The sequence below is a fragment of the Schistocerca nitens genome, chromosome 4 (assembly GCF_023898315.1).
Source record: "Schistocerca nitens isolate TAMUIC-IGC-003100 chromosome 4, iqSchNite1.1, whole genome shotgun sequence".
In the NCBI taxonomy this organism is placed as follows: domain Eukaryota; kingdom Metazoa; phylum Arthropoda; class Insecta; order Orthoptera; family Acrididae; genus Schistocerca; species Schistocerca nitens.
This window is the reverse complement of record NC_064617.1, coordinates 377,905,115-377,977,203: the sequence shown is the minus strand read 5'-3', so window position 1 is coordinate 377,977,203 and position 72,089 is coordinate 377,905,115. Positions and strand designations below refer to the sequence as shown.

Genomic DNA, 72,089 nt, shown 5'->3' with positions numbered 1-72,089 from the left:
TTTCATTGTCATAATAGTATATGGTAGTATTCTAGTAGTGTACATCATCTGTACAGCACATGCTGGGTTCTGGCGGATTTCTTGTGGCGGTGTGCAACCTTTACTCACACATAAGTATACATATTTCACGCTAATTTGTAGACATATTTCATCTGCTCCAGTAACGAATTTCGCCCTGCAATTTTCTCTGAATCTGATTCTCCGCTATTTTATAGAGTCAGACTCCAGAGAAGACGCTAAATGTATCTGTGGTATTCAGCCTTGTGTCGTGATGTTTGGCCCCGAAGTACGCTGGCAAAATTATTAGCTAGCAGTGCTCATTCTCGTGACCTGGTTGGCGCAATGAACAATACAAATAAGAGGCAGGTTCCTCTTCATAGTCTTAAAGTATTCCAAGGCAGTTAAGTACAGCAAAGAAATACCAACAGGTCGTTTTCGAACGTTTCCACATGTCACTCCTTCTTATCCTCACTCCCAGCTGTGGGGTAGTGGGGGTACCTTACTCCCACAGTATTTTTGTACGAACAATGGAGGATAAACTTTTTATTTTCAAATGGAATCCCCCATTTTATTGCCAATTCCGATTCTGCGCCAAAAAATACAAAGGTTTTATTTGAAACAAATTTTTCCATTCGAGTTAAATGGTGCTGTGATAGGAGCGAGAGTTACGGCGGTTGAACGGAATAACACACCGAAGTCAGTCACCATGATGGTAAGATTCGAGGGGACTCGCCAAAATCAAGGATCCTGACGGTGTGGGGACTCACCGAAATCAACACCGAAGGAACGGGAAACCACGTTACGTTATAAACGTAGCTTATTTTCCAGACTTTTAAATGTCTAAACATAAATATTTCACTGTACAGTAAAATTTGCGAAACTAAATTAAATTTTTATCAATAATATCAGTTGTTCAGAATAATAAAGGTTACACTCGTATCTAAAACGAGAAGTAGGTCCTTAATTCCAAAACCCGGGAAAACTAAATTACTTTGATTACAGCGCCATATACCAGGAATGGAAAAGTGCTTTTGATAAACCAAAGGTAGTTTTTGGTGTAGAACTCGAATCTGCATGAAAAGTGGGAGAATCCCTTTCAGTACAGGCGGCTGTGCCCTTTGGAAGATGTTACCTTTTAATCTAGAACTTTTTTTCGATGTATTTACTTGTTCCAGGTTAAAAGAAACGCCCTGTATATGGAAGTCATGCTTTTATATCACCCCTTTTCACCCTCGTCCTCAGCCCTAGAAGTGCTAGGCGTGTCTCACTGTCGTAGTAATTTTTTCCCAAATAGCAAGTGACACCGTGTGCCAAGTATGGTAGAAATTTTATTTATAGATTCTGCCGTTACTTTATAGATTCTTCCGTTACTTCTTGGTAGAACAATTCCGTATGTAAGGCTGAATAACAAGTACATTGTTTTCCTTCTGATTTTTGTTTATTTGAATCTAGTTTTCGGCTTATTGAACCATCTACACGAAACGAAGGTAGCCCAGTAACTCACAAACCAGTTCGAAGTAAGCAAAAATCAGTAGAACAAAAACACTGAACTTGTTAGTCAAGCTTAAATTTGGTAGATTCAGGCGATACAGATATACAGTATGCTGATATGTGACTGTCTTTGCGCTCCCTAACCCCCTCCCCCCTCTAGGAGTGAAACGTCATCGTGACAGCCACCAATGAGCCTAGCGATCCCTGAAACTACGTATTCGATACTAATATCGAGTATTTTTACACATCAGTGCTGTTGACCTCCACCTTCCAACTCTTTGGGTGGTAATGTTATATTATCCCTACAGTAGCTTTACGTACATGATGATCACGTATTGCTCTAGACGTTCCTGAGTTACGCTTCTATGTACCCCACTTTTCGCCCGTCTTCTATGCGAGGTACGTGGACCTTATCCCCCTAGTGGTTCTTACAGGTAATAAGTTACATGAGACCAATTTTGGTTGAGATCGATCCATAGGTTTAGGACGACATAAGGAACGTACGTACATACATACATATAACGTTTTTATAAATATATCTAGATAGTGCTTAATTCAGTGGCCGATAGGCAATGAAAATGGAAGCTGCCAGGTGGATGTTAACACAAATGCCACCCACAATGCCGCAAGAAGAGACTTTCAGTACCCTGTAACATGTGAATAATAAAGTCAAACTTCTGCTTGAAACTTCCATTTCACGAGGATCTTGAAAAGGCAGGATATCAAGTTAATGGAAATAAACAAACTGCCGGAAAAAAATTAGTACACCTGGAAAGACGACGTCGATTTTGATCCGATGATGGCATATGCCACTTGGGTGATAGTAGATGTATTGTATTTGTATTTGTATTTTAACCGGGGACCTAGAAACGACGGAGAGGCTCCGTCCCCGCCGCAGCCGCAGTGGTCCACAACCCCACGACGTCTACCGCAGTCCACTTCACCCCTCCGCCGCCCCACACCGAACCCATGGTTATTGTGCGGTTCGGCCCCCGGTGGACCCCCCCCCCCCCCCCCCAGGGAACATCTCACACCAGACGAGTGTAACCCCTACGTTTGCGTGGTAGAGTAATGGTGGTGTACGCGTACGTGAAGAACTTGTTGATACTAGATGTACTGATAACGGTTTCAACGTCGACCGCCAACACATAGCGTGCAGTGGCACAGATACCGGAGCGCCGTCTGTGTCTGCCCTTTAATAAGGTATGCTCACAGCAAGAAGGCTCAGTACGGTGCAGACTTGTGAAGGAAGCAGGCAGCCATGCCACAGAGGTGCACTAAGGGGTCAAATTGTGGTCTTCCGTGTGGTAGGGTGCTCCTTGCATACAAGTTGGACGTGGCAACAATGCTGGTATTGCTGTCAGGTGAACATTTTCACATCCGTAGATGAGGTTCTGGACTTCGACAAAGCACAGATCTTCGTATTATAAGAATGTCAGTGGCAGATCGTACAGCTACCACAGCACAGATAAGAGGGCTTGTGAGCCCAGACGTGTCAACACGAACTGTTGTGAACCGGTTATTAGCAGTGGGACTGTGGGGATGCACACCTCTAGCCCATCTTCCACTCGCGCTACAGCATCGACATACACGGCTCGACTGGTACCGTCAGAGGATCACTTGGGAGGTGGAAAGATGTGCCGTCGTCTTCAGCAACAAAAGCAGATTCTGCCCTCATGCAAGTGATGGTCGTTTGTGTGTACGACGTAGGTCTGGTGAATGCTGTCTCGCGGAGTGCATGAGTCCAAGACACACTGGGTCCATCACTGACAGGAAATGGTTATGATCGGCTACTGGGAGACCCTTTGCAGCATAACAGCAATGGAATTTTTACGGGTGATTATTGCGCCATGTCACCAGGCCATAATTGCTCGGATTGTTTTTGAGAACAAAAATGGTTCAAATGGCTCTGAGCACTATGGGACTTAACTTCTGAGGTCATTAGTCCCCTAGAACTTAGAACTACTTAAACCTAACTAACCTAAGGACATCACACACATCCATGCACGAGGCAGGATTCGAACCTGCGACCGTAGCGGTCGCGCGGTTCCAGACTGTAGCGCCTAGAACCTCTCGGCCACCTCGGCCGGCTTTTGAGAACATTCTGGACCACTCGATCGTATGTTTTGGTTACCCGGATCGTCCGACATATATCCCATCGAAAATTTATCGGGACATACTGAAAAGTCATACCGTGCGCAAAGTAGACAACACTCTCGCAATTATGGTCTTCTATAGAGCTAGCATGGCTCAGTATTTCTGCAGTGGACTTCCAACGGCTTTTCGAATCCATGCCACCTCGAAGTGCTGCACTACGCCGGGTAAAATGAAGTCCGACACTATTTTAGGAGGTGTGTGTCAAAGATTAGATGGTATCCCATTTTTGTCAGCTCAGTGTAAAACGTGGGCTGCCACTATCAAGAAACGCATTTCTTAAAAAGGCAAATTTGTTGGCATTGAATATAAACAGTATAACAAAACTTGTTCTGAAGGTATTTGCTTTGAGCGTAGAATTTTACGGAAGTGAAATGTGGACGATAAACAGTCCAGACAAGGTGAAATCAGAAGCTTTAGAAATGTGGTGCTACGGAAGAACGCTAAATGTTTGATGGGTAGAATCAATAACTAATGAGCAGGTACTGAAGAGAACTGGGGAAAAGAGAAATTTGTGTTATAAGCTGGCTGACGAAAGTATTCGGTTGTCAGGACAAATCATGATGGATGAAGGAGTCATGTGTTTGGTAAGAGAGGGAGGAGTGGGGTTAGAAATTGTATTGGGAGACCAAGGCTCGAATACAATAAACATGTTCAGATGGATGTGAATCGCAGTATTTATGGAGAGATGATGAAACTCACACAGGATGGACTAGGATGGAGAGCCGCATTAAACCAGTCTTCGGATTGAAGTCTGCTATGACAGCAAGAATAACGTTGTGAACATTATTATGTTGGGAAGTTCTGTTATCGAAAATTATCTTCTGTGTTTAACAAAACTGCATATGTCAAATAACAGGAGTTGAAATATATTTGTATTGTAATGTTTTTATTGGGGACTGTCCACTAAGAAAGCCTTCACACTTCAATTAAATTGCCGCTTGCATAAAATAACTATAGCAAGTGTCCAAAATTTTGAGACTGTTTGCTCAATTTGTAATTAACCTTAAAAATTCTCTCATTTCCCTATCTTTTCTATCCTGCCCCACTTTGTATCATATTCCAGACAGTTTCTTTTTTTTTCCGCTCGAATTACGTATTTTCTCTGGGAGATACATGCGGTGGTAACACATTGGATTCATAGTCGGTGGAATGACTGTCCTAGTCTTCTTCAGACCACCAAGATTTATGCCTCTTGTGGTTTCTCTTAATCGATTCTTCCCTATTTCGAGCTTATGATTCGTCCCTAATGACGTCGTCCTCGATGAAACACTAAACCGTAATTTGCCTTGCTTCTTTGAGAATACGTACAATTTGATTATGTGATGATTTTGCATAGAGTTTTGCAATTCAATTTGTAATGTGATTTAACCCAGTAAACGCCAAGCCACTTGATGATTATTAATTATATATGACATTTTGCTTTTATTTGTAGCCAAGAATTTTGCATCATTTAATCTATTCTCGCGGGTTAATTTTTTAGGACAACTCTTTTCAAACAGACAGCCTATGTCTATGGTACAGATTATATTACAGTTTTCATTCACGCTAAGTGTCCGTCGTATCTAGTCCCTTTCGTTCTACAGTATGGCCTAGGAGGAAAAGTCAATATCCAGGAAAATGACAGGAACCATCATTCGAAGCAAAAAGGTCTAGGAAACATGGGCTCTAAAATGCATACCTTAACAGCTGCTGCGAAACACAGCTCTTCTGCTGAACAAGTGCTCATAGCTCGTGAGTTACGCACTTTACAGCCCATGTTTACTTTACTTTTTTGCTTCGAATGATCGTTCCTGTCATATCTCTGAATACTGATTATTCTTCCTGGGACAACCTGTGGATGGAAATGGAAATGCCTTGTGGCTAGGGCCTCCCGTCGAGTAGGCCGTTCACCTGGTGCAAGTCTTTCGAGGTGACGCTACTTCGGTGACTTGCTTGTTGATGGGGATGCAATGATGATGAGAAGGACGACACAACACCCTGTCCCTGAGCGGAGAAAATCTCCTATCCAGCCGGGAATCGAACCCGGGCCGTGAGGTATGACATTCCGTCGCGCAGACCACTCAGCTACCAGGGGCGGACAACCTGTGGATGTTGGAGTTCTAATGGTGATGATATTAGACCCAGATAAAGCAGGTAAATGATTTGCACGTCTTTATTTAAGAAGGATTTCCAAAATCAAGTTCGATTATTCTGACGTAGAGAAATAATTCACTTGACTGACTGATTTTACTTTTTTTTTTATTTTAATTTTTACCATTTATTTATTTCGGACGCCAGTGGCCCCTTATCTTCGAAAGCCCCGGAAAGAGTAAAGTTTGTCCCAACCTAGTTGCGTCTCTGGAACAAATGACGAAACGGATGCATCATGCGTACTAAAATTGTGTGAATTGTCTAGACTGCACCCTAATGCCTTATCTTGGAGCTTTTAGCTACAGTATATTTACAGAGGGCAACAGCTCGATTTAAGATGTGCTAGTAAACGAAATGAATTCTCTAAACGAGCCAGCGAACATTGTGGGTTTTTGGCAATAAAGCCCTCTGCATCACTCAACATATTTTTCTTTATCAGAGTGTTGGGGCTACTGCCATTGTCACATCAAAAATAAGAGCTAAGTCTATGTTTTAATCTGTTGACGTGAGTAGACGCAGTGCCGAAACAAGTATTAGGTAATCTAGTGGGTTTCATTTGCAAAAATCAACTTAACATTATTTAGCCTATAGCTGCGGAGTCGTTTTTGACGGAAGTCGAGTATTTTCTGTCGTATTTGCTTAACTGTTTCCAGCTGGTCTCTCCGCTTAGAGCCTTCAAATGTGAGTTTTTTCATACTTCTTAGCGGACTCGAAGACAGGCACACTCGATTCTTGCTTAAGCGCCTTGTGAAAAGCTCCACTGCAGGCATTCAATACGGCTCCCTCAGTGTCTGACGTGACAGATGTGCGTTATACCTTGGAAATACTTGTTCACATAAGTAGGCTATGCTGTACGACAGCAGATCAAATTTGTGGCCAGAATGTTGTTAAGCAATTTAAATTTGCAGACAAATAAGAAACAAAGTAAAACTGTTGTATGACAGCTTTGTCTATTGGGTTTGCTCAATAGACTTGTTCAAAGCCCATACTCAACACCACAGAATAGAGAAACTCTCAACAAAAGTCAAGGTCACTGTTCGTCGTGCGTCATGTTAGATCCTTTGAAAAATGGAAAATATTAAATGTAACAACGACAAACGATAAAATCTTCTCAAGCATAACATAAATAGCTTTGGCATAACGAAGTGAGAATTTTGCTACATACGTTTTCAGCGCTTCATCAAACGATATTGACATTTCAAGAAGCAGAAACGCATCTGATGAATGAATGTGCGTATGGAGAAAATCCATAGCCAAGCAATTTCTCCCAATTGAAAAAGATAAACGGTGCGTGGAAATATGTGCAGTGCGAGGATTGAACAGTTAAACAACGCGAGGAACCTTGACGTCACTGTGGAAAACAATAGCGACTGTTCGTCGACAATCATAAAGCTGGAGGAAAAAAAATTACAACAAGAAATATCAAAGCTATTTGAAGAATGTCTACGGTGTAAGAAGAGTCCCCAATTTGAAACAGTTCTCTAATCAGTCTTCATAAGCAAGGAGAGAGCTAAGGCATTAAAAACCGGAGACTTATCAACCTCCTCAAATATTCGCTAAAATGATCACTAATCGCAGAGAAAAAAATCTTGGATTTCAATCAAGCAAAGAGTAAATTGTCTATTTTTTTTATTATCGAGTTGAGCCTCTCTGGACTGCGTAGTAACAACCAGATTCATTTTAGTGCCTAGGTCTTCTTCTTGTTCCAGCTTTGACTCCGTGCCAGTATCTTCTGAGCCCACCAAGAAGTGGCTGTTTATGCTCTTCGGATAATGGTCCTCTCCGTCTTTTGGATGTTGATGCCATTTTAAAACCTTGGTAGTTGAAACTTCGTGGCAGATTATAACTGTGTGCCGGACCGAGACTAGAATTCGGGACCTTTGCCTACCAACTGAGTCGTGCTTGGGTAGCTCAGTTGGTAGAGCACTTGCCCGCGAAAGGCAAAGGTCCCGAGTTCGAGTCTCGTCCGGTACACAGTTTTAATCTGCCAGGAAGTTTCATATCAGCGCACACTCCGCTGCAGAGTGAAAATTTCATTCTGGAAATATCCCCCAGGCTGTGGCTAAGCGATGTCTCAGCAATATCCTTTCTTTCAGGAGTGCTAGTTCTGCAGGGTTCGCAGGAGAGCTTCTGTAAAGTTTGGAAGGTAGGAGACGAGATACTGGCAGAAGTAAGGCTGTGAGGACGGGCTGTGAGTCGTGCTTGGGTAGCTCTGTTGGTAGAGCACTTGCCCGCGAAAGGCAAAGGTCCCGCGTTCGAGTCTCGGTCCGGCACACAGTTTTAATCTGCCAGGAAGTTTCATATCAGCGCACACTCCGCTGCAGAGTGAAAATCTCATTCTGGAAACCTTGGTAGTTGTTGACCAGTTTTCTAAATTTGTTCCTGTCAGGAATTTCTCTTTCTAAGATACCAATTTGCCTAAGATCTTTTTCACATTTTTCGAATCATCTTGGCCTTGTTTTCTTAGTTTGCATGAAACTCCAGATTCTTTTAGTTAGTCAGTCACCATCCATCATCATGAGATGACAGTAAAATAACAATCGTCTCTTCTTAATGGATGCTGTGATAGGTTCTGTCTTGCTGTACAAGTCCTCATTCGCCATTGTCCATCAAGCCAACTATTACCTAGGATTTTCCTTAATATCCTACGCTCTCGCTTTTCAGCCGCTGAGCTTGACCTTGTCTATTCATGGTCAAAGCTTCGAACGCATATAAGCCCTCAGGTTTTACAACTGTATTATAATGTCGGAACTTGGCCCCTATACTCATAGACTTTTTGTTATAGGTATTCTTTGTCAGTTGGTATGCTTGGTCTAACATCTTCGTCCTGGTATTAATTGATATTTTAATATCATTAATAAACATAAATAATTAATGTTTTAGACCCCTGTCCTGGGATACGTTACGCCACGCAAACTCGGCCTGTTCACGTAGATGTGTAAGAGTTGTTGGTTGATGAGTCGCACGAGTCGCTTCTCTTACCATCACATCCTAAACGTGCATGACTGGAGACAAATCCGGAGTTCGTGCCGGCCAGGGAAGTTGCTGCACGCTTTGCAGTGCACGTTGAGCTTCACGAGCACTGTGTGGGCGAGCATTATCCTGTTGGAACAATACATCACATTCATGTTGCAAGAACGGCAAAAGAATAGGGAGAACAACATTCTGCACGGACTGAGCACTGGTTACCATTCCCTCCAGAAACACCAAAGGTGAACGAGAATAGTTCCATGTAAATACATCCCACACCATTATGGAGTCATCACCAGCTTGCAACAGTGACTTGTTGACAACTTGTCTCCATAGCTTCGTGGAGCCTGCACCACATTCGAACCCTACCATCAGCTCTTACCAACTGGAATCGGGGATCATCTGATCAGGCCACGGCTTTCCAGTCGTCTAGCGTCCAGCCGATACGGTAACGAGCTCATGAGAGACGCTGCAGGTGATGTCATGCTATTAGCAAAGACACTTTTGTCGGTCGTCCGCTGCCATAGCATAGTAATGCCAAACTTCACCGCAATGTCTTACTGGATATGTGCGTAGTACATTCCTCCTTGATTTCTCCGGTCTTTTTACTCAGTGTTGAAAGTCTGTTAGCACTGACAACTCTACGCAAACGCCGCTGCTTTCGGTCGTTAGTGTAGCCCGTCGGCCCCTTCGTTGTTACTGGAGAGAGATAAGCCTGAAATTCGGTATTCCCGGCACACAGCTGATAAAGTGGATCGCGGAATACAGAATTCCCTCACGATTTCCGATTTGGAATGTCCCAAGCGTCTAGCTCCAGCCGCCATTCCGCTTTCAAAATCTTTTAATTCCGGACGTGCGGCCACAATCACGTCGGAAACCTGTTCGCGTGAATTACCTGAGTACAAATGACGGATCGCCAATGCATTGTCCTTTTATACCCTGTGTACGCGATACTACCGCCATTTGTATATGTCTGTCGCATAACGTTTGTCACCTCGGTCTACTTCTGCGTTGGCCGGTGTGGCCGTGCGGTTCTAGGCGCTTCAGTCTGGAACCGCGCGACCACTACGGTCGTTGGCTCGAATCCTGCCTCGGGCATGGACGTGTGTGATGTCCTTAGGTGAGATAGGTTTAAGTAGTTCTAAGTTCTAGGGGACTGATGACCACAGATGTTAAGTCCCATAGTGCTCAGAGCCATTTGAACCATTTTTTTCAACTTCTGCCATCGTCAGTTATTTTACTACCCATGTAGGAAAACTCATCTACTACTTTTCGTGTCTCATTTCCAATCTAATTCCATCAACATCGCTTCATTTAAATTGACTACGTTTTTACTCTTGTTTTACTTTTGTTCGTATTGCTCTATAACCTCTTTTTAAGATACTATCCATTACATTCAACTTTTCTTCCAAGTGCTTTGCTGTCTCTGATAGAATTACATTGTCATCCGCAAATTTCAAAGTTTTTTTATTTCCTCTCTTTGAACTTAAATTCCTTTCCAAATTTCTTCTTGTTTTCCTTAACTGCTTGCTCAGATTACAGATCGAGTAACATCGGGGAACGGCTACAATCCTATCCCACTCGCTCCGTAGCTAATGCATCCCTTTCACACCCTTCGACTCTTCTACCTGTAATGTGGTTTCTTTCTAAGTTACTAGTTAACATTTCGCTCATTGTATTTCATTCTTGCCTCATTCATAATTACAAAAAGTGTAGTGCAGCCAACACTATCAAACGCTTTCTCTAAATCCTCGAACACCGTACACGTATGTTTGCCGTTCTTTACACTGTCTACTACTATGCGACGTAGAGTCATTATTGCCTCACGTTACTCCTACATTCTCCAAGTTCCAAACTGATCTTCCAGGATATTGGATTTAAATAATTCGTAACAATATTTAACAACCATGACATACAGTATTACACTGAGAGTTTGGTAGTATTCACATATGTCAGAACCTGCCTTTCTGGAATTTCAATTATAACATCTTTTTGAAGTCTGAGGATACTTCGCCTGCCTCATATATCTCACACATCAGATGGAATGGTTTTGCCGTGGCTGACTCTTCCAAAAATCTCAATTTACTGAAGGGATGTTTTATGCTCGTCGACCGGGGTGGCCGAGCGGTTCTAGGTGCTACATTCTGGAACAGCGCGATCGCTATGGTCGCAGGTTCGAATCCAGCTTCGGGCATGGATGTGTGTGATGACCTTAGGTTAGTTAGGTTTAAGTAGTTCTAAGTTCTAGGGGACTGATGACCTCAGAAGTTAAGTCCCATAGTGCTCAGAGCCATTTGAACCATTTTTATGCTCCAGGGTCCTTATTTCGAGTTAGCTCTTTCAGTGTTCTGTCAAATCCTTTCCGCAATATCTTTTCTCCCATCTCATCTTCATTTACTTCCTCTTCCCCTTCCATAATACTGCCTTGAGGATCATTGTCCTTGTATAGCCCTTCTATACGTTCCTTCCACATTTCTGTTTCCTTTCTTGGTTTAGAAGTGGCTTGCCAATTGGCCTCTTGATATCCGTATAGCTGCTTCTCTTTGCGCAGAGTATCACTAGCTCGCCAAAGTTGCAAGCGAGAGAAAACAACATACTAGCAGCTCGAATTGCAGCGTCCTCTACCGATTCAATACTAGGCAGGCGAGAAGTATACGTGGGCCCACTGTACTGGAATTGAGGATATGAACTGCACTGGTAAGAAAATGATAGCGCTGACCCACATTATTTAATTACAGAAACAATTTCAAAATGCATCTTTGGCCATTAGTATTGCACCTAAGATTTAAAAGGCAATTCAGTTTTTTGACAAAAATACTGCTTAATACAAGAAATCCGTCAAGGACGCTTTAGAAACTCTTACAAAAATGCATCATTTCTTAAAAATGGTTCAAATGGCTCTGAGCACTATAGGACTTAACATCTGAGGTCATCAGTCCCCTACACTTAGAACTACTTAAACCTAACTAACCTAAGGGCATCATATACATCCATGCCCGAGGTAGGATTCGAACCTGCGACTGTAGCAGTCGCGCGGTTCCAGACTGAACCGCCTAGAACCGCTCGGCCACCGCGGCCGGCCATCATTTTTTGATAACTGTATGGAAAAGGTGTAGTTCAAGACATTGTGATGATATGCTGAACTTGTCGAACAGTGTCTCTACGAGAGAATACAGATGGCAATTGGCACTGTAACCATAAAATTTATAAAATTTCTGTCAATCCAGCTCAAACTGCCTCTGTCAGACTGTGATAAACAGTCGTCTGGATGACTATTTTTAAAAATCAAACTACCCGGTATACAATTGCTGTGTCAAGATTTCCTTATTCATTTAACAATTATGCCTATGAGAATTTGTTATGCGTTCGCAGAAAGGGTCAATGGATTGGACGCCTGTGTTTTTGAATGGCGAGAATTAACGGAAATCGAATTGAAGGTGACAGCCTACCTTGTGACTGCCAGCGTTGCCATGTGCTCTTACTGCAATTCACCTTTTTCTTAAGACTGTCTGGTCCCTTTAATCCCACAAACCAACCAACCAATCTTAAGACTGTGCTGAATGGGGACGGAAACATCCATGTAGCTCCTCGCCTCTTGACTCGTCTCGAACTGTTGCTAAGTAACGGCTTGGGCAACTGCAGGGACCTCTGTATTGTTGGGAACTGCGTTACGTGGCGACTTAAGACTGGGGTGGCCAATGTTTCGATTCGACGGGCCGTGGCCTGTCACGAGTGGCATAGCGCTCAGCTTCGCTACGTATCGTATTTTACGTACTATAAGATGCACTTTTTTCGTCGGAAAACTGCCTCTTACATTCAGGTGCGTCTTATACTCGAAATTAATATAAAAATGTCCAGTGTTTGATTTAAAATTCCCGCCAGTCTTAAAAGGTTCAAATGGCTCTGAGCACTATGGGACTTAACATCTAAGGTCATCAGTCGCCTAGAACTTAGAACTACTTAAAACTAACTAATCTAAGGACATCACACACACCCATGCCCGAGGCAGGATTCGAACCTGCGACCGTAGCGGTCGCGCGGTTCCTAACTGTAGCGCCTAGAACCGCTCGGCCATCCCAGCCGGCAGTCTTAAAAATGGCCTTATATTCGCTGCCACGGGAAACCTATCCCATTCTGACAATACTGGATTCATATAGCAACAGCAGTGCATCGATGCGACAAACATGTGTTTCCGAGATACACAAACTTGCAAACGCTGTCTCCTTCCCGCCCACCATAACACAGAACACTGTCTAGCCTATGATGCGTCATTGCATTCTACGGTGCCAGTGAAATTGAACTGCAAGTGATTATTGTTATCGGGAACAGAACAATAACTTTGTTAGTAGCTAATCTCGTAACGGAAAAAAATAAAAGATATTCATATGGTGCAATCTGTAAATTAAAAGTAACAGCCTATGCAGAAGAACATGGAAACAGAGCAGCTTAGTGACATTTCGGCCTTCCACCAACATAAAAAAATACTTCGCAAGGACTGCAAAAAATGAGGAAGACTAAATGTGCAAACAGAGGACTGAATGCAAAATGACCAAAACTAGGAGATGACATATTGAAATGGATTCAAGGACACTGTCAAAATGGCACTGGAATTAACATAAAAATGATTAAAATACACGCTCTTAAGCTAACGCTACAGTCGAACTTAACAGGCTTTAAGGGTGGAGTTGCTTGTTGTTACAGGTTTATGAAGCATAATAGACTTAGTACGCGAAAGAAAACGAAAATATCTCAGAAAGTGCCATAAGAATACGAAGAGAAAATATTATCTTTCCATCGCTTTATTATACAACATCGAAGGAAAACCAGTATGGAACTAAGCCAAACAGCGAATATGGACGAAACTCCTCTGACATTTGATGTGCTGACTAATGGAACTGTTGCCATGAAAGGTGTTAAACTATAAAAACAAGGAAAAAAGCACTGTACTGTTGTGGTTTCATGTTGTTCTGATGGCACTAGTGCTAATTCGATGATCATTTTCAAGCGCAAAACAGTGCCAAAATACCGCTAGAGGTTGTTCACGTACATGGCAAGGTTTGGATGGACGAGGTTGGTATCAAATTATGGATTACTAGAGTGTGGGAGAGAAGAAAAGGTGCTTTATTGTAGAAGAAAAAAATGGTTCAAATGGCTCTGAGCACTATGGGACTTAACATCTGAGGTCATCAGTCGCCTAGAAATTAGCACTACTTAAACCTAACTAACCTAAGGACATCACACATCCATGCCCGAGGCAGGATTCGAACCTGCGACCGTAGCGGTCGCGCGGTTCCAGACTGAAGCGCCTAGAACCGCTCGGCCACACCGGCCGGCTATTGTAGAAGAGTTCTCTTCTTCTGCTAGATCAGTTTAGCAGCCATTTGAAAAATTCTGTGAAAGATAAATTGAGACAGGGAAATATAGAGCTTACTATTTTCCGGGAGGACTTACTTCACGATTGCAGCCTCTTGGTGTTTCGCTAAATAAACCATTTAAAGTGTATATGAGAGAGGAATAGAACAAATCGATGATGGATGAAACTCAACATGAATTTATGCCAAAGGAAGCTTTAAAACGACCTATAATCAAACAAGAGTGCCAGTGAATAAAACAGTCGTGGTCTACAGTGAGACAAAACATTATTGTTAAATCTTTCAAGTAGTGCGGCATAAGTAACGCTCTGGATGGCAGTGAAGATCATCTCATATATGAAAAGGACAAGGATGACGACGAAGGGGAACAAGAAGAAGAAAATTCATACGACGATTTCCAGGGATTTTAAAGGTCAGTTTGGTTTTATAAACTAAGATTTTTTTCGTGTGGCTTTGCAGTCTAACAATAGAAATAATGAATACGTTATTTTTTATAAAAAATTGCTTAAAAATTAAGGGTCGTTTTATACTCCGTAGCGTCTCATAGTTCATAAAATACTTTGTCCCCGCCCCCAGCAGGGTCCTGGCGGAGGTTCGAGTCCTCCCTCGGGCATGGGTGTGTGTGTTTGTCCTTAGGACAGTTTAGGTTAAGTAATGTGTAAGCTTAGGGACTGATGACCTTAGCAGTTAAGTCCCATGAGATTTCACACACATTTGAACATTTCCCCGCCCCCCCCTCTCACTTCCCACCCCATCACCATGCAACGCTGTCTGTGGGAGAGGGGGAAAAAGGGGCATTTAAATGGCAGCGCGATGGCGCTACATGCGATTTAGTTTTATATTTCACATTTCTCAACAAAGTAGATAACAAACACAGCAAATTTTTGGCGCGCTGAAGACATAATTTTTATGTGGTACAAACTGTCGACGTAGGGACAGACACATACAGTTTCACAGATTTTCGCACTCAAGTATCCACTATCGTGACTTACTAAGTTTCACAATCGTAAAAAGATCTTTCACTCAGTTAAGTCGATTCGATATAAATGTTGTATCACGTTTGCAACCTCATTGTGGAGACGTGGAAATTCTACCTGAGGAATGCAATGTAGACGTCGTGAACAGTTTTAACGTGCAAGGATTTGTCATTAAAACGGGAATCACCTTGCAGGTCAATCAGTTTCAACTGAAACGGCAAATGGTCTCGAAAACAGCTTGGAAACAGATGTAAGACACAGTTTCATCAAAACGTTTAGGAAATTATACAAGTAATTCTTTGAAAACTACGATGAATACTTCAGACCTCGCGTTTTCTTTTGCGGCAGTGGGCTCGGGGACCCGGACTGTGTCTGTCAGAATGTGTCCCTTCTATAACATGATTTTCTTTTTAAATGCATCTTAACCAGATCAGAAAGTAGTTGTTCCTCTTCTTTCAATGTCTTACTATGGGCAGTGTGCAGTCAGGTCCATGTAAAATGCAACATCTGCAATCCACTCCGGATTTTCTAATTTTCGTTCCTGCACTCCTTTTTCTTCATAAATTAAGCAATAGCGATTTTTAAATCGAAAAATCGTTCCAGGCTTGTCCCTTGGCTTAACCGACGTACGTTACGGTAATACATAATGTCCATCCATACTCTTCGTTCATTTCCATGAAAAACAATTAAAGCTAACAATGGAATAATGCGTGCGACTTCAAAAATTTTACTATTCATGCCATTAATATCTTTACGTGCTGTATGCCTGCAAATTTTGCACAACTTGCTTCCTGATGTAGAGAACAATGAATCGCATCTGTCGATCGTTGTAATTCTTTATTCTTTCATTGTCAACTAAATTCCTTGTGCATGGTAATGTAATACTGTTTCCTAGCAAATTTGCAGTACCCGGGCATAGTATATACTGCGAATGCTCATCTCTCTCTCTTCTGTCATTCCTATTCGTTGTTAAAGGCTCGTGACGGCAGACCGCTAGATTGCCCCTTTTTGTGCAAACATCCACAGGACCCGTGAACGTCCTTCATCCCACAGACGAATAGCGAAGGACAAACAGTGCTGAGACCACGATTCTGGCGAAATGAGGAGAGCTGTACCGACCGAAAAATGCCAGCCGCACTACTAAATGTAATGTCGTGCTGTACCGGTCCTTCCTGGAAGGAACGACTGGAGATTGGTCCGCACCTGATCCTCTCACTTGGCCAGCGTGTAGTTCGGCCGACACTGGCTGGCTCTGTTCAAAGAGGATTCGCGGAAAGTAATTACCCCACAATTACGGAAACTATCCCGGGATAACAGCAGGAGCGTAAATAGGATGAAACAATCTGGGCAATGACCCTGACGATAAGGTACCAAGGCACTTCCAGAGAGAGAAAAAACCGTAGAATAAGAACAGGAAACATTGAAATAGGGAGGGCAAGTTGTAAAAATTAATAAAATCGAACAGTCAAGACAGGTTTTGGCTATGTTAAAATAATCAATGATTGTTTTGGAAATAATTCTAAGAATCACTTACCTCCTTTAACCAGGTCAAAGATCAATCTCGAACATCAATTAACTTAAGGTATCAGGTGTAGAAGTACGAAACCGGAATTTGGTTACAATAATTACACGTTTGTTGTTAGAAACTGATAAACAGCATTTTATTCAGAATTATCTCCATTGCTATTTATACATTTCTCGCACATCTCCGACAGGCTATGAATGCCACGCCAAAAGAAAAAACAGTTCTTCTTGTGGAGCGAACCAGTCAGCGAGCCATTTTCGTACATTTTCATACGAATTGAAGCGTTGTTCAGCGAGAGCGTGTCCCCGTGGTGCAAATAGATGATAATCGGACGGACCCACGTCGGGAGAATAAGCCGCATACCACAGTATTTCCCAACTGAACGCCTCGATCGTTTCCCTGACCCGTTTTGCAGTGCGTGATGGGGCGTTATCATGGAGGAATATGAATTCGTGTTGCCTTTTTCCACATTCCGGTCGCTTTTCACGTAATGCTCGATTTAAATCGATCATTTTCTGTTGGTAGCAATCAGCGTTAACGGTTTCACCAGGTTTTAGCAGCTCATAATAGATGACACACTCCTGATCCCACCAAACACCGAGTATTGTCTCCTTTACAAAGCGATTTGGTCTTGCAGTGGATGTCGACGATTTTCCTGGATTCACGCATAATTTACGTTCTACGAATTAGGGTGTGGAATGTCAGAAGTTTGAACGTGGTAGTGAAGTTAGAAAATCCGGAAAGCGAAATGCTGAGACTCGGTCTAGATATAGTTGGGGTCAATAATGTGAAACAGAAAGAAGACGAGGATTTCTGGTCAGATGACTATAGGGTAATAGCAACAGCAGCAGAAAATACTCTAACGGGAGTAGGATTCGTTATGAATAGGAAGGTAGCGCAGAGGTTGAGTTACTGTGAACAGTTCAGCGACAGGGTTGTTCTCAGAATCGACAGCAAGGCAACACCGACAAAGATAGTTCAAGTATACATGCCGACGTCTCAAACCGTAGATGAAGAGATAGATAAAGTACATGAGAATAATGAACGGGTAATTCAGTAAGTCGAGGGAGATGAAAATCTAGTAGTCATGGGGGATTGGAATGCGTTTGTAGAGGAAGAAGTTAAACGATCACGGGGTAACATGGGCTTGGTAGTAGAAATGAGAGAGAAGAAAGACTAACTGAGTTCTGAAATAAATTTTAACCAGTAATTAAGAATACACTGTCCAAAAATCACAAGATTAGGAGGTATACTTGGAAAAGGCCAGGAGATATGGTAAACTTTCAGTTAGATTACATCATTGTCAATTAGAGATTCCCAAATTAGATAATAGATTGTAAGGCGCACCCTGAAGCAGTATAGACTCAGATCACAATTTGGTAACAATGAAAAGTAAGCTGAAGTTTAGAAGACTAGGCAGGAAATCAAAATGGTTCAAATGGCTCTGAGCACTATGGGACCTAACATCCGAGGTAATCAGTCCCCTAGAACTTAGAACTACTTAAACCTAACTAACCTAAGGACATCACACACAGCCATGCCCGAGGCAGGATTCGAACCTGCGACTGTAGCGGTCGCGCGGTTCCGGACTGAAGCGCCTAGAACCGCTCGGTAACAATGGCCGGCGACTAGCCAGGAAGAACAATACGCAAAGAAGTGGAACACGTCTGAACATTCTGCGTGGTGTCTTTTTGTTCTATATCGTGTCTCCCTACCACTTTCGCGCAACGACGCTCTGAACGTGTTTTTTAGGGAATTGACTAGTTTGAACCTGGGACCTGTTGCTGGAAAGGAGACGCCAGACCACACATGACATGTAGAATTCAGAAGAGTTCAGTGAGACTAGCGATGATATAACCAAATACTTAATGATTTCAGCGTCAGCTCCACTGCACTCCCTGTAAGAGAATCTTAATACTAACTAAATTTAGTGGAAGGGGTTCAAGGCTTTCCTATTTTTAGTTAGCTGGTAAAATAACGTCGAAAAAGCAGTTAAGTTTACCATTGGAAATTTTATTCTACTCACAAAACATCGTTTATAAATTGCACTATTGATAAAAGGAAATGTTTTAGTACAGGATGGTAAAAACCAACGGCGTTCAACAAAAATGTGAACGAATATTCCCTGAGTGGGTTTCCAAGTTCTACAATGGATCGAAGGATGACCTATGCCATATCACATCTATAATCTAGGTTTAAATTATGTTTCACAAAAGAGAAAACTATCAAACTGGTCTTTAATTACTTATCTAACTTGTCGTAAATTACAGTGGCTGATGTGACTTCTCAATAACTACATAACAGAAAAATCATCGCGTTTCAGATTTTTACTTCAAGTGGCAAATGTGAACACCATGAGCTTTAATTGACGATCGACACTAGTATTACGCAAAAAGGGGGTGTAACACATGAGACTTCTGCAGTTCTGAGTGAAGCTTTATGCGCTGTTATGCGGCATCGCGTGCGTTCATTACCTTGTCGGTGTTTGTCAGGGGGCGGCGTGCAGCACAGCTCCGCTCACCTCGCCGTCTCCGAAGCAACTCTCCCCTAACTTCTCCATACTACAATTTACCGAAGTTGGTTTAGAAAAAACTATCTGGCTGTGTTTTCATCTGACCAATCAGGGTCTCAATGTTAACCTTAAGCTCCGCCTACAAAAATTCTGTCTATCCAATGAGAAACGTTATACTTTTCGTGGTGGGGCAATGTTTTTAAAGTTTGCAACGTAACAGAGACGCGAAAAAGTCTCACGCTAAAAACTTGTGTGTGGTGTGGTCGTAGCAGTTAGCTGGCGACGTGGTGTCCGTCCCTTATCGTAGGGCTATCTCGCTTAACACGGTTCTGCTCTCGGCTTCTGTTCTCGTTTCTCCCCTCGGAACTGCGTCTGTCTCACGGTGGGAAGGTATGACATGTATTTAGGCATTCTTGTGTTAGTCTTTGGTATTCCATTTGCTCACTCGTTACTCGTATTACTTTGGCTAATTTAATGTCACGATTTATTCGGAGCTATGTGACATACTACTGGATTTGCTTATCATGTCTTTTCATGGAAGGTGTTGGATTTGCCTGACACCTTACACACGGACGTATTAAGGAATGAAGAGATACGATTAAAGTTCTCTAAGACTATAGATACTGCGGTGAGGAATAACTCAGTAGGCAGTGCGGTTGAAGAGGAGTGGATATTTCTAAAAAGGGCAATCACAGAAACTAGAAAGGAAAACATAGGTACAAAGACGGTAAGTGCGAAGAAACCGCGAACAACAGAAGAAATACTTCAGTTCATCGACGAAAGAACAAAGTGAAAAACTGTTCAGGGACATTCAGAAATACAGAAATACAAGTCACTTAGGAATGAAATAAACAGAAAGTGCAAGGAAGCTAAAGCGAAATGGTTACATCTAAACTGTGAAGAAATCGAAAAATATATAAGTGTCGTGAGGACTGACTCAGCATATAGAAAACTCCAAACAATCTTCGGTGGAGTTAAAATCAGGCGTGGTAACATTAGGAGAGCCATGTATATTCCACTGATAAATGCAGTGGAGATAGAGGATAGGTGGAAAGAGTACATTGAAGGCCTCTACGAGGGCGATCACTTGTTTGATGACGCGATAGATGAAGAAACAGGATTCTATATAGAAGAAACAGGAGATCCAGTATTACGATCAGAATTCAAAAGAACTTTGGAAGATTGAAGATTGAATAAGGCAGTAGGGATAGATAACATTCCATCAGAATTTCTCAAGTTATTGGGGGGAATGGTAACAAGACGACTATTCGCATTGATGTGTAGAATGTATGAGTCTGGTGATATACCATAGACTTTCAGAAAAACATCGTCCACACAATTCCGTAGGTTGCAAAAGTCAATAAGTGCGAGAATTATCACACAATCAGCTTAACGGCTCATGCACCCAAGTGCTGACAAGAATAATATACAGAAAAATGGAAAAGAAAACTGAAGATGTATTAGATGACCAGCAGAGTCGCTTTAGGAAAGGGGAAGGAACCAAAGAGGCAATTCTGACGTTGCGGTTGATAATGGAAGCAAGACTGAAGAAAAATCAAGACATGTCCATGGGATCTGTCGACCTGGAAAAAGCATTTGAAAATATCAAATAGTGGAAGATGTTTGAAATTCTGAGAAAAATGGGGGTAAGCTACACGGAAAGGCGGGTAATATACAATATGTACAACAACCTTGAGGGAACAATAGGAGTCGAAGACCAAGAACTAAGTGCTCGGATTAACAATGGTGTAAGACAGACATGTAGTCTTTCGCTCTTACTGTTCAGTCTGTACATCGAAGACACAATGACGGAAATAAAAGAAAGGTTCAATAGTGGACTTACAATTCAAGGTGAAAGGATATCAATGATAAGATTCGCACATGGCATTGCTGTCCACTGTGAAAGTGGAGAAGAATTGCAGGATTTGCTGAATGGAATGGACAGCCCAATGAGTACAGAATATGAACTGGAGTAAGTCGAAGAAAGTCAAAAGTCATGAGGAATGTCAGAAATGAGAACAAGTACAACCTTAACATCAGGATTGGTGATATCGAAGTAGGTGAAGTTAACGAATTCTGCTACCTATGCAGCAAAATAACTCATGATGATCGGAGCAGGAAGGGCATAAAAAGTAGATAGCACTGACAAAACGGCATTCATGGGTAAGAGAAGTCTGCTAGTAGGCCCTAATTTGAGAAATAAATTCCTGAGAATGTACGTTTGGAGCACAGCATTGTATGGTGATGAAACATGGACTGTGGGAAAACCGGAAAAGAAGAGATTCGAAGTGTTTGTTTGGTTGGTTGACCTGGAGGAGGGGACCAAACAGCGAGGTCATCGGTCCCATCGGATTAGGGAAGGATGGAGAAACAAGTCGTACGTGCCCTTTCAAAGGAACCATCCCGACATTTGCCTGAAGCGATGAAGCATTTGAGTTGTGGTGCTGGAGAAAAAATGTTGAAAATTAGGTGAACTGATAACGTAAGGAATGAGGAAGTTCTCCGGAGAACTGGCGAGGAAAGAAATGAATGGAGAACACTGACAAGAAGAAGGGACAGGATGGGAGGACATCTGTTGAGATATCACGGCACAACTTCCATTGTACTAGAGGGAGCTGTGGAGGATAAAAGCTGTAGAGGGAAAGAGGTATGACGCAAAAAAAAAAAAAAAAGTTTGGAAGGATTTGAAAAGAGCGTGTTGAGAAGTCAGTGTGAAAGACATGAAAAGATTCCACGTACTTCAATGAGATATCTGAAAAAGTTGGCCTCATTGTGCATCTCCATTTGACCAGCTCTTCATATCGTACAATATCCAGATTTTTGGGGTCATTCGGAAGTGACAGTCGCCTGATGTTGAAACACATAGGAACATGAAGACATACATACTCGTCCTCAATGTTCCGGTCTGACCACCACAAGAGAGGATCACTGTACTCTTAACAAGCACATCGTAACCCCTGCACATCAGCGCCTGCCGTCTGAGAACAAGTAATGGGCGACCAGCAGCTTTGTGTACCATACCATCCAGCACCATTGATCAAGTACTAGCAGCAGCCGGTCTAGGACACCGGTGTTCCATGCGGTGGCTACCGTTAGCGCCATAACAAAAACGGTCGTGTCTGGAGCGGTGCCCTGTCGGGCAAGCAAGAGCTGCTGATGAACGGCATCACACTGTGCTCAATAATGAATGGCGATTCTACAGATCCTGGATGACCATCGTCGGCGAATATGGTGGCGACTAGGGAGAGATCCCATTCTTCCAATGGAGAGGCACAGCGATGTTACACCTGATGTCATGGTGTGAGGAGCCAGGACTTAAGATCGCGGCTGGTTGTGGCACTGTGGTATGTCATGGACATATTGCGTCCACTCGTGTTACCTCTCATGCTATGGTTCGTGATGCTATTTTTCGACACTAAAATGCTGTTCCACACATTGAATTATTCTCTATAAACTGTCTTCGCGATCTTGAGGTGCATCCATGGCCAGCAAAATCTCCAGATCTGTCTCCGATAGGGCATGTGTCGGACTAACTCGGACGTCACCTCTATCTCAGTATCCAGAATATCAAGCATCAGCTACAACAGATGTGGATCAGTTTGTCGCATGACACCGATCTTATGACACCCTTCGGAACGCATCCAGCCAGATGGGATGCAACGTCGTACTGGTAAGTTGGCTCATACTACCAAGTACTTTGTAAAATGTAACACGATTTTGTAATCGCTGAAATGGCATCAATCGCCCTCTCAACCAGTGAAGTTTCATTTTGATTCCTTCTCCCCTTCTGTGTGCTTCATGTTTTTTGTCAGGCAGGTATTTTTCAGCATCCTTCTGTAACACCACATCTCCAATGCTTCGAGTCTCTTTTTATTCCGTTTTCCCACAGCCCACGATCAAATTCCGTGAAATGCTATGCTCCAGACATACACTGATACAAATTTATTTCTCATTTACACATATACGTGTTTGACAGGCTGTTCCGTTGCTGCTAGTTTTTATAAATAAAAGCACAACGTTACCAACCACTAAACGTTAAGTTTTTTATCTACCATGGATTTGGGAGGTTTCATTCCATCATCAGGTCTCGGTTCTGATGTTTAGTCCAGTGTAGTCCTGTGCATCTACGTCTTGCACTTTTTCCCACATCGCTGCTTTTGAGCTCGAGACATTAACTGCCTACAGACCTTTCCAGAAAATTTCAGATCAACACCAATACCTGATGATGGAGCAAAGTCTCCGACTGCGTCATAAATTTTAAAAAATTAATATTTATTGACAGGGTACATTCTGTTTTTACTTCTATTTCTTTCTCAATATATACTAAGTGAATCCTCTTAGCGAGGAATTCTCTCTTTTGCATGTGATATTCCGCTTCTTATATCCTGCTTGGTTCATCCATCATGCTTTATTTTGCTTCCAAAGTAGCACAATTCCCTTACGGTCTCTATTACGTGGACTCCAGTCCGATATGAAGTTTATCGTTAACTTCGTTTCTTTTGTATGCTTTCGGTCCGTAATTCGTGCTGAATATACTGTCCTTTCCATTCGACATGTGCTACAACTCTTCCTCATTAATACAAAGAATAATAGTGTCATCAGCAAATTGTATCAGATATCCTTTCATCCTGAAATTTAATCCCGTTTCTGAATCCGTCTTTCATTGTTTCTTTGAAATGTGGGTAGGAAGTATAGTAGAACTGCATTCCAACGCCGGCCGGTGTGGCCGTGCGGTTCTAGGCGCGTCAGTCTGGAGCCGCGAGACCGCTACGGTCGCAGGTTTGAATCCTGCCTCGGGCATGGATGTGTGTGATGTCCTTAGGTTAGTTAGGTTTAATAAGTTCTAGGCGACTGATGACCTCAGAAGTTAAGTCGCATAGTGCTCAGAGCCATTTGAACCATTTTGCATTCCAACCTTAAAGCCTTTTTGATCCGAGAACACCTCTCAAGGTCTTCCATTCTCGTTCTTTACGAGCATTAATGTGCTGACTGAGAAACGTTTTGCAGGTACGCGATGCCAAGAGTCGTTAGATGTGTACGCCGTATGTGCAGGGAGTTCCGCAACACGGCAGGTGGCGAGGTTTGCGCAGCTGCCGCCTCGGTGGCTGGCGCAGTTGACTCAGGTGCCGCTGCGGCGCTTCTCCGCGCTGGGCTGGTGGCACGGCGTCGCCGCCGCCGCCGCCGGCAGTTCCGACGCCGCCCCCTGCCCGCAGTGTTGCTGCCGCCCCCGGCGTCCGCCGCCCCTCGGGCCGGGCCGGCAAGCTGTGCTCCGCTCACACCCAGTTTGTTCGCTCGGCTCGAGCTGCGGCGACCGCACTCGTCCGCACGTCTTGGGTGGACGGCACTAATGTGACAGCGAGTTTCGACGAGGTCCACTGAGCCTCATCAGTGCGCGAGAGCGTGTGGGTAAATTTTGCTTTTTTGGTCTGAATTTAATTGTTATTGAGACTGTCAACTACTAGGTAAGTGCTCTCTGTAAAGGCAACTTTACTGCCACCATCCCCTGGCTCGGTATGCCAATTCGTTGTTTTTGTTGTTGTGTTCTTCAGTTAGAAGATGGGCTTTACGCCGCTCTAAACGCTGGTCTATTTTATGCAAGCCTCTCCTTCATACTGCTGCGAACTACATCCATTTCAAACTGCGAACTGTATGTATTCTTTGGCCTCCCTGCACAATTTTTATCCCACCCTCCTCCATTGCCGGCCGGTGTGGCCGAGCGGTTCTAGGCGCTTCAGTCTGGAACCGCGCGACCGCTACGGTCGCAGGTTCGAATCCTGCCTCGTGGATGAATGTGTTCGATGTCCTTAGGTTAGTTAGGTTTAAGTAGTTCTAAGTTCTAGGGAACTGATGACCTCAGATGTTAAGTCCCATAGTGCTCAGAGCTATTTGAACCATTTTTTGTAGCCAGAAGAGTGGAAATAATATAGGATCCTGACTAAAAGCAACATGCTTTTAGAAAAAATATGTTGCATTACTTATTGAAAGCTCCTTACATTAAGTTTAAATGTTATTTTTCTGACCTGTAATGACGTTTATTCCTCTTTATAGCAACTACAGGTGTCCCTTATACGCCTGCACGGTGTACTACGTCTGTCTGCTTGTATATGGGAGGATTTATGTAATCTAAAACACCCCAGTGTGCACATCACTCATATTCTGCCAAACGAGTACCTATCTATGGAGTGTACAGCAAGTCTGAGCAATAATAATATGCTGTATGGTTCTTCATCGAATTGTACTGATCAGGAAATCTGTAACCGAGATTGTTGCAGAATTTATGGAGCTCCTGGTTTAAGCCTTCAATTCAGTACCACAACTGGGGACGAGGCTACGAATAGCCATCTCCGCTCTCATCCTACGAGCGATGCTAGCGGCCTTCGCCACTTCAGTCATTCGCCGAAAGGAATGACGATGCGACATGCATCACTGATGCCGAAATAGGTCACCGCTTGCAGCCGGACACACCCAGAACATTGAATGGATGCCAGCAGAACCTCCAGCAAAAATACAGGTTCCACACTTGGTTTCCTTCTCGGCGTAATTGTTATTTCCTTGAATGGCTCCAACATCCACCTATCATTGGTGCTCCCTCAACACAAGGCCAAACCTTGTATTAAAATACGCAGCTGCTCCAGAAAGCGAGGTGATTCTTACTGCCTCATTCACAACATTAGCAACAGGCAACACTTCATAGTGCACTGAGGTAGCAATTGGGTCAGCACGCACGTACGCCCTCCGTCTAGATAAACGCGCCCCCACCGCTAACACTCATTCACTCCCGGATGACGGAACTGGCCAAATAAAGCACTTCAGAAGACGCGGCTGCGTCAGGTTTAGTGCGCAACGTCAGTGACACGAGAGGTGCAGCAACCCAGAAACCCTATTGGCGCCGAAGCCCGTATGCTTGATTGCTGGGCTTTCTGTGCGTGGTATTGAATGTAATGAACCTATTAACTGACCTCCAAGTTCATAAAACCTCGCTCCACTTGAATTTCATCTCAGGGAACACGTAAAGACTCGTACGCATCAAACCCCTTAAACAGTGAGGAATTCGTACGTGTCTAATTATTATCGTGTGGGATAGTTGAAGATCAATAACGTGAAACGTTTGTTAACTCCAGTTGTCTGTAACTCGGCGTCAAAATAATGACTCATAACTCTAGCATTTATTATATTTCAGACGTAAAACTAAGACGATTACACTGTAACCGCGCGACCGCTACGTTCGCAGGTTCTAATCCTGCCTCGGGGATGGATGCGTGTGATGTCCTTAGGTTAGTTATGTTTAAGTAGTTCTAAGTTCTAGGGGACTAATGGCCTCAGATGTTAAGTCTCATAGTGCTCAGAGCCATTTGTACAATTTTTTAAGACAATTACAGAAGTTAAAATGTAATGGAAAGTCATACGGTGTACTTTATAATAATCAGGACACGCTTTTCTTCCAGGTGGATCCACTGAGGTTCAGCGCCACGTCATGTTTATCTACTTAAAATAATCGTTTAGACTCGATCTAATTCTAAAACAAAATATCTCAAATTTGATTTGTAATAAAGAATGAAAGAAGGTGACACATTACGTACCTTTTGAAACTGCCTATAGAAATGTCGTAACGCACATCTGAACAGCACAATTTACGCATCAAATAAGTCTTTATAGTTGAAAGCTGCTGTGAGGAGCATCAATTGTTTCTTCTCCTTTTGCGTCCTAGACCTAAACAATTCATTGAAGGATTTTTTTGAATTTGTTCATTCATTGCTCTGTAATCACTAATAATAGTGTTTAATTGCATCACATTATTGATCAATTTGGTTATAGAACGTATGGTCCTGTTACAATACATTGGTGACATAATCAGTACGATTATGCTATTACGTTATTATACGCTTACATGGACCTATCTTTGGTACAGTCACAGTCCTTGTTACAAATAGGAAGAGATTTTCTTGCTCCATTTTGAATATACCTGTTTGTAGATTAAATATGTAACACGTTGATAAACGTAAAGTGCTATTTGATAGAATTGTTTTCCCATATAAAGTATGCATGTTTTTCCATCACCCGGAGAAACGCTGGCAATAGCCTCTTCTTTCATTTGTGTTACCTGGTTTTGCTATCTTCTTCAGTTATGGCCCAAGGTTCATCCTTACGCGTAACGGAATAATAGCTTGCCTAGTTAAAGTCCGTTGCTTCCAATGAACAGAAGTGAAGATATGAAGAATGTCTGATATAAGGATGTTTGAATGGCAGCCCGAAAAGGTACGAGCTTGCAAGAGCTAGATTCTCATTTAACACACATGGCATCAGTTCCTCTCTAGATTACTTTTTTAGTTTCTTTGTATTTCTGAAGTATTGTAATTCTTCCATTATTTAGTTGTTTTCCTTTCAATATCATCACCCAGAATTTTAATGTCAGTTTTAAAACATTGTCAAGCAATGCTAGCTTTTGTTCGTATTATGTGTGTGTGTGTGCGCGCGCGCGCGCGCGCGCGCGTGCGTGTGTGTGTGTGTGCGTGTGTGTGTGTGTGTGTGTGTGTGTGTGTGTGTGTGTGTGTGTGTGTGCGTGTGTTTCAGGTTAACGGTATCTGTTGCTGTGGATTAAATATAGTTTCCGGAAAAAAGTCAGTTATTTATTAGTCGTAGTGGCAGTTCTACTAATAATAGTACTGGTATTAGCATATTCAATGTACTTCCTTGTAATTCGTTTCCAGATATGCAAAAGAGTTAAGTCAGAGAATTTGTCTCATACACGTCTGCAATTCCGGCGCTAAGAAATGCCATTGACTCATTATTTTTAAATGCTTCAGTCCGATGTAGTGTTTAGAATATTTAATCAACAGATTTTCGTAGGCATACGCAGATGGAGCATCTGCAGCCAAACAGCCTTGCTCTGAAGTAGTTGCTTTTCACAGTAAAATTCTTGCAGCTGCCAGAATTTCATTATACAACAAGTATTTATACCCAAAATATATACAGCACACTCTCTATCTGCACATAGATATGGTTTGATTTTCGAAGAGGCAGGTACAGAAATTGTACTATTTGGTTAACATTTATCTCTGATAGGAAGGTTCTAAAATGTGGCTTCTTTTGCTTGTTAATTTCTTCTATTTCATACCAAAATGGTGACAATAATAATCCCGTGTGGTTCAACAGCTTGGTGCAAGGCTTTCAATTGGAAGCCATTCACGCCACATGCGTGTCACTAACATACACAAAAATCACTACCGCGGAAAGGCGACCTACCGTTTAATGTGGAATCCGGACCATTTGCCCTTCCTGTCGAATCTTAACATCATTGAGAGGTGAGGACTAGCTTAAAACTAAGATTGACATATTCTGTGGTCCGACTAGAATTCGAAGCCGCAGCCTTTCAGTTTCCAAACAAGCGCTTTACCATTAGCCCAAAATCAAGAAGGTAATGAACCCTAGTTCGTGTAATATTTATCTAACAAGTCAATATCCTGAGGGCAAGTTTGCGATGTATATAATAACCTTCTTCAGTAACTTTATGAATACCTGTGGATAGTCAGGGGTCGGCGGGAGTGGCCGAGCGGTTCTAGGCGCTACAGTCTGGAGCCGCGTGACCGCTACGGTCGCAGGTTCGAATCCTGCCTCGGGCATGGATGTGTGTGGTGTCCTTAGGTTAGTTAGGTTTAAGTAGTTCTAAGTTCTAGAGGACTGATGACCACAGCAGTTAAGTCCCATAGTGCTCAGAGCCATTTGAACCATATTCTCTTATAGTCAGGGTCTAAGCAGCATCGTGACATGCTGCAGTCTGATACAAGTTGGTATATTAAACTATACTTCAATGCTAACATTGTAAAGTATTTACGTTCCCAAATCTGGAACTAAATCTTGATATCAATATTTTGGTGCTTATTTTAGAGTGTACTTTTTATTGATAATTTTCTCCCACTTTATGTGCCTATCAACCACAAAACCCAACTTTTATTAATGGCTTCATTAGAACTGAGAGCCCAAGTTTAAGAAAGAAATCATTCATCTCTCCTTGTTTGCATGGAGTTTTATGTACATACTTTCATGTGCATTTTCAGTTAAATTACTGGTACAGAAGCATTTATTAGCGCATGCCAAAATGAGGGAAATACTTCGGCGCATTCCCGTTGCGAAATGAGCCATTCAACTACGGAGTTATGTCCTCTTTGCTCGCTCTCTGTACACGGATGCGTGGCAGTTTGGATTCCGGACAGAAGTTACCGGGCCGCGGACGAGACGACTCGCAGCGGAGAGTCTGCTACCGTGCGCACTTGTATGGCGACTTTGAATGGGAGTTGGTTCAGTTTTGAGTTAGCAATCACTGTAACGATTAGCCTCTATCGTGAGAAGCAGCGCGGGATTCGTGAATGGTAGTTTTTCTATTTATTTACTTAGATTCAGATGGAACCGGAGTTGTTCTTTAAGCTGCCGCGATACACTACATGCATCGTGTGCCAAATTAACTTCAGTGATTTTTTTCGGTGCGAGTCACATTCGGCAATGGCTTACCTGTGAACCCTTCTCTGTGAGTTTGAATGTTTGTATATGAGAAATTCAGTGTCTATGCTGCATTTCTTATCCAAACCGATCCTTGCTGAATAACGATGACCGGTACGTCTTTACAGTCGATTTGTAAGAAATCATACTTTTAGGTCTTTATATGTCTTCCATGATTAAAGCAATTTAGGAGTAGGCTCCAACTTTGTGAATAAAAGTTTAAATACTTGTTTTGTACATAAAACCGCCTTTTTCTGCTGATAGTTACTTTATTTATCCCACACGAGTTTCGCTTTCTCCTGTTCTAAGGCATCTTCAATGGGATCTATAACGATACAGTTTTGTTAGTTTTAGATTATTAGACAGTTCCCTTCGCGATTTTTTTGTAAAAAAAGTAATTACTTACGATATGCTGATCTGCGTATCCTCACATCTGGTCGGGAGGTCGCATTATCACTTTTATCACTGCCACATAATCACAAAGTGTTAGTGCGACCGGCCGGCCGAAGTGGCCGTGCGGTTAAAGGCGCTGCAGTCTGGAACCGCAAGACCGCTACGGTCGCAGGTTCGAATCCTGCCTCGGGCATGGATGTTTGTGATGTCCTTAGGTTAGTTAGGTTTAACTAGTTCTAAGTTCTAGGGGACTAATGACCTCAGCAGTTGAGTCCCATAGTGCTCAGAGCCATTTGAACCATTTTTTTGTTAGTGCGACCTCCAGATCAGATGTGAGGAAACGCAGATCAGTAAATCGTAAGTAACTACTTTTTTTTACAAAAAAATCGCGAAGTGAACTGTCTAATAATCTAAAACTAACAAAATTGTATCGTTATAGATCCCATTGACGATGCCATAAAACAGGAGAAGGCGAAACGCGTATGGGATAAATAAAGTAACTAGCAGCAGGAAAAGGCAGTTTTATTTATAAAACAAGTATTTATATGCTTGCTGCGGAGGATGGCCACACAAAAAAAAAGTTTTAATGTTTTTCACGCAGCTGCTTAGTCTGTTTAACTCCGGCACAACATGCATATCACACGCTTTCCCTCCTCCTGTGATCTCTAATCTCAAGTAACCTGTAAGACAGAATCACTATGAAGTATCGGGTAAACTGTAATCCCTGGTCGGTCGATCTGAAGTTCGGTAGTTAGATTTGCTTACCGCGTTTTTCTTTATAGTAGAAACAAAGGCTAAAATTTTATTTAATATTAACGGAACTTCAGACGATTTGACACTCAGAGGCAGCTAAACAATGGAATGGTAAACACTGTAATTGTTCAATAGGAAGCTCGTGACTACGAAAGGTCCCCGCTGTAGCACGAAAGTCGACACACCACAGAGAATACAAGGTGTAACTGTTATAAGTGCAAATATTTCTGCTGGTGACTGAAGACGGCGTGCTGAACAATATTACTTCATAATTACATCATTTGCAGACTATTAATTATAGGTTTCAGCTTGGTTAGTACTTCCAAGTATGAGTGGCAACAGTTCATGTGTTGAAGTGTTGACGAGCGTATGCAAAACGGTTTGTCTGTACTGACGGGTCGAGTTCACGTACTGGGGCAGTTACAAATTGGCAGAAATCATCGGTTCGTAGAGTTTATGAAGTGACTGTGGGAGCCGGCCGCGGTGGCCGTACGGTTCTAGCGCTGCAGTCCGGAACCGCGGGGCTGCTACGGTCGCAGGTTCGAATCCTGCCTCGGGCATGGATGTGTGTGACGTCCTTAGGTTAGTTAGGTTTAAGTAGTTCTAAGTTCTAGTGGACTGATGACCTAAGATGTTAAGTCCCATAGTGCTCAGAGCCATTTGAACCATTTTTTTGACTGTGGGAAGACTGTTCCACACAGAGAAGAAACAACCATCTCACTGATGTGTGTACATATTAAGGTACCACATATTAAATATCTGCACTTCCACCCATTACACCCCGTGCAAAACTAGTGGGTACGTCTTTGACGACAACATGCCAGCTCTGAAATTTCAACTGCCATTTCTAGGCTTCTGCTGCAAAGTTAAACCAAGGATTTTCACCTGAATTCACTCACTGGCATGCCTTTTTAAATACACCAACATTCGCTCAATCCAGCGATCATCCATGTTTACGACAGGTGGTTGCAGGTACAGCCATGCTCAATAGTATCCGAACGACCTGAATTGCATTTCGCCTGATTTGCATGCAACCCACATAACCCAGCTGTCTAGCAGGTTCTCTAATCGCTCCTTGGTACAGTCGTTTGACTATTGAAAATGGTTCCAACAAGTCACCACTAGAAAACACTGTAGCGTATCGCAATAACTCAAGATGTAAAGTAATACTACGATACTAGAAATACCAGGGAACACCTTACCATAGATAAGACTGTCCTTAAGGCTTGTAATCTCACTTTTATTGCAATAAATGACATACCAGAAATGTTATCACTCTCATTATTACGTCAGACAGGTAATGCGCGTAGTTTGTCTTATTCAGGATTTCCTCTTCAAAGTAACATACCGTACTTGTTATTTAACACAAAACGACAATAAAAATTTAAGTTATTCACGACCAGCTAGTTGAGAATAGTACGAAATTCAAATGACACGACGAACCGTCTCGTTCTGCATATGGATTCAAACCCAGGTCATGCACACTAAGATTTCGTGACTGACGGAAACTAACAGTCATTCCTGACTAGGCATACAGAGAGTGATATACCTCGATTTTAGAAAGTATCAGTTAGCAAATATCAACTTTAAATTACATAACGTAAACATTTTTAACGGACGCGAATTCCTACCCAGCATCTATTGTCCCTGTTAACGAACTACGAGAGATGTTAAATATTGCTTCTTCCCAAGTAGCTTACTTGAAATGCCGTGAGGTAAAGCTTTGTGTTGGAGAGGGATTCGAACCCAGAACCTAATCGGATTGTTATCGAAGCACGATCAACTGTGACATATGGGATTTTCTCGGCAGTAGCTAGATGTTTTAACTGAAATGACTAGACGAAACATTAATTTTTTCCTTCCCAGGACTCCAACCCGGCACCTATCGCTGTTATATTCTACAGAAAACGGACGTTAACTACGGGTTTGTTACACCAGCAGCGACATGTGAGCATGTTTGAACTAGAAATAATATGACGAAGAGTTCAGTGCTGACTGGTAATCGAACCCCACACATATCGTTGTTGACTACACACAAACAGACGTCAGCTACCGAATTTTTCTCCACCAGCAGCTCGGAATAACATCCTTGAACTTACACTGATCTCGCAAATAGTTATATGTCTCACTGGGAGTCAAAAACGTCAGATACAGTTAGTGTTGACAATGAATGAAAATGCATTAAAAATCTAAATTATTGTCCACCAGCAGAAGATAGGTGTTCTCATGCTAGAGCTTGGTAATTCATAATGAAAACCTTAGCACCCGGCCAAGATTCGAACCCATTCACGCGCAATATGTGGAAATGTTGAGGAATCTGCAGTTTTGAACAAACAACAAATTGTAGCCAAGCTGTATTGTCACGAAGGGATCAAATTCGTCGTTAAGGGCGGTCTGAGTTGCATTCCCAGTACAGAACCAATTTTATCGGCGTACAGAAGCTCAAATAAAAGATGGAATAAGTGTCCTGTGACCCTACATAGCGTTTGTTTCGTCACTAGAAATAAATAACTAGTATAAGAAAGTATACTGGTGGTAGAATTTCTACATTTCGCCATCCCTGACTTCATTGTGGTTCAACCTAGCTTCTACTTGGTAGAGAAGGAGTATCATGTTTAATGTGAATTTCAGACAACAATTCCATTATACCTTCTTCACTTGGCGTAGCCAGAAGCGCATAGAATCTGTCTCTCCCTATAAAAAAATGACCGGCAGAAGGCGGAGTTGAACCTATCACCAATCTAACAAACCACCAAAGCCTTTTCTCCATTACTCATTTTTCTATCACAACGCCGCTGCGGCACACTCGATGAGAATTCTGACACACGGGCTCGCTGTAGTGGTTTGCAGCATGTTCAGTACAGTCATTTACGTGGTTGACCGAATAGCCACGAACTAGCTGCCTCGGCTATCCAATGCATACATTCGACTCTATTTTGTAATCACCGAAATAAAATAACGTAACTGCCACCTACACAGAACTGCCAACAGTGTAGGATGCAGAAATGTAAATAGGAAGTGTTCCTTTCCATTTGAGCTACTCTATTGCGCTATCTGTTTGTTGAAACCCCCGTGCAGTGCAAAAGAAAAGCTGTAACTGTCTGTCTCTCAGAAGTCTAGATCCGGCCTTATGCACTATCTCACAGCACTGCGGAATGCGGAAGTTCTAGAGGAACTGTTGCCGACTTCTGGAGCTGCTAGCTGCTAGTGTAACGGTAAGCGACACGCACTGTTGATAAGGCGTCGCGAGTTCTACTACATCCGCTACTACCTTTTTTAAAACGCAGTTCTGCTGTCTGCTGAAGTTATCAATTTAATGTAACTTTGAACATAATTCCCTTCAATTCTCAACCCAAAATAGTCGCATGTGGAAAAAGGGCTAACTTCTGCGACATTTGGTTCTTTTCAGGTTTAATAGGCGGCCAGGCAGCAGATGCACCTCGAAGCTTTTGTATTATGTCTGGGGAGAGCGCATATAACTATTTGCGAGATCACTGTAAGTTCGAGGATGTTATTCCGAGCTGCTAGTGGAGAAAAATTCGGTAGTTGACGGCTGTTTGTGTGTATCCTGCAGATAATGAGAAGCTCGCTGGGCGCAGCTGGAAGTAGCGCCCTGATAAACCGCAATGGCGGCCGGAAACATCTTTTTCCAGCGGAGCGCTATAAGTTAAAACTATAGTGCGCTCCTCCGAGCTTTAGCGGCAGCCAGGCGAACCTCGTTCAAGGTCACCCGCCTTACGTAGCTGCAGCGGCTAAGTCAACACAGCCATGCATTATTTACTTTGTTATGTCATAATGACTGCTACACATTGATCTTGCCAAAAGCCGAGAAGCGATTCTTCTTAGTGTTTTAGCTCTCTGGTCCACTCTGGGATGCTCTCTGGTCCACTCTGGGATGCTCTTTGGGGCACTCTGGGATGCTCTCTGGGGTACTCTGTGATTATCTATGGGTCACTTTGGGATGGTGTATGTGTTATTTTTTATGTTATTGTTCAGTTTAAAGTTGCGAATCATTCTTATCTATCCCGTGCATGGCTGTGTTGACTTAGTCGCTGCAGCTACGTTACGACGTAGGGGAGGTACCTTGTTGTACAAGGTGATATTACTTTGTATTATCATTCATAATAAGGAAACCATCCTTATCTATCCCGTGAGATTTTTTTTTAAATAAAAATACTAATTCAGCTACTGAAGCATCTTTATCTTCTATGGGTTGCAGGGGTTCCGACTCCTGGGGAGGTGGGTGGGTGTTTATGCATGGCTGTGTGGGGTTAGATTACCAGTCAGCACTGAACTCTTCGTCATATTATTTCTAGTTCAAACATGCTCACATTTCTCTGCTGGTGTAACAAACCCGTATTTAACGTCCGTTTTCTCTAGAATATAACAGCGATAGGTGCCGGGTTGGAGTCCTGGGATGGAAAAAATTAATGTTTCGTCTAGTCATTTCAGTTAAAACATCTAGCTACTGCCGAGAAAATCCCATATGTCACAGTTGATCGTGCTTCGATAACAATCCGATTAGGTTCTGGGTTCGAATCCCTCTTCAACACAAAGCTTTACCTCACGGCATTTCAAGTAAGCTACTTGGGAAGAAGCAATATTTAACATCTCTCGTAGTTCGTTAACAGGGACAATAGATGCTGGGTAGGAATTCGCGCCCGTTAAAAATGTTTACGTTATGTAATTTAAAGTTGATATTTGCTAACTGATACTTTCTAAAATCGAGGTATATCACTCTCTGTATGACTAGTCAGGAATGACTGTTAGTTTCCTTCAGTCACGAAATCTTAGTGTGCATGACCTGGGTTTGAATCCATATGCAGATTGAGACGGTTCGTCGTGTCATTTGAAGTTCATACGCAGGCAGAGGAAAATGCCCTGCATTCTCGACCACGCCACGTAATTGTAAACTCTAACATACATGAAAATTGGATTGAGACTTTTCAGTCGGCCGTAGCCTTATAGTGGCAACCATTCTGGCATTCGCCTGAAGTAATTTAAGGAAACTACAGAAAACCTATATCAGAATGGCCGGATGAATATTGGAACTTCCACCCTCTCGAGCACAAGTCCAATCTTTTTAAAACAGTGTTACCTCATTCAGTTTATCCCTACTTAGCAAAGAAGTTCTTTAATAATGGAAAAGACTAGAGCTACACTGTTCATTTATTTCTCACTCCCGGTCACTGACACACTACAGGCAATATACACACGTTATTTCATAATTTGATACTATGCACACGTTCATCTGCCATCAGAACCCTAGCGATGATGTTTGGTTTCCATTTTGTCTGCCGAAACTTCTCGTTTGCTGACTTGAAAAACTGATCAGTATCTCTCCATAACGTTAGATTCTACTAAGGAAAGAACAAGAATTCTATACGTGGTCAACCATATGTCTTCAACCTGTACTCGTACATTCATTATGTATATTCCCGTACTGGGGAGACGTTTTGCTTGAAAGTCGCTTGCCCGTTGTCGGCGGACAACTACGACGTTGCAGTGCTTGAATTATTCCGGTTTTCCTTCGGAAATGCATGCGTGTCCGCAGAAACCTTCGTTTTAAAGATGTCCACTCCAAATCCCTTATCATGTCCGTAACACTATTTCTCGATAATGCAAAATGTGCTGCTCTTCTTCGAACTTTCTCGATGTACTCCCTTAATCCCATCTGATAAGGGTCCCACACCGCGCAGCAGTACTCCAAAAAAACACAGACAAGCGTAGTGTAGGCATTGTCTTTAGTAGAGCTGTTGCATCTTCTAAGTGTTCTTCCAAAAAATAGCAGCCTTTGGTTCTCTTACCTCACAACCCTTTCTATGTGTTCTTTCCAATTTGTGTTGTTCGTAATTTTAATTCCTAGGTATATAGTTGAATTTACGGCCTTTAGATTTGACTGATTTATCGTGTAAGCGAAGTTTAACGGATTCCTTTTAGCACTCATCTGATGACCTCACACTTTTCATCATTTAGGGTCAATTGCCAATTTTCGCACCATACACAATAAGGCCAAGGGTTTAATAAATATAGTAGCAAACAATAAAAATAAATGTCTCCTGCGCCGTTACCGTTAACAGGAACACAATCTAATCAGTTAATACATCCCTGAAAACTAATCAATATCTCACTGTCCTGTGGGACGTACAGCTGCTGGCCCTTGTAGACTGCTTGAGGCAGTTATTAGTATTCGTCGCTCGTTACGATAATAGCGTAGCCGTGGTCAGTCACTTCGTTGTCTGTGATGCCTTAAGGTGCAATGCTTTCGATACGCTTGTAACGCTGTGAATCAAGGACGAAAGAACGTTGCGCATATTTGGAAATGAATGGTCCTATAATCATGATATTAATTACAATTCTCCGTTAGTATTCTTAAAGTCATGATGCCTTAGTATTAGCAGTCTTGTATATGTTATCCGCAAGTTTGTGGTGTACCTCTTTGGTAATGTCGGATCAACATGGCTATTCTACCTTACAACGTTCTCTGAGATGCTTCGACGCAGTTTATGTCTTCCAAAGGACTTCAGAAACAAAACACTGACACTTTTAATATGAGAGTGAATGGTTTTTGTCCAAACTATAGTTATTCAGCGAAAGGACTCTGGAAGAAACGTATATTGTGGATTACCTATTGTTAAAGATGAACAATTTAGTTCCCGTGAAATGGATCATCCCTGTGTTGAATTCTAAAGCCACCGACGTAGCGCATGGCTATTTTAATGAAAGTCACTAACAAATAATACATTCATTTGATTGCAGAAAAGTAGTACAGTGAAACTCTTATTTCTCGAAGACAAAAAAATTGCCAAATTATTCATTAGGTACGACAGCCAGGGTATTTCCAGTAAAGATTGCAACTTCAGGACTGATTTAAATGCCAGCTTCGTTGTGAGTAGTCATTATGAAGCAGCTTGCTATCAAATGATGTAGCTGATTTTAATTTTCTTCATAAAAGAGAAAACACAAATTTTCACGCAGCGTCAACACCTAATGCTGTGATATTTGATATGTATTATTGTTCAAAACTCTCCATCATTTTCACCCACACTTAACATCAGAAAGTATTTTCTTAGTTATTAATTTGTATGTGCCATAATATTGTCGGCTAGAGACAAACAAGGAAGACTTGTATAGACGGCAAAGTGTTGATATTCGGTTTGGAAATGATACTAAGTTTGAAATTGATGCATTGTTCTCTCTCGGATCAATGTTTGCTAAAGCACTCCGGATACTGCCCTATTCATAAAAACTCATCCAATAAAGACATGATCGTCTGCGACGTATTTTCAACGTAATCCGCAGTGCACACAAAGAAGAACTGCTACATATGAACGGTCGCTGAGCAACGCGTTTGCAAGATACTTAAAACACAGTTAAAGGGTCCAACTCTTTTTCAATAATTATAAAATTGAGTATCTAGCTTTGTTTTGAGACGAGATGTGATTAATTGTGTTGGACTGCAGACTCTCTCCCCCAGGCGAAAAGAACTATACTTATCCTTCCAAAGTCTGAACACCAATTACAATAAATTTAGAATAATAGAAATAGAGACATTCTACACTAGGTGTATGTCGAAAGTAGTTATTTCTACTGCATTTACAGTCTGTTTCCTCCTGATTTCTGTAATCTTTTCTATCATCTTCGTGCCTCAGGGGTAGTTTACTATTTGTTAAGTTTAAAAGACCGCGAATAAAGAACACATATTGCACGGAATACACAGGGGTTTCAAAGCATAGTAGGGTGTGTGAACAATTAGCAGCACAGAGAGATATGGTGTAGGTGGGGAATGGGCCAGTACTTGAACTTTCATGTTAAGAGGTCACACAAAATTCTGGAAAGACACAATGAAAGTTGTATATCGTTGATTGCCACAGTAAATGTGGCACGAAAGATCTCTGTGCCTCATATAACCACATATTAAGTATGGAATCTGAATTTCGCTGGAGCAGGATTAATTCAACCCATGCATAATACGAGCGTTGTCCAGAAAGTAAGTGCCGATCGGTCGCGAAATGGACACCACAGTGAAAAACCAATGAAGCTTTGCACAGGTGTGTTGGGTAGTGTCTCTATTATGACCGTCGATCGCATCAAGACGCTCTTTTCCGATGTGAGCGCACTGTGAGCGAGTAAAGGTGCCTAGAACAACGGTGTCTCCCACCAAATAGGAGAGCCCTTGAGAGGCTTCGCCTTAATGAATGCAGCCCACCTAACACAACTGCCACGCACTTCTTTATGGCAATTCTCAGCTGCACTCTGCAGGGGCAGTGAAGACGTTCCTGCAGCCGTTTCGATGGGAAGTGTTTGATCACCCACAACACAGCCCAAATTGGTTCGTCCTGAGTATCATCTCTGTTCACATGAAACGCTGGATACGAAGACAACACTTGGGAGCAGGCTACGCGCTATAGACCAGCGTAAAGAATTATCGGAAAGCACAGGCGACTGCCTTCTATGACGATGGTGTTGGAAATTTGGTATAACGCTCCAACAAATGTCTAAGTCGGAGCGGTGACTATGTAGGGAAGTACCTGGAAGGTGTAGCTAACTCTTGCAAATAAAATGTTTCTGATTTTCACTGTATTTTCCATTTAGCGACCGATAGGAACTTACTTTCTGGACAACCCTCGTATACCGCTACTATGGGGTCGCAGTTATGACACTGCTGGAGTTGGGCATTTACCGTCACCATAGCACCCAGCCTTCTGCTCAGCCATGGACTGCAACAAGTATTACACTGAGAAGGAAATGTCTGATAGGAGGCATGCAATAGGAATATTTATGGAGTGAGCACCCACATGTGCAAATATGAGGGCACACAACTTCGATGTTAGGTTTACCCCTAAGCACTCTCCAGGTTTTGAGTTTTACTATATCAAAAGAACAGACTGATCCCATTCAAAAGTACCTTGGCTTTTGCAGTCGTGTTTCATATGAATCTCATCAATTTCCATGCATTGCTTTTTTCTAACTTTATCTGGAACGAACTCGACTTCAAGCTTTGGAGAGATAAATCAAAGAAAATTTTGCGTGTTTGCGACAAGTGAGATAGTCCAGAAATCACTTTCTTGTTATAGGAAACTAGCTTGGCATCCGCTGCTTCGCTCAAGTAGACTGTGTGGCCTACACAGAGTTTTTTTTGTTTTTACTTTAATTGAATTTTTATGTTGTTCACTAACTGAAACAGCTTCTAAACTTTTCATGCTAATTATGTCCATAGAAGCATGGTCTTTTTCGAATGTACTTCTGACCAAAACGCGAGTCTGCTAGCTGGAATACAAGGTTTTTGTTAATCATCCCTTTTGCGCTCTTGTAGTGATGTTTCCATAGAAAATTTCATTCCCTAACATGTATTTCTTTATATCTAACCGCGAAATGAAATACTAGTTTTCACAGATATAGATTTAAAATTTTTTTAATATAATGAAATATCTTCTTAAAAATTTTCATCCTCTTTTTCACCCCCTTAGGGGTGAAACAAATTTTTTTAAAATTTCTAATCAAGAAGTCAGATACCAGTTTTCATCCATGTAGTTTTAAAATGCATGAACAGTTCTTTAATAATGATTTGTTTTCAAAGAAAACTTCTCCCACTATAGTGGTTCGATTTCCAAGATTTCTGAAACACGTACTTTTTTTATTTGTGACTGAGAAATCAAATACCAATTTTCGTAGTTCTAGCTTTAAAGCTGATTTAATAGTGACATATTTTCAAAAAGCCCTTTGTGAACGACGTCTACAGTATAAGGCCAATACTCTCTCCAAATTTTAAGTGTCTGTCCTTAGCGGTTTTGATGGGGCAATGACGAGTCTGTCAGTCCGGACATTACTTTATATATATATATATATATATATATATATATATATATATATATATATATATAGAGAGAGAGAGAGAGAGAGAGAGAGAGAGAGATGAAAGACTAGCCACCACTCTTTATAAAAGTTTTGTACTGCATTTGGTCGTATTGTGAAGTCTCAGATTTGATCACTTAAAGCTACGGCGGAATTTCTGAATAGCTTTGCTGTATACCAGAGTGAAAACATCGAATTTGAAGTATGACATGCTCAAAATTACCGATTTATAATTTGCCATTATTTTTATAGAGTTTTTTTTTCATTTAATTATCCTCATTATAATGGGCAAGCACACAAAAGCTCATAGTGTGTGAAAGAGATTCATTCGACTTCAGAAGTCTATATCTTGTACATGAATGAAGACTGAAACCTGGGGATAAACATTAACTTACACGTAGAACTAAAACGTTTTTATTTTCGAATGTACCATCCGATTTTAAAAGGGTATACCTGACATGTACATGCACATATAACCTTGGGGTTACGTTTGGGATCAAATTCTTCATGTACCTCTCACAAATATTCAATATGCACTCCATTGGACAGACGATAAACATCGAGTCGATAGTCAAACTCAAACAAGCTTGTTAGGAGGCACTGCATTCTCTTACCAAAAGTTTTAGGGGTGGGGGTGGGGGGAAGGAAGGGGGACCAAACAGACGCAGTCTTTCACACACGCCAGCACCAAAAAATCACATGCCGAGAGGTAACGCGACCTTGCAGGCCAATGGTGCAAAGCGAGATCCCTACGTCCTTTATAGCCGGTTCCCCGTTGAAGCAGCTCATCGTTAAGAAATGGCCCGATGCCAGTACTCAGCTGCTTCGTCCCATTGACATATAAAATTGCGCCATATTCTCGCAATTCTGGAAAAAGTCGGAATGACTGAGTGAGCGAGTGAGATGCTCCAGCAGATGCTCTAGGAAGCCTTTACCGGCAAACACATCAACCGTCAGCTTGCAACAGGCAACACTTCACTTGAAACTTTCGGGCTGATAGGCCTTGGTCGATGTATGAAACTTTCTCGTATGTTCAAATGTGTGTGAATTCCTAAGAGGCCAAACTGCTGAGGTCATCGGTCCCTAGACGTACATACTACTTAACGTAACTTAAATTAACTGTTGCTAAGAACAACACACAAACCCATGCCCGTGAGAGGACTTGAACCTCCGGCGGGAGGGACCGCGCAATCCATGACATAGCGCCTCAAACCGCGTGGCCAATCCGCACGGGCAGGTAAGTTTGCCTTCAGTTCATTACTAAGATACAGATCGCATTGGGAAAGTGTTGAGTAAGTATAGTGTGGTTCAAATGGTTCAAATGGCTCTGAGCACTATGGGACTCAACTGCTGTGGTTATCAGTCCCCTAGAACTTAGAACTACTTAAACCTAACTAACCTAAGGACATCACACACATCCATGCCCGAGGCAGGATTCGAACCTGCGACCGTAGCAGTCCCACGGTTCCGGACTGCGCGCCTAGAACCGCGAGACCACCGCGGCCGGCTAGTATAGTGTGGAAACTATCTTCACACCGACCAGGAAGATAAAAGAATGTTTACCGGGTGTATATGAAATTCCTTGTAGCTGTGGAATGGTTTACATGGGTATCACGAAAAGAAGTGCTAACACCCGTCTCCTTGACCTGGGACATACAGATAAATCGACAATAGTGGAACGTGTTTACCAAGAGGGTAATCATGAAATAAAATTCAATGAGACGAGCATCAACACGAAAACATTGCATTATCTTGAGCGCAGGTATAGAGAAGCTATTGCGCTTTACAAACACTGTAGGAATTTTAACAGGAAATGTGAAGGTGTTAAATTAGGCAAAATTTGGATGCCAACGTTCAACCATAGGAATGACGATCGATTACTTTCAATCGAGAATGCAGGGATGATCTCGCAATCGGCATCATGTGATGGACTGTGGTACCCTCTACATCACCTATATAATCGGTGTTCCATCGAGCCCGCATCTCGTGGTCGTGCGGTAGCGTTCTCGCTTCCCACGCCCGTGTTCCCGGGTTAGATTCCCGGCGGGGTCAGGGATTTTCTCTGCCTCGTGATGGCTGGGTGTTGTGTGATGTCCTTAGGTTAGTTAGGTTTAAGTAGTTCTAAGTTCTAGGGGACTGATGACCATAGCTGTTAAGTCCCATAGTGCTGAGAGCCATTTGAACCATTTGTTCCCTCGATTTTTGGTTGCAGTTCGCCGTCTCACCTCTGAAGATGTCTCCCGCAGTCGAAGATGAAAAATTAAGAAAAAGTGTTGTACATCGACCATGGTCTATCAGCCCGGAAGTTTCAAGTGAAGTCAGTACCGGCCGTGAAAGCCTACACTGTGTAATCAAGGTAAACTCTAGTTTTGGTAAGTAAGTTAAATTGCAGCCCCAGGTTCTATTTTCATTCATGTAGAAGATACAGACTTGTGAAATCTGATAAATCTGTTTGAAGCACCCTGTATTCTACATGCCACCGTATTTATTTGTCGCATTTTACTTACGAGTGTCCACTACATTACAGAATCCCAATGAAAACATTCTTGTATAAAGTGTAAAAGAGATTTTGCCAGTTTTTTGATGGCGAGGGGGGGGGGAGGATGAAAGACTTCCAGTTTTATTTTATGGTCCTTCTTTTTTGAAATCGTCCTTCCTTAGTAAAGAAGCTCCAGTATTAACCGTACCGGCGGCCGCTGCGGCCGAGCTGTTCTAGGCGTTTCAGTCTGGAACCGCGCTGCTGCTACGGTCGCAGGTTCGACTCCTCCCTAGGGCATGGATGTGTGTGATGTCCTTAGGTTAGTTAGGTTTAAGTAGTTCTAAGTCTAGGGGTCTGATGACCTCAGTTGTTAAGTCCCATAGTGCTTAGAGCCATTAACCGTACCCATTTGAAATGTAGTAAAACAAACATAGTGCCTATATACACTGACTCAATATTTTTCAACGTATAAAACACCTTTTACGAGTGTGATAACTATAATTAAACTTTTTTGGCGTTACACAGGAAAAGTTGATCGTCACTCGAGAGTCCCGGTTTCATGTTCGTACATTATGTTAAATCCATAGATATTATGAATCTGTGTATGAAACCAGAGATCATAAATAATATAGACTATGCGTGACGTCATTACCCTGAAACCATCATCTAAGTTACATAATTTGGAGCCGGAAGCCGTGTTTCTGTTATTAAGCAGTGAGTGGAGTGCCGTTGACACTTGCAGTTTTTCTCCTTTATAGCTGAAATTAAGCATTGATTTTAACAATAAAATAAGTCGCCTTATTGTTACCACGTATGTAGTTGTGTAGTTAACCCAATTTCTCCGAAGTTTCTAATATTAATGCGATGGTTATCGTTTTCACGTGTAGCCAGGTGAAACGTACTGACAGTTCGGTTTAAAAGCAACAGAATTATAGTTCTTCGGTGAATACTTATTTTTGTTGTACTGTGAGTCTTTTAGTACACCGCTTCCACAGGAAATGAAGACTAAAAATCAGTTTGGCAGGCGGCATTACTTCTCTGACGATAACCCAACAAAGCGTGTGAAATATTTTATTGTGTTTTTTAATAAATGAAATCCATTTATACCCACAATGTCCAGTTTTTTACGCAAAATAAGCATTTATATTTCATATTTTATGACTTTTGCCACTTACAGTGGAGCCGCTATGTAAAGCAAGCAAAAGATTGCCAGTTTACATTAAAAAGAATCGCCTGCGGGCACTTTGCTGGTCGCTCATAAAGAAGTGGTTTTATGACTACAATTAAAGTCTGTATTTATCTTTAGTTGTGTATGACGCTGTCAGAAGCAGTTTTTCATCACAAAGGACTTTCGTACTGGCATATAAACTCAGTCAAGACCTGGTGGAAGTATTGTTCAGTGCTGTGGTAAGTCGTAGAGGAGCAGAAAAATAGTCCAGCAGTCTGAAGCTGCTTCCAAGAGATTTTTTGTACACGTTCAAACTGTTACATCTATTAGCGCTGATTGTTCTGCCACTGTAATAAATAGCGACTATGATTACATCCCCCCCATGAACCATGGACCTTGCCGTTGGTGGGGAGGCTTGCGTGCCTCAACGATACAGATAGCCGTACCGTAGGTGCAACCACAACAGAAGGGTATCTGTTGAGAGGCCAGACAAACGTGTGGTTCCTGAAGAGGGGCAGCAGCCTTTTCAGTAGTTGCAGGGGCAACAGTCTGGATAATTGACTGATCTGGCCCTATAACACTAACCAAAACGGCCTTGCTGTGCTGGTACTGCGAACGGCTGAAAGCAAGGGGAAACTACAGCCGTAATTTTTCCCGAGGGCATGCAGCTTTACTGTATGATTAAATGATGATGGCGTCCTCTTGGGTAAAATATTCCGGAGGTAAAATAGTCCCCCATTCGGATCTCCGGGCGGGGACTACTCAAGAGGACGTCGTTATCAAGAGAAAGAAAACGGGCGTTCTACGGATCGGAGCGTGGAATGTCAGATCCCTTAATCGGGCAGGTAGGTTAGGAAATTTAAAAAGGGAAATGGATAGGTTAAAGTTATAGTGGGAATTAGTGTAGTTCGGTGGCAGGAGGAACAAGACTGTTGGTCAGGTGAATACAGGGTTATAAATACAAAATCAAATAGGGGTAATGCAGGAGTAGGTTTAATAATGAATAAAAAATAGGAGTGCGGGTAAGCTACTACAAACAGCATAGTGAACGCATTATTGTGGCCAAGATAGACACAAAGCCCACGCCTACTACAGTAGTACAAGTTTATATGCCAACTAGCTCTGCAGATGATGAAGAAATTGATGAAATGTATGATGAGATAAAAGAAATTATTCAGGTAGTGAGGGAAGACGAAAATTTAATACTCATGGGTGACTGGAATTCGACAGTAGGAAAAGGAAGAGAAGGAAACGTAGTAGGTGAATATGAATTGGGGCTAAGAAATGAAAGAGGAAGCTGCCTGGTAGAATTTTGCACAGAGCATAACTTAATCATAGCTAACACTTGGTTCAAGAATCATGAAAGAAGGTTGTATACATGGAAGAACCCTGGATGTACTAGAAGGTATCAGATAGATTATATAATGGTAAGACAGAGATTTAGGAACCAGGTCTTAAATTGTAAGACATTTCCGGGGGCAGATGTGGACTCTGACCACAATCTATTGGTTATGAACTGTAGATTAAAACTGAAGAAACTGCAAAAAGGTGGGAATTTAAGGAGATGGGACCTGGATAAACTGACTAAACCAGAGGTTGTACAGAGTTTCAGGGAGGGCATAAGGGAACAATTGTCACGAATGTGGGAAAGAAATACAGTAGAAGAAGAATGGGTAGCTCTGAGGGATTAAGTAGTGAAGGCAGCAGAGGATCGAGTAGGCAAAAAGACGAGGGCTAGTAGAAATATTTGTGTAACAGAAGAAATATTGAATTTAATTGATGAAAGGAGAAAATATAAAAATGCAGTAAATTAAGCAGGCAAAAAGGAATACAAACATCTCAAAAATGAGATCGACAGGAAGTGCATAATGGCTAAGCAGGGATGGCTAGAGGACAAATGTAAGAATGTAGAGGCTTATCTCACTAGGGGTAAGATAGATACTGCCTATAGGAAAATTAAAGAGACCTTTGGAGAAAAGAGAACCACTTGTATGAATATCAAGAGCTCAGATGGAAACCCAGTTCTAAGCAAAGAAGGGAAAGCAGAAAGGTGGAAGGAGTATATAGAGGGTCTATACAAGGGCGATGTTCTTGAGGACAATATTATGGAAATGGAAGAGGATGTAGATGAAGATGAAGTGGGAGATATGATACTGCGTGAAGAGTTTGACAGAGCACTGAAAGACCTGAGTCGAAACAAGGCCCCGGGAGTAGACAACATTCCATTAGAACTACTGACAGCCTTGGGAGAACCAGGCCAAACAAAACTCTACCATCTGGAGAGCAAGATGTATGAGACAGGCGAAATTCCCTCAGACTTCACGAAGAATATAGTAATTCCAATTCCAAAGAAAGCAGGTGTTGACAGATGTGAAAATTACCGCACTATCAGTTTAATAAGTCACAGCTGCAAAATACTAACGCGAAATCTTTACAGACGAATGGTAAAACTGGTAGAAGCTGACCTCGGGGAGGATCAGTTTGGATTCCGTAGATATGTTGGAACACGTGAGGCAATACTGACCCTCCGACTTATCTTAGAAGAAAGATTAAGGAAAGGCAAACCTACATTTCTAGCATTTGTAGACTTAGAGAAAGCTTTTGACAATGTTGACTGGAATACTCTCTTTCAAATTCTGAAGGTGGCAGGGGTAAAATACAGGGAGCGAAAGGCTATTTACAATTTGTACAGAAACCAGATGGCAGTTATAAGAGTCGAGGGGCAAGAAAGGGAAGCAGTGGTTGGGAAGGGAGTGAGACAGGGTTGTAGCCTATTAGCCTATCCCCGATGTTATTCAATCTGTATATTGAGCAAGCAGTGAAGGAAACAAAAGAAAAGTTCGTAGTAGGTATTAAAATCCATGGAGAAGAAATAAAAACTTTGAGGTTCGCCGATGACATTGTAATTCTGTCAGAGACAGCAAAGGACTTGGAAGAGCAGTTGAACGGAATGGACAGTGTCTAGAAAGATGAACATCAACATAATCAAAACGAGGATAATAGAATGTAGTCTAATTAAATCGGGTGATGCTGAGGGAATTAGATTAGGAAATGAGACAAAGTAGTAAAGGAGTTTTGCTATTTGGGGAGCAAAATAACTGATTGTTGTGTCGGCAGACTTGCCAACACTACGCACACTAATTGAAAGAGGCGGCCAAGATGCACGCGCTAACTCACGAAGGATGGAGTGAGGTCTGAAACAGGAGACTTAATGAATGCTATAAAGAAAAGTAAGTAGTTTCTGGACTACTTAACTTTTAATCCTTCCTTTGTATACATCGTTCTTGATGAGACATCTGGAGATTGTGGCGATACAAGTGCGACTCTTTAGATACAAGCTATCTAAGGCTAATGGCGCCTTGCTAGGTCGTAGACATGAATTTAGCTGAAGGCTATTCTACTGTCTCTCGGCAAATGAGAGCAAAGGCTTCGTCCGTATAGTCGCTAGCAACGTCGTCGTACAACTGGGCCGAATTCTCCTACGTCTCTCGAGACCTGCCGTGTGGTGGCGCTCGGTCTGCGATCACACAGTGGCGACACGCGGGTCCGACATGTACTAATGGACCGCGGCCGATTTAAGGTACCACCTAGCAAGTGTGGTGTCTGGCAGTGACACCACACTGATGATGGTCGAAGTAGAGAGGATATAAAATGTAGACTGGCAATGGCAAGGAAAGCGTTTCTGAAGAATAGAAATTTGTGAATATCGAGTATTGATTTAAGTGTCAGGAAGTCGTTTCTGAAAGTATTTGTATGGAGTGTAGCCATGTATGGAAGTGAAACATGGACGATAAATAGTTTGGACAAGAAGAGAATAGAAGCTTTCGAAATGTGGTGCTACCGATGAATTCTGAAGATTAGATGGGTACGTCACATAACTAATGAGGAGGTATTGAATAGAATTGGGGAGAAGAGGAGTTTGTGGCACAACTTGACTAGAAGAAGGGATCGGTTGGTAGGACATGTTCTGTGGCATCAAGGGATCACCAATTTGGTACTGGAGGGCAGCGTGGAGGGTAAAAATCGTAGAGGGAGACCAAGAGATGAATACACTAGGGAGATTCAGAAGGATGTAGGCTGCAGTAGGTACTGGGAGATGAAGATGCTTGCACACGATAGCGTAGCATGAAGAGCTGTATCAAACCAGTCTCAGGACTGAAGACCACAACAACAACAACAACATGATTACATACCTCATCCAGTTACTTACACTTTGAATTTTGCTATGAAACTGAAAAAAGCGGTAATGCCACCTTTGGAAAATTTCATCATGTTCTGAAGTTTCTAGCACCGGTATCTTGAGCAGAAATAACAGAGGTGTCTTGTCTATTACATCCAATGATCATGTTTATTTGTGCAAAATGGACCATAAAGTATTAGACAAATATATGTGATGGCATCTACAATTGCAGAAGTCATGTCACCTACAGCTGAGCTGTAGTTTTTGTCTTTATTTGTGTGAAATAAATTAGTGAATTTGAGTGCCATTCTGTAAATTTCTCTGTATTTTTCTCAAACTCTGTTGCTGACAAGTCAGGGATTAATGCCTTATATTTGTTTCAATGTGAAAATCGGACTGTGATATTGTCTTAATTTTTAAGATGACTGATTTATTTTTCCTTCTTGCCCCTTATACAGTGTTTCCACTGCAGCAAAAATTGGACTAAATAAAGTTGATTCTATACGACTTGTATTAAATGATACAGTAATAATGCTGTTTTTCTATTACACCAATACCCATAATTTAAGTACTTCTATCACTACTAACAGTTCTTTCATTTCTCTGTTGAGTTCATTGCTGTCCTAAGGAACCGGTTGAACTTTTTGGTACCAGGCCAGGAAGAGTAAAGTTTGGTCATCAGCAGCCATTTGGCGCTGACAACTCACTAGAAAAGATAGCAATCCTTTTTCTCTAGCACATACCATATAGCTTATTGCAGATTCTAAACAATTTAATGCATTTCTATGAAACTGATAATGATCCTGTTAAACAGAGGCTGTTTACCTAATAAAGAATTATTCTCTGAAGCAGGGTACTTAAAATGAATCAAGTGTTTTTTCACCAGAATTGAACAGCGGGAGGCAGAATTCTTTTTAAGACCCTTGGAACTCATCAGGCACTTCCCAATGCATGTATTGCTTAGTGACTTTTCTTGCAGCCAACAAAAACAAACTTCAGGTGAACTGTAACGCATACAATCACAGGATAAGAGATACAAAGTGATCTTCATGTACACTTTGGCTTTTTGGCCTGTGTTCAGAGTGGAGTTATGTATGGGGAATCCCTACCAGTTTAAAAGAAAAAATAAGTTAATTAGCCACTCTTTCTAGAAATTACCTGAAGATCTAGATAAAAGGATTAATAAGTTCTGTCGGTTACATGGCAGGTAAGAGTAATCTTTGTAAAGCTATATGTCAAACAGAAATTTACAGCAAGTAATCTGTTTCATAAAAACGGGGATAGTGAAGTAAATATCAAGCTACCAGTAGGAGGTAATCAGCAAATGTGGAGGCAGCATCTTCTTTTAAAGTAGCAACTTTCTTTTTACTTTTTTTAGTTAAATTTAGTTAGTGTAGGCACGAATAACACTAATCAATACAATGGTTGATAGATTAATGTGAATACCGGTAGAGATCAACAAATAAAATTTGGTTGCCTTTTGTTAATGTAAATCTTGACTTGTTCCATAGCCATGAAGGTTCTTCTTCTTCGTGGAATTTTGCCTCAGATCGGATTTTGTGCATTGTATTAGAAACAGAAGTAATGACCTCCATATGTACTCAGAGAAGTACTGTTTTACAGCCTACAGATTAGGCAAACCGACGAAAATGTCAGTTGTGAAGGTGTACTATTTCACATTCCTTGATGAGATCTTGTCATGAGTTGAAAGTAAAGATGTATGCTGGTACTTAGAAGTTAAACTACATGAAAGATTTTAAGATGAGAGAATATTAACATCAAACTAACTACAGATACTTTCTCGGTAATCAGCGTTTTCTGATATATTACAACATATACTCTTCCTGTATCTGACTCTGTTACGCAAAAGTCATAAAATATAGATGTTTACTTTGCGTAAAAAACAGACATTATGGATGTAAAAGAATTTCATTTTTAAAAAAGCGTGACAAAACATTTCACACGTCTTGCTGAGAAATCGTCATTTTGTCTTTTACTACTGTGGAAGCAGTGAACTAAAAAACGCTCAGTGCAACAAAAACAGGTACTCACTTAAGTTCTGCAATTCTGTTGCTTATAAACAGTGCTGTCAGTACGTTTCACCTAACCACAAGTAAAAATGATAACGATGGCATTTATACAAAATTGTTGAGGCTTTCGTGGCCACTTGTTGACAAACTGCCTATTGGCTTCTGTCTCGGGTTCTTCGGCACGAGTGGCTGGCATTGTCAAAGCTTCACCCTCCATTGTGAGGTGAAGCTTTGACAATGCCAGCCACTCGTGCTGGCGAAACGTCAGAAAAATCATTAGATGAACGTCGGCCGAAGAACCCGAGACAGAAGCCAATAGGCAGTTTGTCGATGGCATTTATATTAGGAATTTCGGATAAATTACGTTAACTGTACTACGACATGTTTAATAGCAATAAGTCAATGCCTAATTTCAGTTATAAAAGAGAAAAATGTAACTCTCAACTCCACTTCACATAGCTCGTGATGATGGAAACTCGGCTTCCTGCCCCGAGTCACGTGACTTAGATGTTGGTTTCAGACCTCAATACGGCAGAGATATGGGCGTGCGCAGTCAGTGATAGTTATGGTCTATGTACAAAAGCAAAGATGTCTTCTCCTACAAATACTACTCAGTATAGGCTCAAAGAGTCTCACGTTTTATGTGAAGTATACAATGTAACTTTCTTATTAACATGTAACAAAAGGAGCGATTCTACTGCTTACGACGTCAAGTTACAGCACTTACTCGCATCTGCGATCGCAGAGGTGTATATATTAGTAAGGTAATTGTAATCTAGCAACCATTCCCACATACTTCATTAAAAGTAGATCTTCCGTCAGATAGTTCTTCACATCTGATTGAATTTAGTAAATATTATTATTATTATTATTATTATTATTATTATCTAACCATAACCTTGTCACAGTGAAACAGATACAAATAAAGCGTACTTATAAGCCTAACTCAAAAATACTCAGAATCAGAAATCACTCCATCAACATGATCACGAATGCTGTTGTTACATCAGAGAATAACGTAAAGTATGCTTAAAACAATAATTTACTCTTGGATACGAATTAATAACGTTGTAAGGTACCCTTCAGAAGACTTAGCAGAAACATAACCACTTGGAATAATACAATTCTGACAGAAAAACATTCTTAACAAAATGTGAGTCACGAAACAGTGCATTACGAGTTAGATGAAGTCAAAGAATTTTTGATGTAATGAAGGAACTCAGCAATCGACTTAATGTAATAATAAAAATTGCAATCTTGATCACAAATTTATTTTATGTCTGTTACTGGTAGTCGGTTGCGGTCGTTACATCTTCAGATCAAGACTCCAGATGACGAGGAGAACGAGTACGAAGAGTCACTGCAGGCAGGAGATGGTACCTTAGTACACTTTTCAGACTTTCGCCTGCAGTGTGCTATAAGTATAATATATCTTCTCATTCATTTTTAAATGATTGCATTCTCTTTTATGTGCTACATTCTATTTCTAAAATTACAAAAACACTCGGAAAAAGTAAGGTTCTTTTCAAATGTGAAAAAATATTCCAAGGTACAACATAGTCATGTTGATAGCAACTCAGCCATCAACATTTTACATATGTGAAAAAAATTAAAATACACACAGTCATAAATGTTGGCAAAAGTTTAGTGGCCTTGCATATCATCGGTAAATTTATTATAATCTAGTGAATAATTTTTCAGAGTCAACCTTATACAGTTTGAAGGATAAGGATCAGCCAGCTTATTTCTACACTTAGATTTCACTGCGTTCAGCAGTTGAAAACACTACCTCACATAGATAAGTTTATCCAAAAAACTATAAAACATACGATACTACTGTAGAATGTTAGGATAGGTTTGTGCATTCACTACTTTCCAAAAGTTATCTTGATTGTATTCTAAGGAAAGAAAATACTTATGTCACTTGAAATTCGTCCCACGTGCACTTTTTGGAACGGTTGAGCTGTGAAACCTAGAACAGATTCCATTGCCTTGAAATCCGAAAATCTGAACACTCGCGATTTCCTTGTTTATCCACACTCATTTTTCACAAACACGTAACCAAACCATGTATGAGGAAACACAGTTGCTTAGCACCAGCGTTAAAGGCGGTGGAATGCAGTTTCAGACGAAAGAGGCGGAGACAGTGTTGTCAGATTTACTGCCTACAAATACCGTGAAAATCACTCGTTGTCAAAAAACTGGTATTTTACACAAACAGCTCAGTTAAACAGGTTTCGGGCAAAGGTTTGGAAGACCGACTCAAAGAGCCATGGCGATCGGACGGTTGATTTCGATCGACAGGCTGAGTACCCCTGCTGTATTTAATAGTCTATCTGTTAACCTACGTTATTACTCTACTACACATCGACAATCAGTAAGTAAAATCGAATTAAGAAGCAGTATTATCAAAAATCATTACGAGTTAAACACATTTAGAAATAGAAGTTATATAAATGTTCATTTTCAAGACAGGTAAAATCGTTAAGACGTTGAAGAAATTGAGTTCATTTGCATCACATGTCCCATGCTAAACGACCTTTTGTTTCAGGGTACAACATGACGCACGAATTATGGCTTAAATAGTTCTTAAGTTATATAGAATCTACTCTCTGTAAAATTCTGCATCTGTTGTATTAACAATATATTCTAAATAGCTTTAATATATTATGCAGCCCTTAAATGTGTAGATTACATATCAATTACAAATGCTGTACAAATCGCAATTTTGTGTCTAAAAACGATATAAACTATACAAAATGGAGGAAACTGTTTAATTTGGTCTCTAGAACGTTCTCCTTCATGAGAGCATAAAATCAATCACTAGACTGAAGTATCACCGAAGAAACATAGTGTGTCCCCAGGTACATTATTCTCCAGGTACAACACTTTCACCCATCTGATGTAATGGCCGAAACCGATTACCAAAATTAGTTATAAAATAAATTTGCCATCTTGGTTGCTATTTTTTGTTATTAGTAGTAGTCAGCCCTGTCCAGAGCCCGACTAACAACGGGCCGATGAGAGCGCCAGATTGACCCAGTGCGTTCTATTGTTTTTATTTCTTACTTATGAAGGTAACTTAACCTCCATTTTCATGTTTCAGGCAGAATAAAGTTTGGGGACATATGTTCTGTTAGGATTCATAAGTAACGCAAAGTATTAAAAATTCTGACTTTGCATTCGTGATAGTTCTCACTCTCGTTTTAAATATTTCAAACTTGTTCATTGTTCACTGGGAATTCCGAAGCCGTCGTGGGGCTGGTAAGAATTTCCGCTGTGCAGAAAATTTCCTGACAACAAGATAACCGTCTCAAAGTATCGCAGCAGTTCAAATCTGAATTTGTGCTTCCTTCATGGTCGTGCATGGAAGCTCACCCGAGAGGGAGAAAGATTTTAAAAACTGTATATTTTTGACACCTGCTTCAGTGAGTGTGTGCGTGTATGATGCCCCCCTAATTAAGTTCGATAGGACGTTCACAAACCATATTTCACCTTACACCACCGATAGGTATCCACTCAACGTACTTCTAAAGGTAGATTACTATGCTACCTAAATGGTAAAACAATTCATTTGTGTATGCTTGCTTCCATCATTTTATTTTATTAATATGAATGTCACATTTTTTATTCAGCTATGTGAAATTTCATTCTTCGTCTGATTAAATCCAAGGTATCCAACAAGTTACTCAATAATAATTTTTTTATTAAGGGTTAGTGTTTACACTGTAAATAAAAATCTGTAAAAGGAAAATATCAGAACGACTGAAAAAATCCTGTTGGATGTCAACAAAAGTAAACAGCAAGAACTGCCATACTATTTGTCCTGGGGCAAGATCCAAGGGAGGGGTTACTGCGTTTGCCAATAACACACCATTCTTCTGCTCTCAGCTTGGTTACTGATCTACAAGCAGTAGTCATTGCTGTTCATGTGGTTCATAAGACCACTATCTGTTCCCTGTACTTATTTCCATGTTATGCGGTAGATACTGAGGCTCTCACAGGTCTTATTGCGTAACTGCCCCTACCGTTTCTACAGCTGGCTGATTTCAAGCGCTGTAATGTATTATGGGGCTCGAACTATAATTGCCACAGGCTTCGAGTCTTGGGGAACGTCATGAAATCTTAGGAGCTGTGCATCCTCAACACAGGCAGTCCTACTCATTTCTCGACTGCTACTGGGTCGTCCTCAGCCGTTAACCTTTCTTTCTGTTTTCCAGACTTCGCAGATTCAGCACAGTGGAAAGCAACTGATGACTTTCATTGCAGTGACCACTTCGCACTGTGGATTCACCTACTGTATGGAGGATTTCTTGAACAGAAGGCACAGAAATGGATGGTCAGCAGGGCTAACAGGACGCTGTTCATCAAGCTGGCTGTGTCTGAGCATCGCGACAGCGTCCAGGAATGGATGGACCACACCACATGAGTGATTTATCTACATCTACATCTACATGGTTACTCTGCAATTCACACTTAAGTGCCTGGCAGAGGGCTCATCGAACCATTTTCATACTACTTCTCTACCATTCCACTCTCGAATGGCGCGTGCGAAAAAGGAACACCTAAATCTTTCCGTTCGAGCTCTGATTTCTCTTATTTTATTATGATGATCATTTCTCCCTACGTAGATGGGTGTCAACAAAATATTTTAGCATTCGGAAGAGAAAATTGGAGATTAAAATTTCGTAAATAGATCTCGCCGGAAAGTAAACCGCCTTTGTTTCAGTGACTGCCACCCCAACTCGCGTATCATATCAGTGACACTCTCACCCCTACTGCGTGATAACACGAAACGAGCTGCCCTTCTTTGCACGTTTTCGATGTCCCCCGTCAGTCCTACCTGGTAAGGATTCCACACCGCGCAGCAATATTCCAGCAGAGGACGGACAAGTGTAATGTAGGCTGTCTCTTTAGTGGGTTTGTCGCATCTTCTAAGTGTTCTGCCAAAAAAACGTAGTCTTTGTTTCGCCTTTCCCACAATATTATCTATGTGGTCTTTCCAATTTAAGTTTCTTGTAATTGTAATCCCTAGGTATTTAGTCAAATTGACAGCCCTTAGATTTATGCGATTTGTCGTATACACAGAATTTATCGAATTTCTTTTAGTATCCATGTGGATGACCTCGCACTTTTCTTTGTTTAGTGCCAATTGCCACTTTTCGAACCATTGCATGGGGGCTTAATTAAAATAGAATGCAAATAATTTTATTTTTTTGCTTCAGTAGCTGTCTGTTCGGTTACGAAGTCTCGTAACGGTTGGCCCTGACTAGTATTATTACGCAATCTCACTGCATAGAACAACAACAAAGAATGAAATGGAAATTTTCATTAAAACAATCAATTAATTAAGTCCCCAGCAACTATAAAACCTACGAAACCAAAGCACAAGTGTTACTGTTTTGTGTGTGGAAGTATGACTCAACGTACGCATCTGGCATGGTTCTTCTTCAACAACACAAGAAATTTTAAATATCATTTATACTGAATTAATTAAAGAAAATAGAAATACCATAATTACTCAAGAAAACCAGAATTACACTCTAATACAAGAACACAAGCCAGATGCTTTGTTGACTGAACCTGTAATGACGCATTATTCAGGACATTGAAATAATGAGAAAGAAAAGAAAATTAGTTTGTTACCTTAATTTATATTGATGAAAAGCACTCTAGACATTACAATTTCTCCACACCGACTCGCTACTATCACATCTCAACAAGAACTTTTCAGTATCACATCTCAGCAAGCACTCCCTACTAGCACATCTCAACAAACACTCTCTGCTACGAGTTCTTAACAAGCACTGACTACCACGAACTCTCCCCAAGCACTGACTACTACGAGTTCTCAATAATCACTGCCAGTGGAGGCGGCGGAACAATACTCTCTAGCGCGATCTCTGGCGCTGTGGCTCAGTGTAGCCACCTTTCACCATACAGAAATTCTCTCTAGATCATTTTGTAATTGGAATTGATCTTCTGATGATATTACTAGACGGAAAATTACAGCGTCATCTGCAAACAATCTAAGGGGGCCGCTCAGATTATCACCTAGATCATTTATGTAAATCAGGAACAGCAGAGGGCCTATGACACTACCTTGCGCAACGCCAGATATCACTTCTCTTCTGCTCGATGATTTACCGTCTATCACTACGAACTGTGACCTCTCTGAGAGGAAATCGCGAATCCAGTCACACAACTGAGACGATACTCCATATGCATGGAATTTGATTAATAGTCGCTTGTGAGGAATGGTATCAAAAGCCTTCTGGAAATCTAGGACTATGGAATCGATCTGAGATCCCGTGTCGACAGCACTCATTACTTCAGGGGAATAAAGAGCTAGCTGTGTTGCACAAGAACGACATTTTCTGAATCCGTGTTGGTTATGTATCAATAAGTCATTTTCTTCAATGTGATTCATAATGTTCAAGTACAGTATATGCTCCAAAATCCTACTGCAAATTGAGGTCAGTGATATGGATCTGTAATTCAATGGGTTACTCCTATTTCCTTTCTTGAATATTGGTGTGACCTGTGCTACTTTCCAGTCTTTATGAACAGACCTTTCGTCAAGTGAGCGGTTGTATATGATTGCTGAAAAAGGCGCTATTGTGTCTGCATACTCTGAAAGAAACCTGATTGGTATCAACACCTAAGATATCTATTTTATGTCGCTCATGCTAACAGCTGTTCTGGTTTCGATTTCATCATGCCGTTGACTTATCTATCCCAAAGGCTTCAGACCATCTTAGGAGGCAACCTGTACCTTGGTGGAGCGATGAGAGCCGTTCAGCATACCAAAACAGGAGTGCGGAACTACGACGGTTTAAATGCTGCCCAACAGCAGACAACCACACAGCCTTTCGAGTCGCGATGACCAAGGCTCGCCGCGTTGTGGAGGACAGCAAGAAAGGTCACGGGAAACGTTCCATTTGTTCTACAAAAGTATGGGAAGCTATCAGGAGGGTTTCCAGAAAACGAAGTCATTTACCGAAAGCAGCAGTGCTGAAATAGGGATGTCTCCAACAACACTCAGAGACTTCGCTAAGACGATGGCAGAGCATTTTGCATGCTGGGCAGAATCCGGCCTTTCACCACTACCGTGCGATTTCAGAGAGGGGCAAGTTGGACTTCAGATCCCACAATACTGAATCTTACAACTGCCCTTTCTGCATGTGGGAGCTAGAATCTGGACTGAGACTCGTGATACTGCACCTGGTCAGAGTCAAATCCGGTACTGTATGCCTCGACATTTGCCCGCGGCGTCAAAGGAAATCCTCCTCGAACGTATTAATTTGATATGGCAGGCAGGCCAGTTTCCAAACTCATGGAGAGAGAGAGAGAGAGAGAGAGAGAGAGAAACTGATCCCTTTCCCAACAGTTGCCAGAGTGTCGCTTTAATGAGCTGTGTTGGAAAGAGCCTGGAGCGAATGGTTAACCGTCACCTGGTCTGGTTGTTGAAGACCAGACAATTCCTTAGCCGCTCTCAGTGTGGATTCCGGAGATATCGGTCCACGGTCAGCAACCTGGCCCTGCTAGAGGCGCCTATTCAGCAAGCTTCCTACGCAAACATCATTGCCTTGGTATATTCTTTAACATCGGTAAGACGTACGACACTACTTGGAGACACAGTATTCTGGTGTAACTCCATGAATGGGCTTTCGTGGCTACCTCCCCATATATTCTGTCTAATCGGTTTGGTCACATGCTGTCTGATCCTTTCGAACAGGAGAATGGTGTTCCTCAGGGCAGTGCTTTAAGTGTTATCCTCTTTGCCACAGCTATGAACGTTATCACGTCTACAGTAAGGAGTCCCATTCAATTATCCTTATTTGTGGAGGAATTTACAGTTTTCTGTTCCTTCTCCAGTGTTGTAGAAACAACTCAACCGCTCCAGTTTACATTAAAGAGACTGGAGGAGTGGGCTGCAAAGACTGGATTTACGTTTCCTGCTTAGAAGTTTGTGTGTGTTTATTTTAATCGTTCTTGTCGTATTTTTAATTTACCTGGATTGGGCATGTAGAAAACCATTCCCGCTTTTCTAGAATCTGTGCGGTTTTTGGGTCTCGTTTTTTTCTCCTGTTGTTGTGCTTACCACGCCCCAAGGCCCTTAAGGCAAGGACACAGAGGCGCTGAACATTTTGAAGAGTCTTATCCGCAGGTCTTGGGTAGCGGACTGGACGCATCTGCTCCAATTTTATAGGGCTTTCGTTTCATCGCGGCTGGACATGGGTGCACAGTACAGGTCAGCGAGGCCTATGCTCCTAAAAATCATTGACGCTGTACATCATGAGGGCATCAGGCTGTCCATGGGCGCTTGCAGGACCAGCCCCACACCGAGCCTCTGTGCTGATGCCACTCATCATCCGGCGGCAGCTTCTCATGGTGCGTCAGGCGTGTCAGTTCTTCGCTACTCCCCCTTCCCCAGCACACCATACCGTTACTCGTACGCCTCTTTACGAACCGTCCACGTACAACGAAGCCATTTGCTATCAGTGCGAAATGTGTGCTAGGGTCCCTCGCTGTGAAACATGGAGGTGCTCAAATCCAGGGTTTCAGCTGACTGCCACTCTGGTTACTGCAGAGGGTACAGATTCAGTGCAGTACAGTAGAGGCTGCACTCCTGCTTCTGTTTTTAATGTGATATTTTCCGACATTTTAAATAGGCACCACAACTATCGGACCGTCTTCACAGACGGGTCTAAACAGGAGTATTTCGTTGGCTGCTCTGTTATTTTCGCAGATTGTGTCCTCAAGATTACGGATGCCTTCAGAGTTTTCTGTATTCGATGCCGAACTATTCATGACCTTGAGGGTGCTGGAGCAGGTGAGAAGCGCCACGCCTGTCAAACTCCTCGCCTGTTCCGACTCCCTGAGTGTCCTTCAGGCTTGTATCCAGCTATAAAGCAGTCCACGATGTGCAGGACGCCCTCCTCTGACCATAACGGCTGGAGAAGAAGTCGTCCTCCCGCTGGGAGCCATGGTACACGAGTGTTGAGGGGAACGAAGTGGCAGACTAGCAGTCGATGAGGCATGTCTTGATCCTCGGTTAGTTCGGTATGCCATACCCTGCATGCTCTCGTCTTGCTGTTGAGATACAGCGTCATTCGTCGGTGGGAAGATGATTGGCTGGAAGTGACAGACGAAAAGCTCCTCTAGTGATGCTTACAACGCAGCAGTGGTGTACCTCCTTCCAGCCACGCAGATGTGACGAGGTTCTCCTTACACGTCTTCGCATAGGCCACAACCCTATGACGCATGGATTCTTGCTCTGCGAGGGGACCCTCCAATTTGTTGTGCTTGTGGCCTGCAGATCACTGTGTGTCACATGTGTTTTATTTTCTGACCAGAGGGAGGCAGCAGATTTGCCGACAGATCTACCCTCTATGTTAGGTAACTTTCGCACGAATCTGATGAGAGTTTTAAAGTTTCGTGATACGTCCAACTTGTTTCCTAAAATTTTAGGGGAATGTTCGTACCGTGTTAACAGGGTGACTGGCTCACCCTTGTTTTTTTTGTGAGTAGTCAGCCGTTCATATTTCCCCTAGCCTTTCTTTTACCTCTTTTATGATTTTAAATCTGTTTTAATCCCAGGTATAGCACCTTTCACTCTTTCTCAGTTGTCTTCAGGCATGTGAGATAGAATGCTTGTGGGGCTCAACGCGAGTGAGGTGGATGTGTGTGAACGAGCTTCGGTTTATGGATTTCCTCCTCACAGTGTGCAACAGTTTTAGAGACATTATCCACATTCGTTTGTTTTAATGAGGATAAGGGCGCTGATAAACTCGCCTTTGAGAGTCCATATGCTGCAGACACACATACTTGATTCTCCTCAAAGTGGACATAAAGGAAACAAACGTTAAAAAGCACTTATCCAAATGTTATACCATCTACAACTCTTTCTAGTTACATATTTGACCATGTTAATGAATTTATTGCACTTTTTTAATTTCTTCTCTTCTATTTTAATGTTGACTAGCATAATTAATGCTGAACAAAATGCTTTTCTAAAGCTACATTTTTGGGTTGTTTGAGTAAAGGGCAATCCAGGAGAAGATTCGGCTATGTAAACGTCGTAAACCTCCAAAAACCACCCTGAAAATGGCAAGTATGAACGACTGTTTAATTCTGAGCCAAGGTGGCTCTCGTCTTCCCAGTTTAACACATTGTCGAGCAGCCATGCCAATTGGACAGCAGGATTGGTAATTATCTATGACTAGACGTTGCCACATGCAAACTCGATGTAGTTTGAGCGGATTAGAATATCTGGAGAGGACATCTTTTCGAACTTGAAATTTTACACTTATTTCCCTTCTCGATAGCTGCCGCTGGACCTATGGGGGTATAGATGTACACATCTTTAGTATAGAATGGCTGCGTTCTTCAGTCTGTTAAAGAGCTCTTCATTGTAAAACTGAGTAGTCAACAAGCCGTCACGGGTGGTTTTTTTCCGACAGACAAATAGGAAACTGCTGTCGTGATTACCTTTTGCAGCAAGATGAGGAGAACAGAGGACGGATGCTGGTAGGTATACTCCACCCATGTGTATGATGAGCAAGGAATCGTCTTCGGAATCCGCGCGCAATGGTGCTGGAACGGTCCTGTTCTGCAACTCAGCAAGGTCACAGAGCATAGAAGTAAATAGAGTGGCCTTTGGGACACGTGAGATGTCCCAAGCTTCCCCCTCCCTCTGGATGCCCACAACAGCAGAAGTGCTGGTCACTCCAAGCAACTCGAATCGTGTGCTCACAGGGAGTGAAATTTCAAGTCACTAGGTTTGCCTAAAAAAATCACTATGCAGATGAAGCAAAGCTACATCCGTCCCTGTAGTTAGTTTCTCAGTAAAACTTCCACTTTTCGCATGTTGTTGTTGTTGTGGTCTTCAGTTCTGAGACTGGTTTGATGCAGCTCTCCATGCTGCTCTATCCTGTGCAAGCTTCTTCATCTCCCTGTACCTACAGCAACCTACATCCTTCTGAATCTGCTTTGTGTATTCATCTCTTGGTCTCCCTCTACGATTTTTACCCTCCACGCTGCCCTCAAATACTAAATTGGTGATCCCTTGATGCCTCAGAATATGCCCTACCAACCGATCCCTTCTTCTAGTCAAGTTGTGCCACAAACTCCTCTTCTCCCCAATCCTATTCAATACTTCCTCATTAGTTATGTGATCTACCCATGTAATCTTCAGCATTCTTCTTTAGCACCACATTTCGAAAGCTTCTATTCTATTCTTGTCTAAACTATTTATCGTCCATGTTTCACTTCCATACATGGCTACACTCCATACAAATACTTTCAGAAACGACTTCCTCACACTTAAATCAATACTCGATATTCACAAATTTCTCTTCTTCAGAAACGCTTTCCTTGCCATTGCCAGTCTACATTTTATATCCTCTCTACTTCGACCATCATCAGTTATTTTGCTCCCCAAATAGCAAAACTCCTTTACTACTTTGTCTCATTTCCTAATCTAATTCCCTCAGCGTCACCTGACTTAATTCGACTACATTCCATTATCCTCGTCTTGCTTTTGTTTATGTTCATCTTATAACCTCCTTTCAAGACTGTCCATTCCGTTCAGCTGCTCCTCCAGGTCCTTTGCTGTGTCTGACAGAACTACAATGTCACCGGCGAACCTCAAAGTTTTTATTTCTTCTCCATGGATTTTAATACCTACTCCGAACTTTTCCTTTGTCTCCTTTACTGCTTGCTCAATATACAGATTGAATAACATCGGGGAGAGGCTACAACCCTGTCTCACTCCCTTTCCAACCACTGCTTCCCTTTCATGTCCCTCGACTCTTATAACTGCAATCTGCTTTCTGTACAAATTGTAAATAGCCTTTCACTCCCTGTATTTTACCCCTACCACCTCCAGAATTTGAAAGAGAGTATTCCAGTCGAAATTGTCAAAAGCTTTCTCTAAGTCTACAAATGCTAGAAACGTAGGTTTGCCTTTCCTTAATCTATCTTCTAAGATAAGTCGTAGGGCCAGTATTGCCTTACATGTTCCAATATTTCTACGGAATGCAAACTGATCTTCCGCCATGTTGGCCAGTTTTTCCATTCGTCTGTAAATAATTCGCGTTAGTACACTGCTGGCCACCGTAAATGCAACACCCTGAAGGAAGCATCCAAATCCAGTGAAATTTACACCATGAGTTTGCAGCGATGAGATATGCCACTGATTAGAGTTTCAGCGCAGACGCACATCACGCGCGCCTGTGGCGCCACCTCATAGCGCCATTTAAGGCTTGGCGATTTCGACGAGTGTACGTTCGGCACGTGTGTTTACCTTGTGGTTGTTTCACAAGACGATCAGTTATGCCTCGTAGACAACAGCGAACATCTTTTGATCAAGTATCCGAGTTCGACAGAGGAAGGATAGTGGCTTACCGAGATAGTGGATTATCATACAGAGAAATCGCTAGTCGTGTTGGACGAAACCAAACAACTGTAATGCGGATATGTGACCGTTGGATGCAGGAGGGTACGACGGACCGACGTGGTCGATCGCATTCACCTCGGTGCACCATGTGCGCATGGCAGTGACGGATCGCTCAGTGACATCCCGAACCATAGCACAGCACATTGCGTCTGTAACGCATCATCCAGTGTCTGCGCGTACCATTCGACGCCGTTTACAGCAGAGTGGTCTGTCCGCAAGACGTCCATTGCTACGTCTACCATTGACGCAGAACCACAGACGTCTCCGTCGCCAGTGGTTTGATGACAGACGGATGTGGACGGCAGAATGGAATGACGTTGTCTTTACTGACGAGGCACGCTTCTGTCTGCAGCACCACGACGGTCGGATTCGAGTGTGGAGACACCGTGGAGAGAGGAAGCTGGACAGCTGCATTATGCACCGCCACACTGGTCTTGCACCTGGTATTATGGTATGGGGCGGTATTGGATATTACTCTCGCACGCCTCTAGTACGCATTGCCGGTACTTTAAATAGCCGGCGCTACATATCCGAGGTGCTGGAGCCAGTTGTCCTTCCTTACCTTCAGGGCTCGGCCACAGCCATATTTCAACAGGATAATGCGCGACCACACGTCAATAACCAGATTGAATTGCTTCCCTGGCCGGCTCGCTCTCCGGATCTTTCGCCGATAGAAAACACGTGGTCCATGGTTGCTCAACGAGTGACCCAGATTACATCCCCAGCTGCCACACCAGATGATCTTTGGCAACGTGTGGAAGCTGCTTGGGCTGCTGTACCCCAGGAACACATCCAACGTCTCTTTGACTCAATGCCGAGACGTGTGGCAGCGGTGATCTCCAACAATGGCGGCTACTCTGGCTACTGATTCTGGCAGGAACCACATGTCACAGACGTCTGTAAACGTAATCATTTGATACTTGGTCAACATGTTATCTACAAAATAAATTTTGTTGTGCTACCTCTTGTCTTTCTTGGTGTTGCATTTACGGTGGCCAGCAGTGTATTATGCAGCCGTGACTTATTAAACGGATAGTTCGGTAATTTTCACATCTGTCAACACCTGCTTTCTTTGGGATTGGAATTATTATATTCTTCTTGAAGTCTGAGGGTATCCGTGAGATGTCCCAAGCTTCCCCCTCCCTCTGGATACCCACAACTACGGTGCTGGTCACTCCACGCAACTCGAATCGTGTGATCATAGGGAGTGAAATTTCAAGTCATTGGGTTTGCCTAAAAGATTCACCTAAGTAGATGAAGCAAAGGTACATCCGTCCCTGTAGTTATTTTCTCAGTAAAACCTTCACTTTTCGCATAAAAAAAATAAAAATCACAGTTTTGGGATTTGTGTGTATTCTTTGCTGTACAGTCTTTCTCATTCGATTTTGAGGAAACTGTTCGTTAAAAAATATTGTTCTCTCGCATCTTGTAGCCATATATCACAGTTTCTTCTTTCCATTATTGTGCGTAGTTTTGCGATACTTCAGATTACGAACCCGAGCAAATTTTGAAAAGTTTTGAGCGAAAAATATAGTCACTGGCCAATTTACGTTTGGTACATTTTTTGCCATACATTGTGTACAAAATATACCTATACCTACATTTCTGCGACGAGGTTGGTAGCTGTGCGGCGGATGTGTAGCTTATTGCCGCCTGCTATGCGGGGTGTGGAGGTGCCTCATGTTTCTCTTCTTCGTAAGCTGCCGATACAAACCAAACTGGAAATGAAAGAAAAATTCAGTGAAATTAAAACCACCAGGAGTCATCAGCTAATGACGATGACTGTATGTTCCCTACTTCAGTCGGTAAAAATGGAACGCATATAGGGCCACTTTGTTGTCCATCTATCCGTGTCTGTCTGTCCGACTGTTAAAAACCCTTTTTCTCAGGAATAGGTAGACGTATCAAGCTGAAATTCATCTATTGTCCTTTGGGGGTGTACAAAGATATAAGCTTTTACTCCAATGTAATTGAAAGATACGGCCATTTATGTCACATATTTTGATGTCTTGCCGGTATCGATATCTGTAACAGGCAAAAATCGTTGAAATCCTCGATTCCCGGGATGAATGAACTCTCTGTATACAAATCCCTCAGTGCACGAGTCCTACCCACAGCTTTCCGGATTTTTTTTTCGGTCTATGCTCCCTGGTTTTAGGAGAAAATGTTACCTATATTATTTGGTTCGCATCGATATCTAAATTTCTGAATATATTCGCTCATTTGTGTAATTAGCTTGAGAAATAACTAATCCAAAGCAAACCCGATAGGAAGGCGAGATGAGAAACTGAGTGAACAATTAGACACAGGAAAACAGCAACGACACTGGTGCTGTGCTAGACACCATGGGAACCGAGGGGTGTCGGGGGTTGGAGAATAGGCCCTCCAGCCCTTCGCCACAGGAAACGCTCCTCGACTTAATTTTATGCTCTGTGACTAAGCGCTGTACGAGGAAGCGGCGGAGGAAAGAATCAGCGAAACAGCATAAATTCTCGTTAAGAGCATCACAACTAAACAAATCGAAATTATATAGCAAATGCTAAAGCTACATTAGGGCCCATTGTGCTCAGCAGCGCTAAACAAGCCGATTATCAGAACCACAGTAATCGATGTTAGAAATGCGTGAGAATTTCCATTAGAAAGGATGAGTGCTCCATCTCGTCTCCACCCCCCCCCCCCCTCCCTTGCGGATACCTGTGGTTCCGTCGCATCATTTTGTTGCGACACGATTATAGCGAAGGAGACGTACTTTAGCAGTGAATTCTGTTTTCCAGAGCGCATCAACCAGCGGTATAGTTGCTGAATAACTCGGGCAGTTGTGTGGAGTGCCGTTGTGTATTATGGATGGCTATGAATTTCAGATATTCCCTACTGGCACAGCTACAATAGTGATAGACGTCTAAATGATGTCCCTACGCAAACAGTTTCTTGGAGATGAATTCCAGTACGATACCAGTTGTGCATTTGCAACAAGGAATGTCCAAGAATGTTTTGACCGGTATGTAACGCTTCTTCGTTGGAATATCTACTCAAATTATATTAAACATCGAGCAGTCGAGCATATATGGAAGTTGTTTAAATCGGCGACTTGCCCGTTAAGTTCGTCTTTTAACCAACACAGCTAAATTGTGAAGTCGAGCAAACTTGTCTAGAATGCCATTCATCATGGAAGCGAGATTGACTCTGAATGACGATATGTAAAGGGTCTTTTCCAAATACATCGGGTATGATCTCTTCATATTATTTGTTTGCTCTGTAGGTTCAAACGTTTCCTTATGCTCCGGTAGACGATATGTATGCAAGGTTTCCTCCATTACTGGTGTTTATTGTATTGCAATTTTTATATTGAGTAGTTTTCCGCAAGTGTGCTTACACTACTGTCCATTAAAATTGCTACACCAAAAAGAAATGCGGATGATAAACAGGTATTCATTGGACAAATATATTATACTAGAACTGACATGTGATTACATTCTCACGCAATTTGGTTTCATAGATCTTGAGAAATCGGTACACTGAACAACCACATCTGGTCGTAATAACGGCCTTGGTACGCTTGGGCATAGAGTCAAACAGAGCTTGGGTGGCGTGTACAGGTACAGCTGCCCATGCACCTTCAACACGATACCACAGTTCATCAAGAGTAGTGACTGGCGTATTGTGACGAGCCAGTTGCTCGGCTACCCCTGACCAGACGTTTTCAATTGGTGAGAGATCTGGAGAATGTGCTGACCAGGGCAGCAGTCGAACATTTTCTGTATCCAGAAAGGCCCGTACAGGACCTGCAACATGCGGTCGTGCATTATCCTGCTGAAATTTAGGGTTTCGCAGGGATCGGTTCAAATGGTTCAATTGGCTCTGAGCACTATGGGACTTAACTGCTGTGGTCATCAGTCCCCTAGAACTTAGAACTACTTAAACCTAACTAACGTAAGGACATCACACACATCCATGCCCGAGGCAGGATTAGAACCTGCGACCGTAGGTCGCGCGGTTCCAGACTGTAGCGCCTAGAACCGCTCGGCCACTCTGGCCGGCGCAGGGATCGAATGAAGGGTAGAGCCACGGGTCGTAACGCATCTGAAATGTAACGTCCACTGTTCAAAGTGCCATCAATGCGAACAGGAGGTGACCGAGAAGTGTAACCAATGGCACCCCATACCATCACTCCAGGTGATACGCCAGTATGGCGATGACGAATACACGCTTCCAATGTGCGCTCACCGCGATGTCGCCAAACGCGGATGTGACCATCATGATGCTGTAAACAGAACCTGGATTCATCCCAAAAAATGACGTTTTGCCATTCGTGCACCCAGGTTCGTCGTTGAGTACACTATCGCTGGCGCTCCTGTCTGTGATGCAGCGTCAAGGGTAACCGCAGCCATGGTCTCCGAGCTGATAGTCCATGCTGCTGCAAACGTCTTCGAACTGTTCGTGCAGATGTTTGTTGTCTTGCAAACGTCCCCATCAGTTGACTTAGGGATCGAGACGTCGCTGCACGATCCGTCACAGCCATGCGGACAGGATGCCTGTCATCTCGACTGCTAGTGATACGAGGCCGTTGGGATCCAGCATGGCGTTCCGTATTACCCTCCTGAACCCGCTGATTCCATATTCTGCTAACAGTCATTGGATCTCGACCAACGCGAGCTGCAATGTCGCGATACGATAAACCGCAGCCGGCCGAAGTGGCCGTGCGGTTCTAGGCGCTGCAGTCTGGAACCGCGAGACCGCTACGGTCGCAGGTTCGAATCCTGCCTCGGGCATGGATGTTTGTGATGTCCTTAGGTTAGTTAGGTTTAACTAGTTCTAAGTTCTAGGGGACTAATGACCTCAGAAGTTGAGTCCCATAGTGCTCAGAGCCATTTGAACCATTTGATAAACCGCAATCGCGATAGGCTACAAAGTCGGAAATGTGCTCAGAGCCATTTGAAACATTTGATAAACCGCAATCGCGATAGGCTAAAAATTCGGAAATGTGATGGTACGCATTTCTCCTCCTTACACGAGGCATCACAACAACGTTTCACCAGGCAACGCCGGTTAACTGCTGTTTGTGTACGAGAAATCAAATGGTTCAAATGGCTCTGAGCACTATGGGACTCAACTGCTGAGGTCATTAGTCCCCTAGAACTTAGAACTAGTTAAACCTAACTAACCTAAGGACATCACAAACATCCATGCCCGAAGCAGGATTCTAACCTGCGACCGTAGCGGTCTTGCGGCTCCAGACTGCAGCGCCTTTAACCGCACGGCCACTTCGGCCGGCTACGAGAAATCGGTTGGAAACTTTCCTCATGTCAGCACGTTGTAGGTGTCGCCACCGGCGCCAACCTTGTGTGAATGCTCTGAAAAGCTAATCATTTGCATATCACAGCATCTTCTTCCTGTCGGTTAAATTTCGCGTCTGTAGCACGTCATGTTCGTGATGTAGCAATTTTAATGGTCTGTAGTGTAATTAGTACCATATCTCTTTCTATATTATTATTGTTGAAATTCAGATACGTTACATGTCAAAAGCAAAGGGACAGCTATACTGTATAGGCTGTAAAATAGCCACTGAAAGTAAAATAACTTATATTATAACTTAGGTTATCCGTATTCTTCAGATGAAGGCTGACGTTTACGGCCATTATACCCAATATAATGTACTGTTTCGTTATCGTGTAATGATCATATTTACTTTATGAGCTTACGTAATATAGATCCAATAACTTTTTGCATGATCCTAACAATGTCATATCTCTAATTTTGTAACTGAGTTTTGAAACTGTTGATGGGATTATCTATTTTCGATATGTATTAAAAATGGATTTCATCTATCACTTACATTGAAAATATCTTATACATATTATGGTTTAAGATAACAGTGAAGCAGATTCGAACTCAACATGCAGCTTCCACAGACATGAGATGCTCAAAATAATATCGATTTGATTGACTCACAATATTTAATAAAATTTTTGGCATTTTCTTGAGCCTCAAAGTGTTACATTACTGTAGGGTTACGATATTCACTTCTTATTATTAGAAAGTCTACTACTTGAAAATGTAGGTCATGTTTGTGTCTTGAAGTTGAGTGGCCGATTCATTTGAGAACCGTTAAAGAATGTAGTAGTCGGAAGTGAGTTCACCGCGAGACAGTGTTGTGTAAACAGTTAAAGTGTGTACGTGTTATGCCTGCGTCCGCTTCCCAAGCATTAGCTGCGGTCGATGTCTGCCCGCCCCGCCGTGTTTTATTCAGCAAATTCAGTCGCAAGCAGGGCGCCTATCGACCTGATCAGCTGACGCCATACTGCAAACTTACACGTAATGACAGTCGCTCAGCTGATCGCAGTGGGTCATGCTCCGAGGATTCAACGGCGCTTCTTTTCTTAGCGCCCAAAACAAGAATAGTTACTAAATGTATGACAATGTGTATGTTGTACGAGCGTCATACGGAAAGTCGTAAGCAATCCTCTGTCACAACTCTAATTTCATCGATGTAATAAAACCGACTGCGTTAGCGTAGTCTAAAGATTTTGTGTGTATTGTACATCCAAATGATAACTTCTCTCACGTTAGGAAACAGTTGACATCGGTCTTTCTGTTCGACAGCGACAATTAATCGAATTCTTTGTTAAAGAGGCCAAGTCTGCTGCTGAAATTCTGCTCACATTTCAGCATACATGTAGAGATGCGTGTATGTGCGCCAACGATGTTATGAGTTAAGTGAAACCCTTCCAAGATGGGAACAGAACCATCTACGTCACCATCTGTATCTACGTCTACGTAGATATTCCGCAAGCAACGTTACGATGCACAACGTAGGATAACTTGTACCACCACTAGTCATTTCTTTCCAATTCCACTCACAGACAGAGCGGGAGACAAACAACTGTCTACACTTGTGGAACTCAGTATAAAAGTAAGGTTTCTACGACAATAATAGTACAATGTCTGTAGCATACTGTATCGAATTTGTTGTGAAAGTAGTATACACCGATAACGCAAAAACAATCATGACGGAATTACATAGTTTCATTCATACCACGAGTAAAAAAATAAGGCGTTTGTATTTCCTGTGTGGAAATTGGTATGAAGGCACTCACTGTGCTGTTGTGTTATTGCTTTGTTCGTAATTCTATTCTTCCTAATTACCTTTTTTTCTTTAATTTTTATTTATTTACTTATTTATTAGGGATTTGCAGTTCTTGTAGTGAAATTGTCGGTCGCTCTTCTCGTATCGCTCTTGCCTTCAAATTACCTTCCATTGCTATAAACACGTCTTGAAAGTATTCCCAAAGGTTTTCCACGGGGTTCATATCCAAGCTAAGTGCAGGCCACTTTCTGGTTGTAGCAGAAACATGCACTGATGCATAATCTAGTTGAAACATTAGGCTTTGTTCCCTATGTCCTCATACATTTTAATCAGCTCTGCCTCTAGCATCTCAGTGTACATGTTATAGTTTAGCGTTCAGCCAAGCAAAGCGTGATTTACCTTTAGCGCAGGAAGCTGCCCAAATCGAAACTTATCCACCACCAAAATTTCTGCTTATTCTTACCAGCTGCTCTGTTCTCAGAGCATGCCAACAGTACTGACATCCATCCGGCCCATTAAACTTCTTCTCATCCCTGAAGAACACTTTATCCGATTCTGAAGTCCATGACATATGGTTTTCAGCGAATTCCAATCGAGCCTGTTTATGTTTGCATGTTAAACAGGTTTCTGCAGGCGTTTCTTGAGTGCACGATATTTGTCGTTCTACAGTATTTGTCGTACACGTCTGGCAGTTACTAACAACGGTAAAACAAAACCAATTTTGTCCCTTACTTTGCGCAAAAGGGACCATTTCGATGCCTCAAATAATTTTCTACTTAGCCCATATTTTACGTTCTGTCGATGTCGTACTCCAAACCTAAGAAATTATCAATCACTGCACTTGAACAGTTCAATTTATTGGCTGTTTGATGATAAGAGTGTCCCATTGCCATGTACGCATCGATCTTCACTTTTTTGTCTCATGATAACTGTTTCCCACGTGGCACTGTCACAATCGTGGTTTATGTACACAAGATGAACCGTCAGTAATGGTGTCTGTTTCCTATCTGCAGTAGAGTAACATATACACACACTAACACCAGAAAGAGCCCACTGCCTTTATACTGAGTTCCAGTCTCTTCCACCCGAATTATTGAAGTCTTGTTATACACTGTACTACTTACACCAAATGCGATACCATTTGACTGCATTTCTTAGTATACTGGATCTCATGCTTTCGTATACACTGTGCAATTATTCCAGCCGAGAACGTTAATTTTCCTACAAATATCCATGCCCTTACACTGATTTTTTCTGCTGTATGAGACTCCGTATGAGCCCTAATTTCTCTTGTCTTATCTTTTCGGTCCTTACAGGAAATGTACGTTGGCGTCAGAGGAAACATTGTGCAACCAGCTGAATTGTCAATGCTGTAAATTTTCCCAGTAGAGTTTCGCGAAAAGAACGTCGTCTTCTCACCAGGGATTCCCATTTGATTTCACATAACGCCTCCGCAATACTCGCTTTGTTAACAAATTTGTCAGCCTGCCCACGAACTGCTTCGATCTCTTCCTTTAATCCGGACTGTTGGGGATCCAAAACACTCGAGCAGTACTCAAGAATGGATCGCACTTGTGTTCTACACGTGGTCTCCTTTACAGATGAACCACACTTCTTTAAAATTCTCCTAATAAACATAAGTCGACGGTTTGCCTTCCATACTACTGTTCTTAAGTGCTCATTGCATTTCATATCGCTTTGCAACGCTATGCCTAGACATTTAATCCACTTGACTGTGTCGGGTATTTCACTACTAATGTTGCATTATAACATTACGGAGTTGTTTACCCTACTCATCTGCATTAACTTAACATTTTTCTTCATTTAGAGGAAGCTCCCATTCGTAACACCAACTAAAAATTTTGCCTAAGTCATCTTGTATTCGCCTATAATCACTCAACTGCGACACGTTCCCATGCAACACATCGTCATCATTTAACAGTCGCAGGTTGCTGCTCATCTTGCCCGGCCATGATGAGACTCACAGTGGTCGTTCTCGAACAGCCTATAGGGTACGCAGCAACAGAATGTGAGTCCATCAAAGTCAGACGCGTCA

The 72,089-nt window shown here is 42.2% G+C and overlaps 1 long non-coding RNA gene across 1 annotated transcript; it reads left to right on the top strand.

Annotated features, from left to right (window-relative positions):
• The first annotated feature begins 24,351 nt into the window (after positions 1 to 24,351).
• On the top strand, positions 24,352 to 55,038 carry LOC126252977 (uncharacterized). The gene is made up of 3 exons (XR_007545875.1): positions 24,352 to 24,540; positions 42,842 to 42,985; positions 54,707 to 55,038. It is a non-coding gene; the product is annotated as an uncharacterized LOC126252977 (long non-coding RNA).
• The last annotated feature ends 17,051 nt before the right edge of the window (positions 55,039 to 72,089 follow it).